This window comes from Triticum aestivum, chromosome 2D (assembly GCF_018294505.1).
Source record: "Triticum aestivum cultivar Chinese Spring chromosome 2D, IWGSC CS RefSeq v2.1, whole genome shotgun sequence".
In the NCBI taxonomy this organism is placed as follows: domain Eukaryota; kingdom Viridiplantae; phylum Streptophyta; class Magnoliopsida; order Poales; family Poaceae; genus Triticum; species Triticum aestivum.
In genome coordinates, this window is record NC_057799.1 from 554,969,838 (window position 1) to 555,041,554 (window position 71,717).

The following is a 71,717-nucleotide window of genomic DNA, read 5'->3' on the forward strand; positions in this document are numbered from 1 at the left end:
TATATAAGAAACCCTCACTCCATTGCTTACAAGGTTGCTCGCTTCTATGGTTATCTGGACACATGTGTGCACCCCGGAGGGGGGGGGGGGGGGGGATATCAGGTGCTCCCAAGCTTGGGGTACTCCCAATGCTCCAAATTCAAAAAAAAATCTTAAATATTTCAAAAAAATCTGATAAAAAATATGAATGTTCACAAGGTATGTGACTACAACCTCTAAAAATTTCTGGTCCAAACTCGAAATGCACATTAACAAACAAAAATGTGAAATCCAGTATGAATAGTGTAAAGAAAAAGACAAAAGCAACATTGACACTATTCACATCCAGATTTCACTTTTTTGTTTCTCAATGTGCATTGTGAGTTTGGATCTGAAATTTTGAGGGATTGTAGTCACATTCCATATGGACATTCACATTTTTTCCCGGAATTTTTTGAAACATTTAAAAATTAATTTTCTGAATTTGGAGCACCAGGAGTACACCAAGCTTGGGAGCACATGATACTTTCCCCATCGCCTCGATACCGACACGTTTGTCGAATACACGCCAAAAATTGTTGCGAATTTTTATGTAATCTCCTATGTTCCTAGCCTAGTTCGGATCTAGGTTTCAGTATATTTATTTAACTGGTGTTATCGAACATGAAGGTACGTTCGAATTTTGTCGTTTTGGTAACTGAGTTATATTTCCTGGTATCAGTAATGTGCTACTCCCTCTATTCCTAAATATAAGTCTTTTTTAGAGATTTTTAATATGGACTACAAACAGATGTATATAGACATATTTTAGAGTATAGATTCACTTATTTTGCTCCGTATGCAATCCATATTGAAATCTCTAAAAAGACTTATATTTAGGAACAGAGGGAGTATTACAATTTGATTCCAGCGGGTGCTTGATTTATTTTGTTTGTTTGCTTCTTTGTCCCACGTTGAACTTGAGTTGGCGTGATGGCGCGCACGCTTGGCTTCAGCATGTTTCTTCGTCCCATGTTGAACTTGAGTTGGCGTGATGGTGCCCCCGCTCGGCTTCAGCATGTCAGCCAACGGTGCCATCGGATCCCTCTGTGTCATACTCCTATCGATGATGTACGTCTTCTTCATCATGAAAAAACGTCCACATCTCCAAAATTTACCAAGCTCCCTAAAAATGGAGCTCTCTTGTGCATCATGGGTAGATTGGATGAGTGGGTTCCGTTTGTAAGTGGATCTTCACTGTTTTCAACCACTTAGATCCAACTATAGCCTATAGGGTGCATGCAGATTTCTAGGTCATGTGTCACATGTGTGACACTAACCGCTCTTGCACTCACATATAAACCCGATGTCCGATCAAAAGATAGGTGAAACCCGCCAGAACAATTAGGGCCAGTTCTTTTGATGTCTTTTTTAGGCTTTTAGAATAAGCTGAATAGGGGGCGCCCAACAGATTTTTTTAAGCCTACTCGCTAAGTTTTAATTAGCAAGTTTTTTTAAAAATAAATTAGTTGGGTTTCTAGAATAAACTGGATAGGGGGGACAGATTATTTCAGCTTATTCTAAAAACCAGTAAAAAAATGCTCTTAATGGCCCACGAAGACAAGAGACCCGCTTCGGTAGACCCCCCCCCCCCCCCCCCCCCCCCCCCCTCACAAAGCGTATCAAGGATAATATAGACTTTTCACAAACTGATGTAGGGAGCAAACAGGCCGGCCCATTTCGCAAGAGCTAAACGAACGCGGGAATTTCACGAAAATTATGAAAGTGCTTAAAACGGGTATCAAACCCACAACCTGGGCATGCGTGCAACCGATGCTAACCAGACGACCTACTAATTGATGACGGCTTAAAGGCAGCGCTAACTTTAAAGTACTAATTAGAGCTGCAGGTCCGGGTTTTTTTTCAGTACTTTTTACAAAACAATGTGAACAAAATTTCTTGAGAGTGCCAACAATGTTTCAATCGTACAAAAAATCGAATATTCTTTTCTTAAATGTGAACAATTTTTTAAAAAGTGAATTTAAAATACGCACTGAACATTTTATTAGTATATGATGAATTTTTTGCAAATACAAAACTGAACTTTCTTGAAATGCTGATTTTTTTTATGAAATGCATGCTGAATAAAATTTGTACACACGATGAACACTTTTTATACACAGTGAACATTTTCCCAATGTACGGTGAACTATTTTTAACATGAATATTTTTTGGAAAATGAACAAATTGGAATCTTGAACTTTTATTGTAATTTGGAATTATGAACTTTTTTTGAAACATGAATACATTTGAAAAACATGTTAAATATCTAATATGTGAAGAAAAATTGGAATTTCAATCATTATCGATTTTTTTTAATTTATGGAAACCAAAAAGGAAACAAAAATAAAAAAATAAGGCCAGAAAAGTTTTGGTTTTAATTTTGCTAAAAGAATTAAGAAAAGAATAGTATAAACCAAAATTTTGATTTCTGCCGAATGCCCACATTGATTTTTTAGTATTCCAAACAATTTTAGGAATACATTTTTTAATTTTGAACAAATTTCAAAAAGCATAATAACGTTCAAAAAGTGAAAATTGAAATATGAAAAAACAAAATATGTCAACCTACTCACTGTACAGCGGGAGCTCCTAGGCAGCACTCGCATGCCAGCTTTCCTAGGTCGGCCCAACTACACGAGCGATCAGCTGTCGCTCGTCAAGACCATACACCCGATCGCTTCTTTCTGGTTCGACCAAAACAACCTTCTTCATGGTTAACCTGGACGACAAGTTGAGCGTGGACATCTTTGACCTTTGACCGTTGAATTTAAAAAGAATCATCTTTTTGGAGAAGTTCATGTATTTGAAAAAATATTTGCGGATTTGCAAAATGTTCACAAAATGAAAAACACTATGAATTAGAAAAATTTCATGGATTTTGAAGAATAAAGTTTAAGGATTTGAAAAAGTTCATTGATTTTGAAAAGAGTCCATGAATTTTGAAAAACAAAGTTCATCTACTTTGAAAAATGCATTCATTTTGAAAATAGTTCATGAATTTTGAGAAAAAAGTTCATCGATTTTGAAAAAAAAATCATCTGTTTTGAAATGACGTTCATCAATATTTTTTTTATGAATTTGATGAAAAGTTCTCGATTTTGGAAATAGTTCACCAAGTTTGAAAAAATGTTCGCAAATTTTAATAAAAGTTCATTCATTTCATCAAAATCAAAAAAAGTTTGCACATTGCAAGAGAAAAAGGAAAAATGAAAAATGAGCAAAAAAAGAATGAAAACGAAAAATAAAAAGGGAAAAGGAAAATAAATCCGGAACAAAACCGCTTCAAAACACGTGAAAAAAAGAGCAAGAAAAGGGAAAGGAGGAAAGAAGAAAATAGGAAAAAAAGAGTAGAAGAAAAGAATAAGAAAAACACTTGTATTCATGTTAACTGGTGGTGGCAAGTTGGCTATGGCGACGCATTATGAACCATAAGTTGCTGGCTCGAATCTTGGCACTCTCAGAATCTTTTGTGATTTAAATTCAGAGGAAAAAGTGATGGATGGGACGCCCAGCTCGCAAGTGTACGACGTATATGTATACAGCGAAATGATTCTGAAAAAAAAGTATACAACGAAATATGACCACCATGCCCTTTATTATGAAGAGGTATGGGTTAATCTGAGCCGTCCTTGTATTTATGGGGGGTCTACCGAAGCATAAGTGCGAAAACAAACGGTGCAACACCGCCATCGACAATCAGATGACTAAAAATACACGACAGTCCATGTGCTTCGGAGCTCCAACTGATTTTCGCTGGAATTTTTCAATTGACGCCTCTCGAGTCGACCCTTATGGCCCACACGTCATCGAGCCAGACCCTCGTAAACGGGCGTGTCTACAACTAGAGCCCAACTAAGCCTATATATATAGGCACCGATCCTGCACCGGTCGATCAATTTGCCTCAGAAGTACTACTCCAGTTTGCCCTAAAAAAGTTCCAAAGAAAGGAATACTCGAGCGCCGCCATGCACGACGACGAGACGACGACAAAGGCGAACATACCGTACCTGCCGGACGAGCTAGTGTCGGAGATCCTGCCCCGGCTCCCCGTGGAGTAGCTGCTGCGATTCAGGTCCGTCTGCAAGACCTGGCGCGACATCATTGACGACGACTCTTTCCTCCGCGATCACCTCCGCCTCCAGACCTCGTCTCTTCTCGTCGCGCCGTGGCTCGGGGAGAACGACAACGATCGCCCTCTTGCTTCTTCAACCGGAGAGATGACCGTCGCCGGTTTGTATCAGTGGGATGGGAAGCAGCAGGGCGTCGGCACGCTCCTACACGCCATGTCCGACTACCACTCCAAGAAGGCGGCGTTGCACAGGATGGCACATTGCGATGGACTGGTGCTGTTGCCTACTGACAATACGGCGCACGTAGTTAACCCGGCCACTCGGCGCACCATCACGCTTCCCCCGACCCTCAACCGCTTCCAAGGCCCTCAGGCATTCGGTCTTGGCCACGACCCTCGCTCCAATGCTTACAAAGTTGCTCGCTTCTATGTTTCTCTGGACATGCGCACCCAGACAGCTACGGCTATACTGCTAAGATGGGGGTGTTCACCATAGGAACTGACCTCTGTTGGCGTCACACTGCGGCGGCACCTTCGCAGCATCATGTCATGCCACGGCGAACGGTAACCTTCTCCAACTAGATCGGTAACGCGTCTTGGCGCGAGGGTGCCGGTCCTAGTGTTGAGGTTATGCAGGTAATGCTCAAGTTAGTACTAATCCAGGTTTATCATACTTACTCACACATGATATAACAAAATAAATGTAAGAAGAAACATTCACATGTGATAGAAGCAAGACATTATGGAGTTCAACATCACCATGAGATTATCATAAGGCAGCATCGATTTTAGTACTATTTATGTACACATCATTATTGAAGATCAAGAAATCTTATCATTTCATTAGAAATGATAGCTATTTTCTATATATATGGTACAGGCAGTTTCACACTCAAGGTAATCTTCAAAATAGAAAGAATGTAAGATAACATACATTCTTTCTTCTTGCCAGAACCCTTCACTTTCGCAGCACGCTCTTCAACTGCCGCCTTCTCCGGTTAGGTTTCCTCTCCAAAAAGGTCAACATTGTTGTCATCCAATCAGAAGTTATTTTCTCATGTTTCTGCAATCCAATCTCCGACAATACATAGTATAAAACCCATTAGTTGAAACATCAAATGAATATTAGAAGCTCAAATGCAGCCCGCTATTTTTTAATGGCAATGAACAGAAGAAAAAATCAAGATGATGTCACTAGCTTGTGCCATTGTGCATCATTGGTCGTTGAATGCCAGCTGATAATACTGTCAGTGGCGCCTCAGGTCGCTGATTGCGAAACTCTGTCCTATTTTTAATGATAGGAGAGGAGGGTAACAGAATGGCTGGGAACCTGTAAGAAAAGCCATCAGAGACAAATCTTATGATCCTCATAAAGCATTACTAATAAGGAAAATCCATCAGAAAAAATAGTACCAAGCTCCTCTTAAATTTGAAGAGATATTCTAGCAAAGCAAAGAGAGACATTATAGCTATAATTAGTGTTCTGAAGCATGTATTCTGAAGTATTTGGAAGAGATCATTTTATTCCCTTTTACCTTCTACATTACATCAATAATTAGTATTCTGAAGGGGATAACTAAAAGCAATTGCGTCTATTGGTAGCTCTTATGATTATAGGAAAGGCCATAAGGGGAGATCCCAAAGTGGGCATCGATTGTGTACCGGCATGTAATTGCAGCAATAGAGTGCTCGGCTATTGGTGATGGCTTTTTAAAACATCCTCAGCGGTTACCTGAATAAGCAAAGGAGAATACTAAAGAAAGGATACAATTTATTAAGGACAAAAAAGAATAATAACAGGCCGGCAAAAGAGCCTAGGAGGAAAACAAATTATGGATGTCATTCTTTCCCAGCTATATTTGGGTCATGAAAAAGGAAGATACAGTGTATGAAGATACAAAAGGACAACAAATTATGGCATGTCATGCTTTCTCAGCTACTATATATGTGTAGTATATTCTTGCCGAAGCTTGAGGAGGAGGAGAAAAGCACCTGCTGGATGCAGTTCGAGCCTGACCATGAACGATGCTTCAATTATAGGTGGCACGACTTGCCGCGCGTTGCCCGCCAGACGCAACCAGACATGAATAACCATTTTGAAAGATTGTTGAGCTACACAGGCACATACACAAGCTATTTGATCACACTTGGAATTGTCTCAGCTCATAAGCTATAGATAGACAGGAAGCAAAGCACAAAGCTACACATATACATTGGAATTGGATTAACCACAGTAAGAAAATGTATGTGTGTATACATGGTATCGTACAGCTTACACAACTTCATGCTTTGTAGTACAATACAACCACAGAAGCAGGTTGTATGAATAAAAGTGAATGCGGCTAGAATGGAGAGAGATGGTTGCAGTCGGAAGAAAGTTGATAACATGGCAGTCAAACTTATAAGCTCAGTTTATTTTTCACAGTCAAATTTATAGGCTCAGCCTATTTGTCAGGCGTCAAACTACTTTGTATGGTTAAGGCAGGATCTAAATGAGAAAGAAAGTGAGGCAAAACCACATGCTTTCCACTAACCAATAATCTAAGCACTTCCGTAATTACACTAAGCAATAAAAGGTGGACCATCACTTAGTCAGAGAAGCCATGAAGAAGGGTTGGGTTGAAACTTGATGCTTAACTCCTAGGCGATTCATGATTGGAATTTGGAAGGATACTTAAAAACCTTCAAATATGATCCAGTTTGAGAACAGGTGTGCAGATGTCCTGTTTTGTTTAACATAAATAGTTTAGTAGTACAGCATAGAGAAAAAGCACATATACATTTAGAATTGCTAGTGAATATAAGAAGTATGTGCATTGTTTGAGATTGTTAATCCAAAGTTTTACAAACAAAAATTCAAGAACTAATGGATGTTTGTGTGGCTTAACCTTAGTTGGACTTGAAAGCATAAGACTGGTGTAGCAAAATATCATATACCTAGATGTCCATACGGCTGGCGCCGTCAAGGTCTAGTTGTGGAAGGTCTTGCGACGGCAGCTGATTCGAAGTTAGTTAGGTAGCACAGCAGGGCCAAACCGATCTACCATGGGAAACGCTGAAAGAAATTAGGCATTCCCTGTAAATTATTGATCATATAAAGCAAGGCATTTGACTGCCCGGGACATGATGCATATGAAACACTATGGCGATGTACGTGCAGCCGATCATAGAGAGCAATGAAAATGCTTGAAACATGACGTACATAAGATACTACGGGAATATAACCTGCAACCAATCGTACATACACTGCTTGGTCTGAATTCATAAATCTTGGTCTGAATTCATAAATCAAGAATTAAGAGAAACGCATGCCAGAGCAGGAATTAGCGCAGGTAGTTTTCCTAAATCTATGTATACTTAGCAGCCATATAGTAAAAGACTAAAAATGTTGACCGGTCCCTCCACAATTTGTAATCCAATGGGGATTTAATAGATGTTTAGATCTAGCCAGCCGCTCATTTCCTTCGTCATGCAAAAGAGATGCTCATATCTAGCTAGATTCCTAGGAGTTTTGATGCCTTTCTTATTTTGTTTGGTACCTTGGGTCTGCACAGGTATGACAGATGCGCATACAATGAGCATACCAAAGAAATAACCGTGACGGACAAAATAAATTATGAACAGACATCTTCAGAGACTAACCTTGGGTCTAGCTGCTTGTCAACAAAAGGATCAATGGAGATGACTTGGTTAAAAGATGTGCCGACAACCTGCATACAATGATTTACAGAGAAGGAGATGAGTAAGGTTTGTTTGCTTAATTAGGACTCTGCATCAACAAATCACCTGAAGCATTCTCAATGAACAATAATTTACATATCCACCAAGATAAAATTCGCAGTTAGCAAATATGTTGATAATATAAATCTACACCACAAAGAAATCCCCAAGGCATCTAATACTTCTATCTTTCAAGAACGACTTTTCAACAAATGCATCTTAGACTCTTAGTGAAGCTCCAAATGAGAATCCATCAGAATTATTTTGAGATGCCTTATTCAGTTAACCAAACAAAGCGTGTTCATCTTAATAAAAGGGCAGGAGAAGCGTCATACCACTATCCATGAATTGCATGTAGAACTTGATCGTGGAGGTGGGTTGGGGCTCTTTGGTACTAGCTCTTCCATTTTCAGATAAAGTTGCTTGTTCTTCTCCGGGTCTCCTGCCATAAATCGTGGATGGACTTTCTAAAAATCAATTATACATATGGATTAAGCCTACATTAGAGGCTGCAGCAGCAGCATACAAACCTACAAATAATCAGACCTAGAACAATAATATCATTTAAATTAACACCTCACTCTTGCTGTGGAGGGAGGAATAGCAACATCAAGCAGTGTAGGGAAGTAATTGGTAGGGAGGAGCAAGAAGAAACCTTACTGCTTGGGGACGCCATTGACAGATGAGGAGCAGGCGAGCTTCAGTTGCTTCGGGAGGCAGCCATAGCACCGCAGCAGAGACAACAGCATTGAGAGGAGGGAGGCGACGCACATCAGCTTGGGGAGGTGGCAGAGATGGTGCAGGTCGGCGCAGTAAGAGGACAACTGGCGGCGGCTTCTCGTCCACCGTTGCATGTCGCCCCTCCACAACTTGAGCACGAGGGAGGGCCGGTGGAGATCCCATGGATAGGAGGAGGGAGGAACAGCGGCGGCGAACTCGGTGGCTGGAGAGGAACGGGGAGGAGAGGAGGCCGGCGGCGGGCAGCGGCTCAACCTCCTCATCCACTCCTACGGTTTGGGAGGGGAACCCTAGCCGCCTTGGCCTGCTGCTGCTGCTCCCCGCCGCCGCTGCCGCCGTCGCGCTCCTCGTCCTCCCTCCGCTGCTGCTCGTCGTCGTTGGGACGGGGGCTCTGTTGCGGCGGATCTGGCCGCCGACGGCGCGGTTCGAGGCGGTGGGTGGCGGCGGCAGCGATGTGGGTGGGAGGAGAGGAGGCGCGTGGGAGGGGAGGGGAGAGGATGCGCGTAGGAGGAGAGAGGAGGCGGCGGCTAGGGTTCAACAGCTGCCCTTTATAAACCTGCACGTGAAATGACCAAAATGCCCTCGGCGGGGCAAGAAAATTACAGGTGGTGGCAGGAACGAGACGGTAACTATTCATTGTAGCAGTAACTTTTTTCGATCCAACGGCCAAGGTCTTCCACGAGCAAGATCCGACGGTCCTAAACGCATCAAGTAAACGATCCGACGATCGACAGTCGCTGAGCTCTGAGAAGCCTCATGTTCTTCCTAGATACTTATATCAGGATGGCTCCTTGTTCTGGACTGTCAAGGAGAGGGTTCTCCACGCTCCAGGTTTTGTTCGCTTCAGGTTAGAGGATGAGTCGTTCAGCATCGTACCGGCGCCTCCTTGCACCATGAGGTTCAACTACAAGTCGTCTAATTTAACCGACCTCCACGGGAAGCTGTGCGTATGCGCGCCTCAGTTATCGAGATGTGGGTGTGCGGAGATCTGGATGATTGTTCCAATCCGCCACATTGGGATCTGTGTCATGTCATCCCTGGGCCCTTTAAAAATCGATCTTATATGCCGGTGATCGCAACGGCTGAAGCCGTAGTGTTCCAGTTTGCAACATACTTTCTCTACAAATGGGATCTCCAAAGTCCGGAATTTGATTTTAATGAGTTGATTGAAATGAACCGCTTGAGGTATCATCACCTAGACACCGACACATTTGTCAAATACAGAGGAAAAAATCTTGCTGACCTTTATGTAATCCCCTACATTCCAAGCCTGGCTCGGATCTAGGTTTCAATATATTTATTTAACTAGTTTTACTGAACATGAAGGTACATTCGAATTTTGCTACCTTGTTAGCTGGGTTAAATTGCATGGTATCAGTAATGTGCTATTACAAATTTAAATTTTGATTCCAGCGGGTGCTTCTTTTGTTTGTTTCTTGATTTGTCTCTTTGTCCCACGTTGAACTTGACTAGCATGATGGCGCTCATGCGTGGCTTCAGCATGTTGGCAGACTGTACCATTGGATCCCTCTGTGGGGTGTCATATTTCTATCTTTGATGTGAAAACGTCGGCATAATAAGTAATCAAGGTGCCGTAGTCATGCTATTAATTTGGATTGGTTGACCAATATCATAGTTGCTATATTGGTAGAGCCAGTCAGGAGCCCTTCCAAGTCGCTCCCACGAGCGACTCCGAGAGGCAACACTAGCGTTGCCACCTCTCGCCACCCCCCCCCCCCCCCCCCCCCCCCCCCCCCCCACACACACACCCGCTAATTTTTTTTAAAATAATATATTTTTTATTAAATTACAGAAATATTACGCTGAAAAAATAATTTTTAAAAATAATACACCGTCGGCCCGCTGCAGGCCGACTGAGCCTAGTCAGCCCACAGCAGGCCGACTGGTGGCCCATCTGCTTGCTGCTGGCCGATTGGGCTGCCGGCCACCAGATCAAGTCCAGTCGGCCTGCAGTTGGCCGACAGGGTCCAGTCGGCCTGCAGTTGGCCGATAGGCCTGCGGTGGGCCGACAAGGACTAATTGGCCTGCTGTGGGCCGACTGGTGCATGCCACCATTTTTTTCCCGAACGATCCTTGTTTTTTTTAAATTATGACGTATTCCGCACAACCCTTTCCCGCCATATGTTCGCGCCAACTATTTCCCGCCACCCGTTTCCCGCCACCCATTTCCCGCCAACCCTTTCCCGCCATACCGCAGTCGTTCTTTCCCGCCATTTTCTCCTCTCTACCTATAAAACCCCCTTCAGACGGAGGTGGATAAGCATTCCAGTGTAGTGTAGTTGAGATGTCCCATTATCCTTTCGATCGTAGTTTTCACCCTCGGATGAGCAGGACTCTTCTGAGGCTAGCTACCGATTTCAGGATGGATAATAGGATAGTTCCATGGGACGAACTCACCGGTAGTGACACCATAATGAACGAGTTGGCTCACCAATTACGTAGGTCTGGGTGGCCTGAAAGGACCTATGAGGAGGTACGTAAAGAACTTCTTAGGTTGCATGACAGGTGGAAAGAAGGTAGTGGTGCCGAAGAGTGAAACTTTCAGAAGGATTGCAGCAAATAATCCATGTTTATGGACTGAGGAGAGCGAGGACGAAGATGATATCTTCATGCCGCCGCTTCCGGGTTCTGCATCGTCGAAGGGCAAGAGTTCTTCATCATCGAAGGGCAAGGTTTCTGCATCGTCGAAGGGCAAGAGTTCTTCATCGTCGAAGGGCAAGAGTTCTGCATCGATCGAGGATGACGATGATGACTTCATGTAGTTTTTATGCTGTATGTTGTGAGTTCAGTTACGTACCATTTAATTTAGATGTAGTTCTATCTAGTTGTTTGTAATGTCTCGTTGTATGAGTATTATGTTCTATCTAAATATGATCTTGTAGTTCGGATAACAGAGTACTAAAATAGAGTAGGCATATGTCTCATACATAAGTACATAGTCATTTGTCTCATACATAGAATAGACATAAGTCTCACACAGAAATAGATGGTAATGTCTCTACTGATAGATAGAAGCGTCAGTGACGACGTCTGGCCTGGCGGGGAGGCGGATCTGGAAGCGGCGACCATCCCAACCTGTCGGGTGCCCTAATGTGACGAGGAGGAATCTCAGACTCTCCCTGGTCATGCTGTGTATCCTGTGTGGGGCCTGGTGGAGGAGTCGAAAACATGTTCATCCACTGGGTGTGCTGCGACATCTGAGCCTGTATGTTCTCCTCGGGATGTTGATCACTCCCCCACGTATCATGTGATGCCGACATAGACGCCTGATATCCGTAGGCTCCTACGCGATGGAACGTTTCATCATGAAGAATGAGGTCGCGTCAATTAATATTGAAAACAATAAATATGAAGACACATACCTGCTGGCTGTGACGGCTGCTCTGGCTCAAACACGAAACTGGACGAGGGACCGTGCTGCTGTGGCTGTGGAGATAACACGAAGCTCGACGAGGGACCGTGTTGCTGTGGCTGTGGAGAAAACACGAAGCTCGACGTGGGACCATAGTGCTGCGGGTGCCACGTAGAACTGCCAGGTTGGTCAGGACGGGGTGGCCTGGTTGTCGGCTGATGTGCTAGACGTGGACGTGGTTGATGTCGGTGCATGGAGTGACGCGGCTGCTCCTGCTGGTGCTGAACAACATCGGTTCTCCGGGTGCACGTGATAGCCTCGTACACAGTCCGTATCTTATTCTGAATTCTTTCCAAGAAGGGCTGTAGCACTGGACGATGCTGAAGAAGAGGTCCAGACGATAGTGATCGTCCAAAGGTGGTCACGTCGTCGTAGAGTTCGCGTGTCAAGGTAGCCTGCAAATTTCCATGACGATTAATAATGTCTGTCTCTTGCACGTCAAAGTATGTGACAACATTACGTAAAGAAAATATATCTTACCGCGTACTGCCTAGAGCCCGAAGTATCATAGCTCGGGTACATATCCGACGGAGTAGGATCCGGTATCTCCTCTGGGTGGGAGTACTCAACGATGCGTAACCGTGTTCCGGTCATGTAGCGCCGCAAATAGAGATTGAATTCATCGAGATCGAAATTGTGATTCTCGTGCCATAGATTTGTGTTTGCTGTCTCCCATTCTATAACATACGGCTCTAGTCTAACTAGCCAGTCAGCAGTTGTCCTGGTCATGCCCTTCCTTGTCGTCCTAAAATTGTGGTGTGTGTTCAACAATTACCTAAAGCTTCGAATGGAGTACTATGAAAGATAATGCAACATTGAAAAACTGGTTAATACCTGTGGATGTGTGCTGGCACCGGGTTCTCTATAGGGGGAGGTAGCTCCAACTGCAGAAGACCAAATTGCCTCATAACCCTCTGTTGTGCCATCTCCTCGACGAAGACATCGAAGATGATCTTAGATTTTGTCATCCAGTAATCTCGGTCCCTTGTGCATAGCACAGACATACCACCAGGGTATCTCGCTTGTATGGCTGCTTCCGTGTAGGGCTGCCAGATGACCCCGGTGTACGCATCGAACTGCTCGTTCAATGCTGTGTATGCCTTCCTGGTCTGATCACTAGCAAAGCGTCTCTGCAGAGAAGAAAAGTTAGTAGCCGCTAGCATCGAACTATCTCTTGTGCAGAAAAAAGTTGCATTAAACTACAACACGGTGCATACCTCGCGACGTGTCCAACACAGACCGAAAGTAGGCATGTCGATGCCGTCAACATCAAACATGGCGTCTATAGGCTCATGAACACGTACATCTGGTCGCCCTATAGAGAACCTCTCCCACGACCACAGCTGTAGGAATAGAGGGCATCCAAGAAGGGCTGGCTTTCTCGATGTAAGCTGGCAACCGTTGCACATACCTCGGTATGTAGCCGCTAAGACCGCCGAACCCCAACTCCTCTGTCTGATCTGATCCGCCGTCTGAGCGCTCGCTATCTCGAGTGCCATAGGGATGTAGAGCGCGCTAATAGTGGTGACATGGTTCTCCGTGAACATCACCTTGCCGAAAAGCCACATTAAGTAGGCCTCCAGGCTCCGAGTGATCTGTTCCGCAGTCAACGGCGCCCGGAAGTTCTGGATCTGCATTAAGCGAAGAGAAAGTTTTAGTAAGCCGCAATTATTTTCTGTAAAACTGTATGCACGATAACTTGAAGATAATAGGTAGGGGAAATTACCCGGAAATTTAGCAACCACTCATACTTAGGTCCGTGATGCTCCCATACCGGATCCGGAGCATCTGGAAAAACACCATGAAAACGTTGTGTAAGAGGTCGCTCCCAACCAGCCGGTGCGTCCAACGGTCCTACGGCATGACCTGCCAACGGTAGTCCGAGCAAAAGTGACACATCCTCCCGAGTAGGAGCCATCTCTCCCCATCTGAAGTGAAACGTGTGGGTCTCTGGCCTCCAACGGTCCACTAAGCAGCTCAGCAAAGACCCATCGATAGCGAGGCGTTTCTCACCCGGGATAGACTCAACCAGACGCGCGAAAGGTAAAAGGCCGGCCCATTTCAACCTTCATCAGAGAACATTTCAGTTCGTGTCTCCCATTTCAACCATTAATATGCATGTCAGTGTGCAAATTAATAAAGCACGTACCGCTGAAGCCATCCTGAGTGTATCATCCAGTTTTCCTTAGGAGTGCGAGTGACCAGAGGCTCAAGCTTGCGCTCATACCATATCGCAGCACGATGACCCCTATCAATGTCCCCATTCGGCAACCACAATCCCGACATTCCTGCACATACAAAATTCAGAACATAGTGCCACACTTAATACAAATCTCCTCTCAAGCGCCGCATGCATACAAATTCAGAACATAGTGTCACACTTAATAAAAATTCAGAACATAGTGTCACACTTATTACAAATTCAGAACATAGTGCCACACTTAATACAAATTCAGAACATAGTGCCACACTTAATACAAATTCAGAACATAGTGCCACACCACACTTAATACAAATTCAGAACATACTACTGCTAGCTTAGCTTCTTCCTCTCGCCCTTACTCCTCTACTGCCTCTACCTCCTTTTCTTCCCCGGTTGCCTCGTCCACGCCCAGTGACGAAAGTGGGACAATTAGTGTCCCTATGGCCAAATTCATTGCATAGAATGCATTGCCTAGTCGGACCTCCTGCTTCAGATTCATCCATATCATTCCGGATGCGCTGACACTGCCGTCTGCCTCTACTTGTATGCATATGCTCTGGGTTTGGAATGTAACGCCTTTCGGTGGGGTTGACGATGTTGAAATTACCCATTGATCGAAAACCCATCAGCTCACCTGTCCAGGTATTGAGGACAGACTCTTTCAAAAAAAATGGAGACACAAACGATATTGCGTCCATTCCAAGCTGCCCGCAAGCAGCAAGTACATGTGAGCAAGGTAGGTGAAGCAATTTCAGTTTATTGCATGTGCACTCACACGTTGGCCAGGCTTCATTGCCAATTTTCACCTCATGCGTCCTCAACTCATTTGCACATCCGAATTTGTTTTTGGCTAAGCGGACCTCAAACCTTCTTTCTTGATTACCGATGGCGACTACAGTGTGTGACCTAGCTTTTTGCATCTTGTTGTCCATGTACTTCGTGACTCTTTCACAGTACCGTGTATTTGGGTTGTTCAAGATATGCTGCTCTGCTTTTTGACGTCTATCTCTGAAATACTTGACGGTGCCATAGAAAATACCCTCAACGATGGCTGTAAGTGGCAATGCCCGGTTTCCTCTGAGGACAAAGTTGTATGTTTCCGCGAGGTTCGTTGTCATGACACCGTACCTTGCTCCATGTGTGTCATGTAGCAAAGACCACCTCTCCAGAGGCTCATGCTCTATCCACTGCTCGAAGGTTTTAATCGACCTCCCGAGCCTTCTCCTAGTACCAGGTGGGTCAAAGCCTGGCAGGTCACATAGCCCAACAGGCTCCTCCTCCACGGCCGCTGTTCCTGTTGCCAACTGTGCAGCTACTGCTTCAACATGTGCCCTCACCGCTGCATCTCTTGCAGCTTTCCTGTCCCTCACGTGTCTCTGCGTGCACACATTAAGTCTGTCGCGTATCAAATTGTACTTCCATAACTGGTTCTGCTTGCAGAGTTTTTTGAACAGATTCATCAGGTTCTTATTTCTAAACTGCGAGAAGAAATTAGCCCCCAGATGGCGCATGCACCAACGGCTCTGCAAGTCCTGCCATGGAACTTGTTCCTCAGGGCCTGGGTTTGTCAGTGTCCTTATCGCACTGAGTATACCTACATGCCTGTCATGAAGGATGCACACATTGGGCTTCTCCTTCACAACTGATATTTTCAACTGCCTGAAGAACCATGTCCAACTTTCAATGTTCTCACTCTCCACAAAAGCAAATGCCAGTGGGACGACTTGATTTTGGCCGTCTTGACCTATGGCTGTCAGGATCTGACCCTTGTACTTGCCTGTGAGAAAAGTACCGTCAACACATATCACCGGTCGGCAATGCTTGAAAGCTTCGATGCATACACCGAAAGAGAAGAAGAGACGATGCAACACCCTCACAGTTGGGAACTCTGGCATGAACATGTCTTGGATATCGATATAGGTGCCTGGATTCCGCTGCTGCAGGGTGTGGAGGAGGTGGACAACAGAGTCATATGCATCAAAATAAGAACCAAATCTCCTCTCAAGCGCCGCATGCTTAGCCCTCCAAGCCTTGCCATAAGAAATTCTGTACTTGAACCTGGCGAAGACTTTTGTCTGGACTGCCTTCACTTCCATAGCTTTGCCCTGCACTATCTCATCGTAAAACAATCGAGCAATAAGCGTGGATGAAAGGTTGGCATGATCTTGAGGGATGCAGGGAATAAGACAAGTGTGATTAACTAAGTCACTTATCACCCAACTTGTGCCATACTTAGGGAGAAAGCCGTGCACCCTGGCGGGACAATCTGCGTTCTTGCATACCATTGTCAGGAATTTCTGACTGGACACCTGAGCTGTGAAAACCCTTTGCGTGGACATTGCCCAATTAATTATTGCATCCTTCAGGGCTTGCTTGTTCGGATACATAGCACCCGTCGCAATATTGTTCTGGTGATATTGCCAGGCTGAATCATGTCCATCATTCACGGTCATTGCAGATGAGAAGTCATGATTCCACCATGCAGGATTCGGGACCTCCTCTGCATTTTCTTCTTCATCTGACTCGTCAGAATCATCGGCATGACCCCTTTCAACATCGGTGTCTTCTTCTTCCATCTGGTTCTGCATGTGCCCATCTACCTCGTCAGCGTCCACCTCGCCATTGTAATCACCATCGGCATTTCCTCCTTCTACCTGACTACTCTGCCCTGGTTCATAACCATAAGCATTTCCTCCTTCTACCTGACTGCTCTGTCCTTGTTCGTAACCATAAGCATTTCCTCCTTCTACCTGACTGCTCTGTCCTTCGTAGCCACCCTCGCCTTCATGTGCAGTGACCTCCTTCACGACGGGAAGCACTAAAGCAACAGGATTGCATCCCCTTCGTTCACAACCTTGTAACCACCGCACCCAATCGGAGTCTCCCTCTATTGGCCTCAAATAAAAGTAAATTATTGAACTTGACCGTGTCCACAATGCATGAACACCGACGGTGTGTGTTTCAGTATCAAGACCTAAACTTGCCGCAATCCATTCTTTCAACTGACTGACAGACCATGTTTGTGGTGCGCTCATTGGCACCTCTATGTGAGTAAATTCACTCAGATCTGCTCCCATCTCAGTTGTTTGGACAGTACCAGGACCGTAGTAAAATCTGAACTTCACTACATCGGACATCTCGACTCACCTATTTTTTTTCAACAACGAAATACAAGTATTAAGCAACAACTTAATATCCCCACTAACAAATATTAGACATGTCTATATATTACCTAGCTATATATTACAGAATATTAACGGAGCAACTAATACAATTCACACACCTACAAGTATATTACGAATATTTGCCGTAGCAACTACAAATATTGACAGATTAATATATTTGACTGGACTGCCTATATTACGGACCTTTTTTCGGAACTACTACAAATACTGACACTCCTAAATACTTGACATCCACATATAGTACGGAATATTACCGGAGCAACTACACATTTTTACACAACTAATTAGTTGACATCTAAATATATTTACGTATACTACCGGGGCAAATAACAATAATCGCACACCTAATTTATTTCACATCGAAACATATTAACAAATACTACCGGAGCACCTACGAAAAATAAAATGTTTGCTGAAATATACCCTTGAAGCGTGCGTGCGAACGAAGAACGACAAACGGCGGCCACCAAACTGCCGGTGCTCCGCCTCCAACGAAGAACGACGAACGACAACTTCACCTCCACCACACTGCCCCAACTTCACCACCACCACACTGCCCCAACTTCACCACCACCACCTCCACCAAAATGCTCACCACGACCACCATGAGCTACCCCATCAGTAGATCGAGACCTCTTTTGGCTGCCCTAACTGAGTTGAATCCATTCACGGTGCCAAAATCGCGAAAAACTTGCTTATTTAGGTGTATAAATTGGTGGCATTTTTGTGTAGAGAGAGGAGAAGGTAAGAACAGAAGAAGAACAGAAGAAATGGGAGGAAGGGGAGGATAAGGCCGCAGGGAGCAGCCGGCCAGCCGCGCGCGAGGTGGGGCCGCACCCTGTCGGCCAGCAGCTGGCCGATCGGCCCGCGGTAGGCCGACAGGGGCACGCCCGCGCCGACAGCTCCCTCCCTCCCCCTCGCGACGTGGCCAGCCCAATCCGAGGCCGACGCATGCCAGGCGGGCCAGCAGTCGGCCAGCAGCAAGCCGATCGGCCTGTTGTGGGCCGATTAGGTCCAGTCGGCCGGCTGACGGCCAACGGTGTATTATTTGTGAAAAATAATTTTTCGGCGTAATATTTGTGTAATTTAATAAAAAATGTATTATTTAAAAAAAATTAGCCACACACCCCCCGCGGCCTCCCTTCCCTCGCTGCCATCAGTGGCGTCGCCGGCCAAGGGCCGCATGGCGTAGGTGGTGGCGGGGCGGCTTTCTCCCCTCGCGCTAGAGGTAGCCGTCATGGGGCGCACCTTCCTATGTCGGTGGTGTGGGGCATCGCACCTGCCCCGGGTACATCCTCCCGGCGTGTTGGCGGATCCTCAAAGCAGCCTCCCTCCTAGTGGCGCCTCGTGGGGCTCCTGGGTGCGGGGGTCGTGCTGGCGGCAGATCTGGGAGCCCCTGCCCAGATCCAGTTGGTGGTGGCGGATGTCGGCTCTGGGGATAGCCGGCAGCCCTGCTAGGGTGGTGGTGATGCGGCTGGCGGCCCAGCTACTGCGGTGAGGGGTGGTGGGTGCCAGGCGGATCTGGATAGGGCGTGGAGACGCATGTGTTGTTGTGGTGGTTGGCGCCTCGACGGTGCTCTAGTGCAGGTGTAGCCGGCGGGCGACGCGGTTTGAGGCAGCGGTCTAGGGTGGTTGCTGCTTTGACTGTGGGATCCACCCATGGAAAATAGTCTTCTCTTCACTCCTCTTACTACTTCGTCTTCATCTACTTCCTCTCCCTGAACCTCCCTGAGATCCACCCATGGAATTGACCTGTGCGTCGCGTAGGTGCTGAAGTAGCACTATCACAAAGGGCGCACGGTCCTGGTGTGTAATCACTGTCATTATCTGTCCTCCTCATTAGGTTGCTAAAATCAAAACGATCTTCAGTCCCATTGGCTTCTCCATTATTACCTCTAGTCTCCTCATCTTCCACTTCTTCAACATTTGGATTGTCATACCACTTTGGCATAAGATAATCATGAGTAGGTTCTTCACTATTTGTGAATTGTATGGGATCACTCCGAGTACTGTCATAAGGTTCTTCCTCTTCAGCCCATGCGCTAGAATAGGCATCATACTAGAAGTGTATCGTGTAATTATGGCTACCAAGACCAAAATAGTTTCGCTCCTCCGGAATATGAGCGCTATGCATAGGTGAGTTGGTGGGTGTATTGTAATAAGGCCGAGATGGAGTCCATCATCCAACACTTGAGCTAGTTTTAGAGGCATGGCTAGGACCATTGCAATTTTAGTGCAAAACATAAACATTAATTACAAACATGGAGATCAATAATAACCATTATTATTGCCTCTAATGCATATCTCCTACAACTTGTTGTTCTAGGGTTTTAGGTCTTTGTACATGTGTAGTTGTTGGTCTGTGAGCTCATGTGATGTGCTGCTTTTAAGTGTTGATGTTCTAGCTCACTTGTTCTACTCCTGGATGCTCTTTGGATACACCTCGGTTATCCTCAAGGTCAAAGATCAGGAAGACTTGTTGAACCAGCTTTTAAGACCGATGACTGAAGACGAAGAGCGGTCCGGAAGAACCGAGGAGTGTCCCCAATTTGAAGACTGGTGCAGGGGCTACTGTTTGTGTTCTGGACCACGGGGTACTCACCACGTCTTCTCGGCCAGGTGGGCTAGGACGAGGACCCCCATGGCAGTTTACTGATGGGCCGCACCTAGAAGACCCATGACGTGTACAAAGGGAGGTTTCGGAAGACTTGGCACATACTCCATATGGATTTAGACATCGACTACAACACGATTTTCCCTATACGTAGCCAACATAGCTATAATCCTTGACCCCCCACCCCCCCCCCCAATGCCTATATAAACAGGGGTGTGATGAGTGATATTTTTACACTCCTCTACTGTAACACCCCAAAATTTTAACCATATTTTGTTTATTAAAATTTTGCCAGGAAATTAAATTTTTATTTTCTGGATTTATCTTTTGATTTCAGAACCTCTCTTTTCTTTGATATTGTGAAGTTTTTACCCCAAGTGAAAACCTTCCAAAAATATTATTGGACTTGTATACCCTCTCAAGAAAACATTTCTTTTATCAGTGGGTTTATTTGCATAATTGTTTTTCCTGAGCTTTATTCTTCTAAAAATGATTTTTCATAAGTTATGGAGCCTCTTTTGCACTGTAACCCTTTCAAATACTTCTTTAAAATTTCAACCAAAATTTGGGGATGTCATGTGATGTTTCCACATCACTTTTATGCAAAAATATCTTTTGGTCATTGGAGATTTTGAGCTCTACACCAAATTTTCAAATCTGGTCCAGTTGGTAATTTTGCACTACAACCTATTTAAATATTTCTTTAAAAATTCTTCCAAGTGTTTGGAGATGTCAGTAGATGCATATAATTCAACTTTATGCAAAAACCCATGAGTGTTCTTTGAAAAATTTGAGCAAATCATCCTCTTTTGCTCTCTGGTCCAGTTTGGCATTTTCTACTGCAACTCTATTTTTGTTTGCTCTATTGCCCATGATTCTTTTTCCTGCTTATAGTCCTCCCTGCAAAACCCTTAAGTCCAGGAGAGTGGACCCATTGGAGTATTTTTGGTTCATGCAACTATGCCTTTTACTTTCTGTCCAGAATTGGTTTTCTCAAAAACTTGCACTAACAAGTTTTTGTTTTTGACAAACTAACCTTGCCACCCTCCTTATCATCCAAAGAGACTATGATCTGGAGTTTTTGGCCACCCCAAGAGTTGCCTAGATGCCCATGGCATTCTGTCGAGCACCTTGTGTTCATGGACAGCTTTGGCATAGTTTTATGTTTGCACTGTGATCTTGCCCCTCTGGACAGACCAGCATGTCCACTAATCTCCTAGCCACCACTAACCTAGACCTGTTAACTACCAGCCTCATTCAAGCCCTCTAGCACGCGTTGGCATTTCGTCGAGCACCTGGCGTGCGTGCTCTGGCCGCGGCCAGAGCGCGCGTTTTGCACGTGTGTGCACCCGAGCCGCCGCGTCTTGCCCCTGGCCTTTTCTCACCCCCAGGGCCACGCCCGTCCTCATCCGCTCGCCAGAACCCTCCAAGCCCTTCCCTGGCGCCCTACAGCGCCGCCGTCAGGTCGGCCATGGCAGCAAGCGGGCGGCCGCAGCAGCCTCTGCCATGGACGGCGCCGCCCGAGCCACTCTAGCGCGCCAGCTGCCCTCTGGAACAGCTCGAGCTCATCCGCGAACTCGTTTGCTAGCGCACGTCGCCGCCACGTCGCCCTACAGCTACAGAACGGCGGTTCGCCAGCGTTCTTATCCGCAGCCGCGGGAACCGACCTCGACCGCCTATAAAAGGAGCCCCCGAGCTCTTCCAGACCCTCAGGCGACCTCAGGCCATCTCCCTAGTGCTCCCATAGCCAACAATCGACGGAGGGAGGCCTTCTTCCTCGTCTCCGGCAAGTAGCCGCCGCCACGCTCCGGTGCCGAACGTCGCGAGCAGGGCCTCCCCAGCTCATCCAGCGCCACCGTCCGACTCCCCTCAACCGTGCAGAGCCGCCCCACCTCTCTAGCCCGATCGGGAGCCACCATAGCTCGAGACCCCGATCCACCCGAAACCACCGTCCGCCGCGGAGCTCGCCGCCGGCGACCCCCTCCATCCCCGCCAGCCTTTCGACCACGGGGAGGATCGCCGGAGCCCCGCCACCGCTCGGCCAGAGGAGAAGGAGGCGCGGGCGACTGGTCAAACCTGACCAGTGGGCCCAAGGGACCCACTGTCAGTGACCCACGAGTCGACCCACGCTGGCTTAAGTGGAAACGTATTCCACCGAATACGCCTTCGCTAGGGGAAAGCGTAAGCCCCCGAACCGTTTTCTTTTTCTGATTTTTATAAAAAACAGAACTTTGACTGGCTATAACTTTTTAAATATAAGTCCAATTGATTTGATTCTTTTTCTGTTGTTTCTCAAATTTTGTCTAGTTTATTTTCATGTTTATTTGAAAATTTTCCAAACAACTTTTTTGTACCGTTTTAAAATTATGTGTTAATTTAAATTTCCTCAAAATAGGATTTTGGAGAGAGAAGAAAACTTCCAAAAAGTTTTTGGGATGCACCCTGCCTCTCCACAACTTGAAGGCAAGCATTGTGAACCCTGGCATAATATTTTTGTGTGTTGTTTGATACGGTTACAACACCACATTGACATGGAGCATTCGTTATTTTATGTGACGATACGATCATACGCATGAGTGCATAATGAAGATTCTTTGGTGTTAGAAATGGATATGCTTATGATAGTAATCATCTTCGTATGCCTTTCATGCCTACCGGAAGGAAGCCGGGAAAGCCTCTATCTTGGGTAGACACGAGCTTGTCTCTAGTTCCTCGTCGAGACGGTTGTGTCCGGTATGGCATGATGAGGTATGATGAGTGGTGATTCTGTCTGTTGGTTGAAATATATTTGTTATGCTAATCATGCAGGAAATACTTAAACCTCCTGAGTCGGCCGTAGATCGAGTCTTGTTCCAGTAACCCCCATACTTGTTTCGTACTACCACTTGTCCCTGCCATAGGTAGGGTACGGTTCAGTAAGTTGTCAACCCCTTACCAAGCACACACCGTACAGAGAGGCCATGGTGGAAGATACCGGAGGCATCCGGTAGGCATGCCACCTGGTCCGGGGGCATGGGTGTTTCGGTTGTAGCTGAAGGGGTAGCTCCCCTAGTTTGCGCGCGGTATAAATTTTGTGATCCCATGCTAAGTCGAGGTTGTAGCCTCCCCACTTAGAGTTTTGCTTAATGGGTGTTGTGGGTGATTCCTGACACCGGTAAGTTCGGCTGGTGTGTGCGGTCAGGTGTCTTTTCAATTAAAAGACCGTAGACGGAATTAGTCCCGATGGACTAAAGAAATCTGTTACTCGTGGGTAAAGAGTACACCCTCTGCAGAGATTAAACATCTATTCGAATAGCCGTGTCCATGGTTAAGGACTACAGTCTGGGATGGGTCAAGTGTCGGTCTTCGGAGGAAAAATTGCTAAACCAGAACATGGATCATGACTTGTGACTCATGATGATTATGATCACTATTATTATGGACTAACCATTTACATTATTTGAATTATTGAGTATCCCTGGGACGGTTCTACCTCCTGGATATTCGCTGTGATTATTCTTATATAAGCCCTTTATGTGGTGTCGTTCAGACGCCCGACTGTGGCATGCTTGTTATTTAAATTATTTATAAGCCCTTTATCTGGTGTCGCTCAGACGCCCGACTGTGGCATGCTTGTTATTTAAATTATTTATAAGCCCTTTATGTGGTGTCGCTCAGACGCCCGACTGTGGCATGCTTGTTATTTAAATTATTTATAAGCCCTTTATCTGGTGTCGCTCAGACGCCCAACTGTGGCATGCTTGTTATTTAAATTATTTATAAGCCCTTTATGTGGTGTCGCATAGACGCCCGACTGTGGCATGCTTGTTATTTCTTTTATTTATAAGCCCTTTGTGTGGTGTCGCTCAGACGCCCGACTGAGGCATGATTTATATTATTATCCTTTCGAGGCGTCGCTTCAGACACCCGATCGGTGCATTCTATTTCTACTCCCGTATTGCATATTCATGTTTTATATGAACAACCTGCATGCGTGCATCATGGATTTTGTTTATTTCATGACTGACATTGTGATCATAGAATATTTCAGAGCATGATTATCATTCGTTGTATTATACCCGTGTTCATAATGTTTGCGAGTACATTCAAAAGTACTCACTGGCTTGTCCCTGGCTATTGTCTTGGCCAGATTTCTTGCTTGGAGAGGAGCGTTGCGATGACAGCCCCGGAACCTAAGCAAAGGTGATAGCAGCCTCGTGAAGATAGGAGTTATCCTGGTCAGCTGTTCCTGTGGGAAATGGAGTCCCATAGACGCAGATGAACCACAAACCGCTTCCGCCATAAACCACTAGAAACCAATTGTTGTACTCATAGGCCACAATGGTCTTGTACTACACATTTTGTATTTTGCTTGAAATTTCTATATCAAGTTGGTGCCTCATCAGCTAACAGTAATCCTGGGGCTGGTGAGCACAAGGGCCATTTTCTGGGAAATTGATATCCCAAAAATCCGGTCCTGACCTTTGTTTAAACCAAGATATTTCATTAAAATTGAGATATTCGCTCCGATATTGCCACTAATGACTAATGAATACATAGGATTCCACAAATCCTCTCTTTATTGTGTTTTTAAAAGAAATGGGTTGAATACGGACGAAATCAGGTGAAAACACGGAGAGGAGTAAAGGAGGAGATAGAGAAATCAGGAGGAGGTGCGCCAGAAGAAACTACACCAAAGACGGTGTTTCATGCAATCGCGGCCGTTCTCATGGGTGGTCATATGGCGTGGAAACCGAGGCCTCTTGTCCACCTGAACAACTTTTATAAAGGGTTCGAGGCCGAAATGTCAATAGAACATCCGCGAGAAGAACCAGAACAGAGTCATCGTCATACATCTCCATCAACCCTAACCGCCGGCATTTCCATCTCCATAGCCACCATCATGACCATAGTTCTTCTTCCACTAGATCATACTTGTAATCGTGTATAACACACGACACCCATTGTAAGACATATTATCAATCAATCTGCCTTCATATGTGTTCTATTATGTGTTCTTCGTGTGATCTGATCTTCATGTGTGAGTACTCCGATAAGGTATGGGTTGAGGCAAGAGCCTTCCAACCCTATGTATTTATTGTGGGGGTCAATAAAAGGGATTTGAACTAGCGTCCCTTATATATGAAATAAAATTGTTCAGTAGATGACTCTTGTCTCATCCGCGTTCTTCATCCCTGCAGGTACCCAGGATCATGGAGAGCGAGCTACAGAGAGGCTAAGGGCAGGGAGACCGTGAAGTGTTCTTCTGAACACTAGTGACAGAAAGGTTAGTACGGTAACACGGATTCTATCTCTGGGGATTCAAAAGGTGTACTCATTAAACGCCCATTGCTCTTGTCTGATTTTTGCAATCTTAATTATCGAGGCAACCCCGCAAGACGGATAGGGCCTTCGGTTGGACAACTGGCTCTTGATGCATGACGCGTGTTGGTCAAAGACGTAATTTGGACACATCCCCCACTTCGGTTCGTAACAAGCACATCTCGATGGGTGACTTCCAGCGAACAAATTAAGATCATATCTAGTCCCAACACAAATATATGGTTGTAAGCAATAAGTCTCATACCCATGTCTATTTTTATTATAAATGTTCCCCTTCAGTTTGTTTGATTTTGATCCGGCAAAAAGCTGGAATTATTCTTTAACAAAAGCTTTCTTGAGACCCTAGTGAAAGAACATGCGGTGCCCCCATGTTTGGTTTTGGTAATTGATGACAATCTCTATGGACTAATGGTTGCCTTGAGTTATATTTGAAGGATTTGTCCATATGCATTTCTTGAAGTCCATGTGTTGGTTTCAAGGAGTTTATGTGGTGACCAAGGTGTTATTAAGGAATTATCCAAAGATTGGTCATGTGAGAGTTGAGCTTATTGCAAGCATGTCTTGAAGAAGAAGATTGTGTGATCATTCATGTTTACCTTCAAGACATCATCCAAATGAAGAGAGTTGGAAAGAGTCAAGGTTGATCAAGACTAAGTCAAGAGTGAATCAATTTGATCAACTCACAAAGCGTAGAAGACGTACCGGGAGGGATCAAGCGATCCCATGATGTGGTAAGCATTGTCAATTATGCTTTGTGTACTAACCCATGATCTTCGTGAGAGTTCTTTGTGGGGTTAGGTTGCGGTGTGCAAGTTCAAGTGAAGCATCATGAAGAGATCAAATGCTTGAAGCTTGCCGTCCATTGTGGTGACAATGGACTTGTGAAGATGTTGTGGTGTGCAAGTTCAAGTGAAGCATCATGAAGAGATCAAATGCTTGAAGCTTGTCGTCCATTGTGGTCACAATGGACTTGTGAAGATGTGCGGAAGAGTGGCTCACCCATAGTGAAGTATGGGGGAGCAATCAACTAGTCTTCATTGAGCCAACGCAACCAAGAAAGGTGGTCCAACTTGAGGGAGTCAAGATCGTCATCATCTAGCTCAAGTGGACCATGTGCAAGGCAAAGGTTTGCCCTTGATAGGTTTTCTATGTTACCGGTCTCATGATGGTAGTTGGGAGACCGGGTTATAGGGTCGATTGCCGTACTATCAAGGGGGGCTCTCGATGAGTAGCTTGATCGTATCGTTCATAGAGAGCTCAAACCATTGCATCCTTGCATCATCTTTATTGGTTCTTGTTTGGTTCTTCTCTTTGTGAGTTTTGGAGCTTATGGTCATCTTGATGACAAGCTCGAGTTCATCGAAAACGGAGTTCACTCGCATCTTCTATGATGTTTTCGATGTTGGAGGTTATGCCGGTTCTTCTCGGTTGGAGGTTTCACTCTTCTATTTTGTCGCTGTTTTGATGCTACTCGTCGTCTTGTATCCAACAAGCTTGAGTTTGCTCACTTCGGAGCTCATATGCAGAAGTTATGGCAGTTTTGGTTTCTCGTGGAGTATACTTGTTGTCGTGGAAGTGTGCCCTCTCTGGTCCCAGCGGTAGTACCGCGGGCCGGAGCGGTAGTACCGCTTGGCTGCTACAAGCGGCAGTACCGCTCCACAGCGGTAGTACCGCTGTAGCCCCCAGCCGTAGTACCGCTGCGGCTCCGTGCTAGTACCGCCTTGATTCGAGGGGTCTTTTTCCGTGTCGGGTTTTGCGGTACTAGCCGCGGTAGTGGGGGCAGTAGTACCGCCCGTGTGCGGTAGTACCGCCCTGACCACCGCGGTAGTACCGCTCTGGGCCCAGCGGCAGTACCGCGAGGGGGAGCGGTAGTACCGCTCTCTGCGGGGCTGAAGTGGGGGGTAACGGTTGGATTGTTCCCCCCACTATATAAGGGGGTCTTCTTCCCCATTCTACCTTATCCGTTGAGCTCGTGTTCTTCCCCCATTGTTGACCTTCTTCGAGCTTGCTAACTCTCAATCCCTCCATGGATTCTTGCTAGTTTTTGAGGGAAAAGAGAGAGGAGATCTAGATCCACATTTCCACCAATCACTTTCTCCTCTATGTGAGGGGAACCCCTTGGATCTAGATCTTGGAGTTCTTGGTGTTCTCCTTCTTGTTCTTCCTCTCTTTTTCCTCCCTAGCATTAGTTGCTTCGGTGGGATTTGAGAGTGAAGGACTTGGGCACTCCGTGTGCCCTTGCCATTGCATTTGGTGCATCGGTTTGAGTTCTCCACGGTGATACGTGGAAGTTACAAGTTGAGAAGCTTATTACTCTTGGGTGCTTGGTGCCCTTGAGCTTGTTCCTCTTGGGTGCTTGGGCGCCCTAGACGGTTGGTGGTGTTCGGAGCTCAATCATTGTGGTGTAAAGCTCCGGGCAAGCGTCGGGGTCTCCAATTAGGTTGTGGAGATCGCCCCGAGCAATTTGACGGGTACAGGTGACCGCCCCCAAGGGTTGCCAAAGTGTACGGGTTCGGTAAGGGTTGCCATTTGTACGGGTTCGGTGACCGCCCTCAAGGGTCCCTTAGTGGAATCACGACATCTTGCATTGTGCGAGGGCGTGAGGAGATTACGGTGGCCCTAGTGGCTTCTTGGGGAGCATTGTGCCTCCACACCGCTCCAAACGGAGATTAGCATCCGCAAGGGTGTGAACTTCGGGATACATCGTCGTCTCCGCGTGCCTCGGTTATCTCTTACCCGAACCCTTTACTTATGCACTTTACTTTGTGATAGCCATATTGTTTCTTGTCATATATCTTCCTATCACTTAGTTGTTTATCTTGCTTAGCATAAGTTGTTGGTGCACATAGGTGAGCCTAGTTGTTGTAGGTTTTGTGCTTGTCAAATTAACCGCTAGGTTTATTCCGCATTTGTTCAAGCCTAAACCATAATTATTTTAAAGCGCCTATTCACCCCCCCCCCCTCTAGGCGACATCCACGATCTTTCACCTAGCTTCAAGGGGGCCTTCCTCCCATGGGTTTGATAACTTAGGGTCACCTCTAGGCAAAATAGGCGAGAATCATTTCTTCTCCATGTCCAGATCACCAAAGGAAGTAAGCAGGGGGTACATAGGGCGCGTAGAGGCCAAATACGCAATCAAGTAGTAGACAATCTCGTGGTAGAAACACATGTACTCTGTACTCTATCCACAATCAATACAAACAAAAGTAGGACGTAGGGTATTATCTCTTCGAGAGAGGCTGAACCTGAGTAAAATCACGCGTCTCTTGTTACCTCCGTATTTAGGCTAACAGCTCAGGACCCCATACCCGAGATTTGGCAGAATCGACTCCGTCACCTGCACGACTCCGCCTACATCATCGACTAGAAGATGAAGACGATTGCGCAAATGCCTCCACTCCAGAGAATCGCACATCATCTCCTTGAGAGAGGACCAACGGATGATTCTCCACTCACTGAGTCTGGGTAGTTGACACGCGCCACCCTCTCCATCTCGCGGTATGCCTCGAGAGACATGCGGTCCACCATCAGAATGGGGCAGGGCATCGACAACGCCATTAATTGAGGGAGCCTCGGCCTCCTCGGCCTCACGACGCTCCTGTTGCTTGCCATGGAGGAGCAGCTCAGAGGTGGGATTGGGTGTGGGAATAGCGGAAGGATGATGGAGGGGAGAGGTAGGTGGATATAGGGAAGTCATGTTTCGGTCCGCCGTTTCACCTCTCATTCTGAATCACTAGTGCCCCTTCCGTGGCGGGACACCTTGATGAGGGACCGAGAAGCCTGAAGTTGTCCTATATCTTCAATCCCACAGGAATGATGATGGATTGTCCGTCGAGGCGGTGCACAGTCCTATGCTGGATTTAAAGCACAGTATCATGAAGCTTTCGGTTTTTTTCTCTCTTTTCTTTTTCGCTTTTATAGTTCTGGTTTTCTATTTTATTTTATTTTATTTTACTTTTATTTTTATTTCTAAAATTCATGAACTTCATTTAATTTACGAATATTTATGAAATCATGACTATTTTTCAAATTTTGAACTTTTTTTAATTAGTGGCATTTTTTAATTCAGGAAATGTTCAGAATTTGCATGAACATTTTTGAATTCATTAATATTTTTCTTATTCGTGAACATTTTTTTGAATTTTACTGATTTTTTAAATTCAAATGTTCTTTTGTATTCATGAAATTTCTCAAAATAAAATTAAAATGACCGAAAATAAAAAAAGAAATGAAAAAACGAGGAAAACAGACGTGCGTTCTCTCGCTAGAGCTCCTGTGCTCGCGCTTGCTGGGCCAGGTCCATGTTGCGCGGGCAACGCGAGCGACGCGACCGGTGCTTCTCGCTACGAGCGATTCCTATAGCAGCTTCCTACGTCGACTACCCGTGTAACCGTGCCTGTCTACAACTACCACACGAACCCATATATATAGACACCGATCGATCAATTTGCCTCGCAGGTAGTAATCCAGTTTGCCCTAAAAGTTCCAAAGAAACGAAGTTCCAAAGGAAGGAATACTCCAGCGCCGCCATGCACGACGAGAGGGCCACCACCAAGACAAAGACGGGCATATCGTACCTGCCGGACGAGCTGGTGTCGGAGATCCTGCCGCGGCTCCCCGTGGAGTCGTTGCTGCGATTCAGGTCCGTCTGCAAGGCCTGGCGCGGCATCATCGACGAGGACTCCTTCCACCGGGAACACCTCCGCCTCCAGACCACGTCCTTGCTCGTCGCGCCGTGGATCGGGGAGAACGACGACGATGGCTCTCTCGCTTCCTCGATCGGAGAGGTGACCGCCGCCGGTTTGTACCAGTGGGATGGAAAGTAGCAAGGCGCCGCCACCCTCCTGCACGCCGTGTCCGACTGCCGTTCCAAGAAGAATGCGTTGCACAGCATGGCGCACTGCGATGGGCTGGTGCTGCTGCCTAGCGGCAGCACGGTGCACGTGGTTAACCCGGCCACTCGGCGCACCCTGACGCTTCCCCCGACCCGGACGACCCCTCCCGACGTCGGGCCCGTCGTCAACCGCTTCGCCCCAGGTGCTCAGGCGTTCGGTCTTGGCCAGGACCCTCGCTACAACGCTTACAAGGTTGCCCGCTTCTACACTTATCTGGACGTGCGCGCCCCGGCTACCCACTACTATACTGCCAAGATGGGGGTGTTCACCATAGGGACGGACCTTTGTTGGCGTGACACCGCGGCCGCACCGCCGCATCACCAGGTCATGCCACATCGAACGGCGACCTTCTTCAGGGGCTCCTTGTTGTGGACCGTCGTGCAGGGGGGTCTCCACGAGACACCACTCGCTCCAAGCTTTGTCCGCTTCAGGTTAGAGGACGAGTCTTTCAGCATTGTACCGGCGCCTCCTTGCACCCCGAGGTTTAACTACAAGTCGTCCAGATTAAGCGAGCTCCACGGGGAGCTGTGTGTATGCGCGCGGGCAGCGTCCGATTTCGGTGTTCTTGAGATGTGGACGATGTGCGGTGATCTCGACGATGGTTCCCATCCGCCACACTGGGATCTGCGTCGTGTCATCAGGGGGCCCTTTTCGTTTCGATCTTGTATGCCCATGACCGCGACCCCTGATGTCGTGATGTTCCATTTTGCAACATACTACCTCTACAACTACGATCTCCAAAGTCCGATCAATAATGATCTGATTGAGATGAAGCGCTTGAGGTATCATCAACTTGGCACCGACAAATTTGTCGAATTCACGGAAAAAAATATCGCCGACCTTTATGTAGTCCCCTATGTTCCAAGCCTAGTTCGGATCTAGGTTTCAATATATTTATTTTACTAGAGTTATCGAACATGAAGATACATTCAAATTTATCGTTGTGTTATCTGAGTTATTTGTCTGGTATCAATAATGTGCTATTACAATTTTTTTGTGGCGGGTGCTTGATTTTGTCTGTTTGTTGATTTGCCCTTTTTTTCATGTAGAAAATTATAGAATGATTAGAATACTTCTGTTACTGAATTGTACTGATCTGACTGTCGTGGGGTATATATAGAGTATGACGTAGAAGAGGCTTGGAGTACAAGGAGATATATTGTGTGTTTAAACTTATTCTTGAGTAAAATGCACCCGTGGTCATTGAACTTATCGCGTACGCTCACTTTGGTCACTGTATTTAAGAATACGATCAATACGATCACTATATACGTGTTGAGATGATTATACGGTCACTGCCAGATCGTATAGCCCTGCATTCCATTTATTTGACTGGTCAAACAATCCACAAGACACCATGTCAGCTCGTTTTCTCTCCCAAACCTCGCACTTATGTGGCAGTACGCAAACCAGCTGCACCTATCCCGCCTACTCCCTGATTGGAAGAAGTAATCCTTTTATATCGTCTAGGTATTCACCTGACAGCCATTAGACTCTACGGCCGGTCGAGGCGGCCGCTGGCACCGTTCCGTACATGGCTGACTGGTCCTCGCCGGGCGCAAGGCGATGATGCGTGTGGGCGGCCCCGGCGGTGGCGTTGGGCGAGGTGCCGGCTGTTTTGGAGATGGACGTGCACGCAGCAGCCCGTCAAGTCGGCTAGGCTACGGCGAACGATGACGCACAGGTAAACGCAACAGCCGGCCAAGCTGCGACTGATGATGTCATGGATGTGCACACGGGCGCGGAGGTGGATGCGCACGCAAACGTCGTGGACGCAGAAGTAAACGCAGCAGCCAGCCATGCTACGATGAACGACGACATGGAGATGCATGCAAAGGCAGAGGTGGACGCGCACGTGGCAGACGAAGACATAGAGGTGCATGCAAACGACGACATGCAAATGCACGCACATAAAGTCGTAAATGCACCAGCCGGCCATGCTACGGCAGACGACGACCTGGACATCGACCCCTCATATTTACTGATAAAGGGTTTTCCCCCGCTTTATATTATAAAGCACCCACCGAATCACAAGTTCAACGATACAAAAGAAAGGAAGAAAAAAACCATAAACGACAAAGATACAAGATACCAAAGGAGCCACTAACAAGACTCGAATGCACCAAGCACAAGTTTGAACATCGAAGCCCTTGGCGAAAAGGAGCCAACACACACCGCGACTAAGCCGAGGTAGATCCCGCTGCAGGAGGATTGTCACGCTCCGTCATCCCCCTTGAGCAAGGCCATCCGGTCCGCCATCCGTCTCTACCTCCGAATAGAGCCCCCTGCCCTCTAGTCCTGGATCGGAGGACACTACGCCGTCGACAGGCAGAGTCGCTCACCCCTGAGCTCGCATGACCAGGACCAACAGGTTGCCGGGAGGGGACGACAAGCACGACTACCGCACCAGGCAGCCGCACCACCGAGCATCGCCAACGCCGCGCGCCAGCGCCAACTTCAACCGCAAGTGCCCGAGCATGGACACCACTGACGATATCCGGCAGCCACCTCCCGTGCCAAAGCCTCGACCACCACTCCGCTGCTCCAAGGTGGTGTCTTCAAGAAGAAAAACGACGCCGGAGCGCCGTCACCACCCAATCCGGAGATTTGGGGCTTTCACCCGGGACGAGGAAGGGAGGGCAAGGGGGGGATTGCGAAGCCGCCTTCAAGAAGGGGAACAACGCCGGAGTGCCGCCGGCATCGTGGCCGCAGCGAACAGCCAAGGGGTTTCCCCAATCCATCCCCCGGAGAGGAAGCACCATCGCCAGATCTGCTCCAAGGGCAAACGGGGAAGCCCCAGGAGCCGGCCACGCTCACCGCCAATCCGCCGCCCACGCGGCCAGAAGCGGCGCTCCCGGCATCTGCATCAGCCACCCGCCGAAGGGGGGCCGACGCGCTCCACCAGTTGCCACCGCCACCACGCCAGGCGCAATCGCGCGGAACCGAGCACCACCGAGCCCAACGCGCTGCCGCCAGGCACCGGCCCCGCCACCGCCGCCCGCCGCAGCGCCGTCACGCCCTCGGCCAGCGCCACGCCGCCGCCCGCGGACCCCGACCCGCGTCGGCCCTAGCGAGCAGGGGAAGGAAGGCCCCGCCGCTGCCAAGGCTGACAGGGCTTCGCCTGTCAGCGCGAGCCGGCGGCGGCGAGGGAGGAGTCGAGGAGGAGGAGGGCCTGCGACCGGCGGCTAGGGTTTCCCCTCCGCGTCGCTCGCAGGAGCGACCGAGAAGGGAGGGGAAGGGGAAGGTCTGCTTGTTATGTTTATTCACCCCTCATATTGAGGCCGACATAGACCTGAGTAAGTGCGGTTTGCTACATGATGATCATTGCATGGTTAAAGATGATCTTTAAATTTTATTTGTACATATTTTTTTTCAAAGTTTGCATTATTTCTCTTATTTTGCATGCACAGATCGGGTTAACAAGAGAAAGAGGGGTTGGTACAACGTCGACGGCCAGTGCTCTATATACACATGATATGTTCAGAAAAGGTCGCACGGGTCGTCTGAAAAATGGCTGTCACGCAAAAAAAATTACCCCAATGGCTGTCACGTGAATGCCTGAACGATATAAAAAGATTACTTCCTCCAGTCAGCCATTAGATGAGATAAGTGCCGCTGGTTAGCGTGGTCGAGTACAGAGTTTTATTTTCACTCTACCTCTTTTCGTCCACCCACTGACAGATGGCTCCGCATAGATAGAGGGAGAAAACAAGCTGGCGAGGTGCCATGTGGTTGTTTGACCGGTCAAATAGATGGCATACAGAGATATATCATTTGATAGTGACCGTATAATCACCTCAACACGTATATAGTGACCGTATTGATCATATTCTGAAGTACAATGACCAAAGTAAACATACGCGACTAGTTCAATGACCACCAGTGCATTTTACTCCTTATTCTTTATCAATTTTCTGGTCTCTATCCTAATCACGTTTATTCTTAGTCGTAGCGGGAGTGAAGCAGACAAATGTGACTTAATTTGAAGTATTGCGCTTATGTCTTCTTCTCCACTTCGCCATCATGACCTGCGCTTGTAATGACTGATAAGTCATCACCTGCATCGGATCGAGGGACTCCGCCTGTATCATCGCCTAGAGCATGAACTCGTCTACGCAAATACCTCCGCTCCGGAGAATCCCGTCCTCTCCTCGAGAGAGGACCAACGGATGATCTGCACGCTGATCCCCACCCACTGAGATGAGTCTGGGTACGTAGTTGACACTCACCACCCCTCCATCTCACGCTATGGCTCGAGAGACATGCGGTCCACCATCCGAATGGGGCAGGGCATCGCCATCGCCATCAATTGAGGGAGCCTTGCCCTCCTTGGCCTCACCACGCCCCTGTGGCTTGGCCTGGGGTAGCAGCGCAGAGGTGGGATTGGGTGCGGGAATGGCTGAAGGAGGGTGGAGGGGAGAGGTAGGTGGAAATAAGGAAATCGCGTTTCGGTCCACCGTTTCACCTCTCATTCCGAATCACTAGTGCCCCTTTCGTGGCGGGACAGCTTGATGACGGACCGAGCAAGCTTATGCCTGCAGTTGTCTGGTATCTTCAATCCACATGAATGATGATGGCATGTCCGTCAGGGTGGTGCATAGTCCTATGATGGATTTAAAGCACGATTTTATGAAGCTTTCGGTTTTTTCTCTCTTTTTTTGTTTTTTCTGGTTCTGGTTTTCTATTTTACTTTTATTTTTATTTTTAAAATTTATGAAATTTATTTAATTTAAGAATACTTATGAATTAATGAACATTTTTTAAATTTTGAGCTTTTTTGAATTAGTGAGATTTTTAAATTCATGAAATGTTTAAAATTTGCATGAACATTTTTGAATTTTACTGTTTTTTTAATTCACAACATTCTTTTGTATTCTTGAATTTTCTCAAAATAAAATTAAAATGACCGAAAATAAAAAAAGAAATAAAATAAATGAAAAAACGAGAAAAACAGACGTGCGCTCTCTCGCTAGAGCTTGTGAGCTCGCGCTTGCTGGGCCAGGTCCATGTTGCGCGGGCTTCCTACGTAGACCACTCGTGTACCGTGCCTGTCTACAACACGAACAGTACTCACATATGGCAACAAAATTGGCTCCCTAAAGAGGCATCCATGAGGCCTATCGTATGTTTAACACCAAACCAGCCCCAACTAGTGTCTGAGCTTATTGACAATACTACAGCGAGTTGGAAAGAGGACCTGGTGCGCGCAGCATTCTTACCTATTGATGCCGATGTGATCTTGAACATTCCCTTATGCACCCGACAGTACCCTGACTTTTGGGCATGGGCCCATGAGAAGAAGGGAGAGTTCACGGTTCGCTCGGCCTATCGAATGCTAATCACCACAAAACTGCGCCGTGAGGCTTGGCTGGAGGGTCGCGCCGGCCCATCGGACTGCAGGAGAGAGCAGGAAAGTTGGTCCAAGTTGTGGAAAATTCCAATACCCTCAAAAATTAAGGTATTCCTATGGCGACTAGCTCAATGCTCACTCCCCACTGCTGATGTCGTTAAACACAGAAACATGGGGTCGTCCCCGTGTTGTGCAATCTGCGGCGTGACTGATTCCTGGTTCCACTCCTTGATAAATTGCACCATGGCGCGCTGCGTATGGGCCCTGAATGAACCAGAGCTAGTAGAACATTTGCTTGCAACTGCAGAACCCGACGCAAAAGCATGGATTTTCAGTATTGTTGCTTCTGTATCACACGCGGAGGTGATTAGGATTGTTATCACACTTTGGGCAATATAGTCAGCACGAAGAAAGTTAATCCATGAAGGAGAGCACCAGAGTCCATTGTCGACCCATATGTTCATAAATAGGTACATCTCTGACCTTCAAGTGGCAATGCCGACACATGTGATATCAAATGTACGCCCACCACAAGCTCATGCTAAGGCTTGGATCCCACCCCCAAGTGGGTATACAAAGGTTAATGTGGACGGTGCAGTGTGCAGAAACCCACCGATTGGTGCAGTTAGCGCAGTATGTCGTGATGAACATGGTGCTTATGTGGGGTCTTCGGCCTTGGTTTTCCATGGTTTGACGGACCCAAATATACTGGAAACTTTGGCATGCAGAGAAGCCCTTTCCTTGTCCAAGGATCTGATACTTCATAAGATCAAAGTGGCCTCGGACTGCCTCTCAGCAGTCTCAGATATCAACTCAGGAACGTATGGAATCACTGCCCCAATTGTGAAGGAGATTAAGGATAGTTGTGTAGATTTTCAGTCTGTTTCCTTTGTTCATGAAGGTCGCCTTTCCAATATGGAGGCGCATCATTTAGCTAGACATGCTTTGCACTTAGGGGAGGGTCGCCATTTATGGCTGCTAGAACCCTTTGATACTTCGATTATTCCTGTAATTCGTCATATAGATCAATAAAGCTGAGCATGTTTCCCCTAAAAAAAAAGTCTACAACACGAACCCATATATATAGACACCGATCCTGCACCGCTCGATCAATTTGCCTCGCATCTAGTCATCCAGTTTGCCCTAAAAGTTCAAAGAAACGCTAAAAAGAAGTTCCGAAGGAAGGAATACTCCAGCGCCGCCATGCACGACGAGACGGCCACCACCAAGACAAAGACGAGCATATCGTACCTGCCGGACGAGCTGTTGTCGGAGATCCTGCCGCGGCTCCCCGTGGAGGCGCTGCTGCGATTCCGGTCCGTCTGCAAGGCCTGGCGCGGCATCATCGACGAGGACTCCTTTAACTAGAGTTATCGAACATGAAGATACATTCAAATTTGTCGTTGTGTTATCTGAGTTATTTGTCTGGTATCAATACACTTTTTTGTGAGAGGTGCTTGATTTTGTCTATTTGTTGATTAGCCACTCTGTCCTGTAGAAAATTATAGGATGACTAGAATATTTCCCTTACTGTATTGCATTGATTTGACCGTTGTGAGGTACTCTCTCTGTCCTAAAATTCTTGTCTTAGATTTGTCTACATACGGATGTATCTACTCATATTTTAGTGTTAGATACATCCGTATCTAGATAAATTTAAGATAATAATTTTTGGACGGAAGAAGTATATATAGAGTATGACGTAGAAGAGGCTTGGAGTACAAGGAAGTATATTGTGTGTTCAAACTTGTTCTTTATCAATCTTCTAGTCTCTATCCTAATCACGTTTATACTTCTATAATATTCCTCCTTGGTCGTAGTGGGAGTGAAGCAGACAAATGTAGCTTAATTTGAAGTATTGCGCTTCTGTCTTCTTCTCCACTTCGCCATCATGAACTGCGTTTGTAATGATTGATAAGTCATCACCTAGGGCAGTGACGACGTCCCCTTTTGATGCCTTCCATTTCCTCCTCTGTACGCTCACGGTTACGTCGAGAGTGGCATGGACGCTAGTGATGACATGGACATTGTTGACTGGAGTCGTTGCCGATGTGTACTTATAGACGTAGCCCTTGATGTTGATGTCGAGTTAGCCGATCATGATGATGTAGTCGTGGTCAAGGTAGTCATGGTCGATTTAGTCACCTCATGGATGATGAAGCCGCACAAAGTCGGAGGCGCAAAAAACTATACTATGATGAAGCTACAGACATAGACGATGCACCTTGTTGATATTGTCGTTAACAATGAGACCATAAGGACCGAAGGAATCCATCGATCACACAAATGCTTTTCCCAGCGCCCGTGTGGCCACATAAGGTCGTCGCTATCCAGTTGTGTCATCTGAGATGATGCGGTCGGATGTCGTCATTGTCACGCGATCATTGTTGTCATCGTCGAGGGCTTGTCTTGCAGTTATACCGTCAGAAAACGCCGTGATGTCTTTCTTGCGAACCATATGGATATGGTCCATGGCCAGCGGGGGTATGCTCGAGGCATTGACTAGAGTTTTTTGTTCTTTCTCTTGGATTTTAAATGGTACTCCTTTCGGTTCTTTTTAGTCCGCATATAAATTTTGTTCGAAGTCAAAGTAATTAGAAAAAATATTAACATTCACAATGCCAAACCAACATTGTTAGATTCATTATGAAATATAGATTCGTAGTATACATATTTAATATTATAGATGTTGATACTTTTTAATATAAATTTGGTCAAACTTTATAAAATTTGACTTGACACAAATCTAATATGTGAAGTAAAAAGGAATGAATAAAGTACTAATAGAACAAACTAAGCATTGACCTACCCGGCCGGGAGGAAACAAAAGGCGAGCACTGGCCTAAAGGCCCTTTTTTCATCTGGCTTTACTTGTACAAACGCAAGGATGCGCACTTCCCTAAGAGCATCTACAGCCGCCGGACTTGGCAAGTCCGACGCCTATACGTTCATGGATGCGTCCGGGCACGTCCATGGGCGTATCCGGACGAGCCCTCATATTTCTGTCCCTGCATCCACATATCTCAAATCCGGACTCTTAAATCCATACAAATACATGCACGTCGATCATACAAGCCAATGTCACACGTAAATAGTAAATGTTGGTATGAAGTATAGATAGTGTTTACATAAAATTTATTTTAAGTGCCAAACTCAAGCATTGGCTTCTTGGTTGTCATTGTGGGTCCACATGTGCTTCGCAAGATCATTGAGTAGTTGCGTGTGCACCTGCTGATCTTGAAGATTTTGATGTGTCTGAAGAAAGTTCATCCTCAGAGCCAGAGACGATGTCCCCCGCGGCGAGGACGGGAGAGAGGGCTGCTCTGCCAGAGCTGCCGGCGCAGAGGCCACTAACGGATGCAGAGCGCGCGCGACGGCGGAGCTACGAGGCGGACGACGCGGAGGAGGAAGAAGAGAGGAGAGAGCAAATGGATCCGCAGCTCGGGGAAGAGTGGATTTGGTGCAATTTGGGATGGGATCGGGCTGTCGGGTCCGACGTGGCGTGCATGCTCGGGCGCGCCCATATCCGGCCCATATTTGGAGTGGATATGGGGTGCCGGTCAGCCCGAACGTTTGAGGGCCGTTTGAGGGGGTCGTCTGGGTCGAAAAAACGTGACCGGACAGCGATCGAGCGGCCTGCCCGGACGTATGAGACCGGTTTAAGACGCCCGGCCATAGATGCTCTAGTGATGTACTCAAGAAAAAAAAAAGGTCGCCATCGTAAACTTGTGGGAGCAGCTGCGTGCACTCAGCACTCTGGTGGCGACTGGCCTTGAGGGTTGAGACAGAGAGAGGGAAAGAGAAGAAAAGTTCGGTTGAAGGGACATCCACTTTTCAACCGAGAGCTGCGGCAACGGAAGGAGCCCCCCCCCCCCCCCCCCCCCCCCCCCCCCCCGGGCAAAAGAAAAGAGAAAACGGATGGAGCCCGTACCGTACAGGTACAGTGGAAGTCTTTTGCACGGAAGAATGCCGTTGCGAGGGTGCGCCGCGGAATCCGCGAACGCATTCCGCGTGCCAAGAATCCAGCCGGAGCAAGGAGGGCATGAGATGTACGGTATGTACGTACGTCTTCCCCGCCCCTTCTCCCCGTCTCCCGTCTCACAGGATACGTAACACGTACTAGTCCCTCTCTGTGTCTAAATATAAGTCGGTCTTTTTAGAGATTTCAATAAGAACGGACTACATACGGATGGATATAAAACATTTATAGGGTGTAGATTCGTGAACCCAAGAGAAAATACTCCGTTACATGAAATACTCCGGGCACCACATGTCCTCTCTTATTAGGTACAGTTTCATGAAGCCAAGAGGAAATGAACACGCCAAAATGGCCATCTAATCTACCACATTTCCGCCCCATAGCCTTATGTCGCTACAGCGCAGAGCGCGCGCTCTTTTTTTTTCTCGAATACGCACGAGTGTGCGTATCATCTATTAAGAGAAGAAGGGGAAAAGAACCCCAAAATAGTTTACAGGGCACGGCTACATGACACCCATGTCAACTCCACCTAACTCTAGCCGGCACATTATGTGACTACTCGCCCTGCGCGCACCTTAGAGCTGCCTCGTTGCCCTGGTGCATATCATCATCGCTGCGGAGCAGTCCCGCGTCTTTCCATAGCACGTATTCTCTAGCAATTTTCCTCAACAAGTCTCCAAGACATGGAGTCCTGCCATTGAACACAACTTCGTTCCGGTGCTTCCACACCTCCCAGAGGACTAGCAAGCAAGTCGCGCGCCTCGGCCTTGCTCGCTTCTTGGTCATCCTGTCCAGCCCGCTGCGCACGTACCAGTCCGATAGTGTCTCTTCCTGGCGAGGCTCAGCATGCCCCATGCCCAGCGCGGGCAGGACTCGAGTCCACACTTGTCGGACGAAAACGCAGTGCAGAAGCAGGTGGTTTATCGTTTCATCATGTTGATCGCATAGCGGGCATGCGTCCTGGTGCGGCAATCCCTGCCTCGCCAGTCGGTCCGAGGTCCAGCACCTCTCCTTAGTGGCTAGCCAGGAAAAGAACCTGCATCTGAGCGGCGCTCGCGAGTCCCAGGAGAGCGAAGCCGTGGGTGAAACCTGGAGCCCCCAAAACTTGGCCCCGTAGGCCGATCTGGCCGAGAATTGCCCCTCCTTGCTCCAGGCCCAGGTAATAGCGTCGCTGTCGTGCTCATTCAGGCGGGTGGCCGCCACCGCGGGCCATAGGGACAAGAATTGCTCCAAGGTGGTGTGGTCAATGGCCGGCCCGAGGTCACGCGCCCAAGCATCTGAGGCTATGGCTTCGTAGACGGTTCTAGATTTCTTCACACGCGCCGGGATGCGGTCATAGAGACGTGGCGCAAGCTCTTGGATGCGGGATCCCATAAGCCATCGATCCTCCCAAAACAAAGTGTTCTTGCCATCGCCAAGGTGCACGCGCGCTGCCGCCTCGAAGAGAAGTCTTGACTCCTTGGGCACGGGAATGGCAAATTCCGCCCACGGCCTGGAGATGTCCGTCTTTTGTAACCAGATCCACTTTGTCTACAAAGCTACGTTCATCCAACGCAAGTCCAGCACGCCAAGACCGCCTGCCCACTTTGGACGGCAGACGACGTCCCAGGCGACTGCACATGCGCCTCCTCCTGCCTCCGCCTTGCCGCTCCACAGAAAACTTCGACAGATTTTGGTCATTGCTGCGAGCGTTTTGGGTGGCAGCCCCAGAGCTAACATCGAATGGATGGGCATCGCTGTGAGAACTGATTGGATGAGAAGGAGTCTGCTGCTCTTTGGCAGAGTCGCTGCCTTCCAGTGTGGCAGCATCGCGGCGAGCTGGTCCACGAGTCCACGAAATTGCACTGCCGTTTGCTTCCTTATGGTGAGGGGGAGGCCAAGGTATTTGCACGGGAACTCTGCCGTCGAGCAACCAAGCATATCGCGGACGAGTTGCATTTCCTCCTGGGAGCACCGGATGGGAAGGGCTGCCGTCTTGGCAAGGTTCACATGCAGCCCCGAAGCATGCCCGAACATGTCGAGGATCGACGAGCACACTGAGAGCTCCTGACATTTTGGCTTGAGAAAAACCATGACATCATCGGCGAACATGAAGAGTCTTTGTTTGAGGCCCGAGCGTGCCAGTGGGGCTAGCAAACCCGTATCAGTGGCTCTCGCGAACAGCCGGTGGAGTGGCTCCATGCATAAGATGAAGAGCATAGGAGAGATCGGCCCCCCTTGTCTGAGCCCGCGACAGTTAAAGATGGCATCGCCCGGCCTCCCATTGACCAAGATTCTGGTGGACGAAGTGGAAAGCATGCCACAGATCCAAGTGATCCATCTCCGCCCAAAACCCATCTGTCTCATCACCTCAAGCAGGAAAGGCCATTGAATTGAGTCGAAGGCCTTGGATATGTCAAGCTTCAACATGACAGAAGGGTCACACAGTGCGTGGAGGCGTCGGGCTGTGCACTGAACGAGCATGAAATTGTCATGTAAGGACCTCCCTGCTACGAATGCACTCTGATGATTACCCACGAGGGACGGCAGTTCGCCAGCAAGCCTGACAGCCAGAGCTTTGTCGAAGATCTTGAGCGCCCCGTGGACAAGACTGACGGGTCTAAAATCCGTGATTTGAACCGCTCCTGCTTTCTTCGGCAAGAGGACGACGATGGCCTTGTTGATCGCCGGTAGGCCGCGCATGTCACCTCTATAGAACTGGCCCATCGCCCGCATCATATCATCCTTAATAATGCTCCAGCAAGAGGCATAAAAACGTCCCGTGAATCCATCCGGCCCAGGGGATTTGTCCATTGGCATGTTCTTGACGATGCACTCAATCTCCTCGATTGTGAATGGGGCTTCGAGGTGAGCCAGGTTCTTCCATGGAAGATCAAGGGCGTCAAGCTGGAGCGAGTAGTCACGCTCGGGAGCGGTTCCGAGCAGCGCTGAGTAGAACTCGTCTACCGCGTTTGCGATCTCCTCCTGATTCATGAACGTCTGCCCGTTGTGTTGCAAGGAGAGGATGGCATTCTTACGTTGGCGATGACAGGCCTGACGATGGAAGTATGCGGTGTTGGCCTCGCCATCTCTTAGCTGCAGCAACCTCGATCCTTGCCTTGCTATTGTCCTCTGCAACGACGCCAGCCCGAGTAGCTTCCGCTTGAGCAGTCTGCGCAAGGCGTGCTCGTCCAGGGAGAGAGCCCTGGAGTCCATGGCCTCATCAAGCCAAGCAATGACCTCTAGGGCAATGAGGTTTTGCATCCTGACATTTCCAATCCATCGATCGCTCCAACGTTGCAGTGCTTTGGCCGTGGCTCGCAATTTGTTATCCAAGGTCAGGAAGGCATTATCGTGCAGGGGGACCGACTGCCAAGCCGTCTCCACCGTCTCGTGGAACCCATCGGCCTTGGGCCAGAACGCCTCAAAGCGGAATCGCCTCCCCATCATGATATCGGCGTTGAGGTCAAGCAGGAGGGGGCAATGATCAGAGACTGCAGATCCCAGGGCGGTCAGGAGGCAAGTCGGGTAGAGATCTTCCCAGCAGCTCGTGGCAAAAACGTGATCAATCTTCTCTAAGGTCGGCCTAAGCCTCTCATTCGACCAAGTGAATTTTCTCCCGTTCAGATATAGCTCTCGCAGCTCTAACCTGTTAAGCTTGGCACGGAAGCGGGCCATCATGCGGTGGTTCACGGCGCTGTTGTTCTTGTCCTCCGGGTCTACCAAGAGATTGAAATCTCCAGCAACTATCCATGGGCCTGCATGAAGATCCCGAATATCAACCAGCTCTTGTAGGAAAGCGATCTTATCCTCATTGCTTTGAGGCCCATATACTCTCGTAAGCCACCATTGGCCTCCACTTGCCGGCCGGACCAGCCTCGTGAGCGTGTTCGTAGTGCGGTGAGGATTCGAAACTGATGCCATGGTGGCATCCCAAGCAAGCAAAATTCCCCCACGGGTTCCCACAGCAGGAAGCTACTCGAAATTCTCAAATCTATTACCCAGACAATGTTTCACGATTTCCGGTGATACAACTTGGAGTTTGGTCTCCTGGAAGCAAACCACCGCAGGGTTTGCCCCAGTCACAGCTTGATAAATGGCACTTCGTCTCGCCAGGGAGTTGAGTCCCCGGACGTTCCACACGATTACTTTGGATGATTGTGTGGCCATATGTTAAGCCCACCATCAGCCAGCGGCGAAGCCTAGCCTACCTAGCTCGCGACTGCCTCCTCCTGCCCCGGCAGGATGGACGCATCCCAGCCAAACAGAGCAAGGATCGCGGCGATCTGATCATGGGTCAGCGGCGTCTTGAAGAGTTCCCCGTACATTAGCAAGTCTTCGTCAGAGATCTCCTCGCCTTCATTGGCCATGCATAGCCGCCTGATGAGCACGCGTTGCTGCTTCGACGCAGCCGATCCCGCGCCCACGCCACGGGCTAGGCGAACACTCCTCGTCGGGTTAACAGCCGGAGACCGCTTCCTTCTTGGCTTTCGGTTGGGCGGCACACGATCCCTAGGACGGGATAGCAGCGGCGAGAGCGCACGCCGTACCTCCGAACAGAAGTCTACCGCGGGCGTGCATGGCGGCGATGCGTTTGGTGTCGGCGCTGGCGTGTGGGAGAGTCCCGGAGCTGGCTGGGTAGGAGTTAGATTAAGCCTTGGGGTGTCAACAGCAGGGTCCAGGGCGCTGGAACGGTGCTCCGAGTTGCACGACAGGCTAACCAGGCATGTAGTCATATCATGCATGCATGCAAACGGTTCCGCCAAGCCGATGGGTCCACCCGGCGAACCAGTGCGCGGCGACAGCTCGCAATCGAAAATCGATCCGCAACTGGAAAAGCTGTCGAGACTGCCAGAATCACTCTCGTCCATCCATTGGTCTTCCGGGGCCAGCAGCGTGGGGTCCGGCTCTGCCCTTATCTCCTCCCAGACTGGCAGGCGCCAGGAGCCAATCAGAACCGAGGCAGGGGAAAGCCTGTTGAAAGGATCGATATAGTTGACTAGAGGGGGGTGAATAGGCAACTAACAATTTTTAGCTTTTCTTTACCAATTTAAACTTTGCATCAAAGTAGGTTGTCTAGATATGCAACTAGGTGAGCAACCTATATGATGCAACAACATGAAGCATACACGCAAGCAAGAGATAAGGCACAAATAAACTTGCACAAGTAAAGGCACGAGATAACCAAGAGTGGAGCCGGTGAAGACGAGGATGTGTTACCGAAGTTCCTTCCCTTTGAGAGGAAGTACGTCTCCGTTGGAGCGGTGTGGAGGCACAATGCTCCCCAAGAAGCCACTAGGGCCACCGTATTCTCCTCACGCCCTCACACAATGCGAGATGTCGTGCTTCCACTATTGGTGCCCTTGAAGGCGGCGACCGAACCTTTACAAACAAGGTTGGGGCAATCTCCACAACTTAATTGGAGGCTCCCAACGACACCACGAAGCTTCACCACAATGGACTATGGCTCCACGGTGACCTCAACCGTCTAGGGTGCTCAACACCCAAGAGTAACAAGATCCACAAGGGATTAGTGGGGGGATTCAAATATCTCTTGGTGGAAGTGTAGATCGGGGCCTCCTGAACCAATCCCTAGAGAATCAACAAGTTTGATTGGCTAGGGAAGGAGATCGGGCGAAAATGGAGCTTAGAGCAACAATGGAGCTTGGAGGTGGAAGAGGTAGTCAACTAGAGGAGGAAGACACCCCTTATATAGTGGAAGAACAAATCCAACCGTTATCCACCAACTCAGCCTGCGCAGCGCGGTACTACCGCACCTGAGACGCGGTACTACCGCAGGGGCACGCGGTACTACCGCACCTGAGGCGCGGTACTACCGCAGGGGTACGCGGTACTACCGCAGAGCCCCGCGGTACTACCGCCCATGCAGCAGAGACCAGAACAGCCACACATGCACTAAGGCAGAGGGCGGTAGTACTGCTGGCGCGGTACTACCGCTCCCCCTTGCGGTACTACCGCAAGGCAGGGGCTGTCCAGGGATGGGAAGGCACGGATATAAAAAATTACATCCGTGGCTACATCCGCAGAGTTGGAGTCGATTCAAAAACCCGACGCGGTAGTACCGTAAGCCAGTCGCGGTACTACCGCGCGAGGTGCAGATGTAAAAAATTACATCCGCCCCTTACAGTCGCGTAGTTGCGGAACTAAGCAGGGACCACGGTACTACCGCTTTCCAGAAGCGGTACTACCATGGGGCCTTGCGGTACTACAGCACCAGCGGGCGGTACTACCGCAAGGTCCTGCGGTACTACCGCTCTGACGAGCAGTACTACCGCACTTCCTAGTTCGGCAGACAAGGAAAACTTAGGATGCTCCAAAGGCAAGAGGAAAGGAGGTGCAAGGGACGATGTGTACGTGATGAATCCACCCAACCTTTCCAAAGCGGACCCCCTCTTAATAGTACGGCTTCCCTACGACTCAATACCACCGAAAAGAACCAAAGAGAAACGCCGTCTTCTATAGCCTTTGAGGGGAACCCAATCATCTTGTGCCTAGTCAATATATCTGAAATATTTGATGCACATGATTAGTCCGCAAAAGCATTGTCATCAATCACCAAAACCAACTAAGGGATAAAAATGCCCTTACAATCTCCCCTTTTTGGTGGATTGATGACAACACGGGATTTGCACGAGGGTATAACGCAAAGAGCAAGGGCAAACCCCAAGTCTCTAAAATATAGACGGGCTCTCCCTAGATGTGTGCTATCTCGATGAGTGCTTTGGACTGCACGGCACACATACTAGGATCAACACTCCCCCTATATTTTATAGACAAGGCAAATCTTGCAATTAGGCTAAAACTAAGCAAGATAGACAGGAGCAAAATGTAATAAGCACAAAATAGAATAAGCTCACTACGGTACGATAGAGTGCATATGTCTTACACCATATGATAGAAGGTCTCACGAGCACAAACCAAAGCAAACGAAATAAACGAAGTTCAACTGACCCAAACACGACATAACTCGCAGCAAATCCTACACTCTCTCCCCCTTTGGCATCGAGACGCCAAAAAGGCAGAGAGGACACCTACAGCAATAGTGGTGGCTCAAGCGGAGTAGTCACTGGCACGCTCCTCGTCGGACTCTGCAGCTGGGACGGACTCCTCCTCAGACTCGGTCCACCGATAGCCCTGCTTGTGCAGCCATTCTTCCTCTGGGGTGATGTTCGCCTCTGACCCGCTAGATATGTTCTCGCCAAAAGTCCTGAAAATCCGCTTGTCGCGGCGGCGAGTCTCCTTGGAAGCCACATGGGTCTGGTACTGCCCCTTTGGCTTGCATACAGAACAGCATCTTCATCTTGTTCTTCAGTCGCTTAGCCCAAGAAGGCTCAGAGGTGGGAGGGATGTAACCCTCAGAGTTGTCCTCGTCTGCTGCCTCCTCCTCATCCTCATCTGCATCCACGTCCATGGCAGCCGCAGTATCAGCACGAGAGGTAGTGTTGGCCCACTGAGGCTTGATACGGAGGTTGATGGGCTCATGCCGGATCCAACCAGGGGCCTCAAACTCATCCTGAGGGTAGACCCGCTCCCAAGTAGCCGAGATCAACTGAAACAAATAAGGTCCATAGATGGGGACCTTGCGGTTGTAGACCGCAAACCGAAGCTCAATCCACATGATATGTGAGACATCAAGTGGCTGTGTCTGAGAGTTGCGAGCATCTTCACACAGGAGCATCATATCCACCAGATAGGCATGCACCTTGTCCTTGTCCCCAATGCGTGGGAAGAGAGTGTTGCGGAAGATCCGGTGCATGATGTCAAGAAAGGAGTTGAGTACCCAAGTTGACTTGCCATTGGAGAGCTTCTTCTCCACAAGGTAGGGCATGAGCTTGTTCTTGTTGGCAGACTCGGGATTGGCATGAGGGCGAACACCTTGGGGTGTGGCGAGCCCCTCATCCGGAACCCCAAGCAGGGTCATGAATTCCTTCCAAGTAGCAGTCAGCTGTCGGCCATTGGTCATCCAAGTCATGGTCCTTTCCTCATTGGGATGAAAATGCACGGAGGCAAAGAACTGAGCAAGGATCTCAGGATCATAGTCTTTGTGGAATGAGATGATATGCTCAATGCCAAATTGCTCCACTAGGTCCAAAGCCTCACCAAAGTATTCCCGGTGCGCCTCTTTGCGCATGTGATGCATGTTGATCCACTTCACCTCCACATGGGTATTTTGCTTGGCCTTGATGACATCCAGATAAATGAGATTCTGCTGCTTGGTCCAGAATAGATCATTCCCTCGAAAGTTAGCACGAGGGTTCCCATACGGATTGATCTTCCTCCGAGCGATGAACTCAGCAAGCGGTATCTCATCCATACCCTTGGCGGGTTCCTTCTCTTTGGTGGCAGTGGTCTTGGTTCTGCGTTGGGGGGCATTGGAGCCCTCTGCTTCCTCTGTGTTGCGCATACGCTTGGATCCCGTGTCACGGCTTGGATTGGAGCGGCGAGCCGGAGCACCTGAGCCACCACCTAAACACACACCACAAAACAAACACGCACGAAACGCGAGAAGGATCAATGCAAAGACCACAGCAAAGCAGGAGAAACAAATAGACATGGCACGTGAGAAGTGCCACAAGAGGGATTTGAGACAATGGTAGTAACGCGTGTTGTGCCACGTGCGGTAGTACCGCTCCAAGGAGCGGTAGTACCGGACGTGCGGTAGTACCGCACCCGCAGGGCGGTAGTACCGGACGTGCGGTAGTACCGGACCTGAGGAGCGGTAGTACCGCACGGTTGCAGATCCGAAATAGCCATGGAGATCTGAGCACAACCGTGTCAACACGCGGTACTACGGTCGATCAAATCCATCACGGGACAACTATAGCAAGTACCAACACTACACAAAACTACTCTCCTACATCCTACTCTTGCATAGATTTGGCCTAAAATCTCAAGAACAACTTGCATCTCCCAAAACCTAAAAGCAACAAGACGAACAAGAAAACGAGAGGGATTGGGGAGAAACCTTGTTCCATGGCAAGAGGGAGTGGGGGGGAATGATCCCACCGGTCGGAATCCGAGGAGAGCGGCCGGAGACGGAGATCCGGCGAGGGCCTCCGGCGCCATTCTTAAGAGAGAGAGAGAGAGAGAGAGAGACGAAGTGGGGAGAGAGACGAATGGGTATGGGGGAGTTAGAACTCCCCCTGCCCGTGTTTAACCCCCACGCGCCCTTGACCGCACGGTAGTACCGCACGTCATCGCGGTACTACCGCCCGGGCAGAAGTACCGCACCGAGGCCGTAGTACCGCTCCCCCAGGCGGCAGTAAAAAATTACTGCCGCGCAGGTTGCGGAAGTACTGCTCACTCCTCTCGCGGTAGTACCGCACGTCATCGCGGTAGTACCGCACGGGCGGAAGTACCGGACCGAGGCCGTAGTACCGCTCCCCCAGGCGGCAGTAAAAAATTACTGCCGCGCTGGGTGCGGAAGTACCGCGCGCCCCCCTTGCGGTAGTACCGTGGCAGGCCGCGGTAGTATCGTGGGCTCAAAAAAAGTTTCAACCAAAGATAACTCCGAAGCACGGAACCTTCAAGCGAGAAACCACAATAAGGAACTAACACACTGGACACCACAAGCACGAGCGCGGCACGAAAAAGGAGAGGCAAGAACCAACACAGACCAAAAACGAGACACAACCTCTCCAAGGAGAGGGCGGTGGCCGGAACCACCTATGTTTGAGTCAATTGGTATGGCACCGCGAAGAATTATCCTTGGGCCCATGACCAAAACTCGTCTTTGAAGCACAAGTACCATCAAAAATGGCTAATGTGAAAGAGTTGATCACTTTATGCATAATGGGGGGAGGGAGAGTTCATTGAGAGAACAACACTCCCCCTATGTCCATGCCTACACCTAGATTAGACAACAAGTTGAGTGTGGTGGGGTGTGCAAGGGGTCAAGCAACATTGCTCGAATCAATGATATTTAGCTCATGCCTTAACTCGCGAAATCTTGCTTCATTCAAAGGCTTCGTGAAAATATCTGCAAGGTTATCATGGGTGTTGACGTAGTTGAGCTCGATCTCCCCTCGCCTAATGTGATCTCGGATGAAGTGATACCGAATCTCAATATGCTTCGTCTTGAAGTGTTGCACGGGGTTGAGAGAAATCTTGATGGCACTTTCATTATCACACCAAAGAGGCACTTTGTCACAAATGACACCGTAATCCTTTAAAGTTTGCCTCATCCATAAGAGTTGTGCACAACAACTCCCGGCCGCCACATACTCCGCTTCGGTGGACGAGAGAGACACACAACTTTGCTTTTTGGAAGACCAACTTACCAAAGAGCAACCAAGGAATTGGCACCCTCCGGAAGTGGACTTCCTATCCACTTTGTCTGAATATCGTACAAGCTTAAAGTTTGCTCCTCTTGGGTACCATAAGCCAAAGTTTCGGGTATGAGCCAAATATCGAAAGATTCGCTTGACCGCCACAAAGTGGCTTTCCTTAGGTGCGGCTTGAAACCGTGCACAAATTCCCACACTCAACATGATATCCGGTCTAGATGCACAAAGATAAAGCAAGGAACCAATCATGGAGCGATATACCTTTTGATCCACCGCTTTACCATTGGGATCGATGTCAAGTTGGCACTTGGTGGGCATTGGAGTGGACTCCGGCTTGACATCACTTAGTTTGAATCTCTTGAGCATGTCTTGAGTGTATTTGGCTTGGTTGATGAAGGTTTCTTCTCTTCTTTGCTTTACTTCGAAACCGAGAAAGAACTTCAACTCTCCCATGGAAGACATCTTGAACTTTGAGGTCATGAGTGCGGCAAATTCCTCATTGAAAGCTTTGTTAGGGGAACCAAAGATAATGTCATCAACATATAGTTGGCATACAAACAACTCCCCTTTGACCTTCTTAGTAAAAAGAGTGGGGTCGATTAGCCCAACTTCAAACCCACGATCTTGTAACAACTCGGTAAGGTGGTCATACCACGCACGTGGGGCTTGTTTAAGGCCATAGAGTGCCTTATCGAGTTGATACACATGATCGGGAAAGTAGGGATCCTCGAACCCGGGGGGTTGCTTGACATAAACCAACTCATTAATGGGACCATTAAGAAAAGCACTCTTCACATCCATTTGTTGCAACTTAAAGTTGTGATGAGAAGCATAAGCAATCAACAAACGAATAGATTCAAGGCGAGCAACGGGAGCAAAGGTTTCACCGTAGTCGATACCCTCGACTTGGGAGTAGCCTTGTGCCACCAATCGTGCCTTGTTGCGAATGATGGTCCCATGAGCATCTTGCTTGTTCTTGAATATCCACTTGGTTCCAATGACATTGTGGTTCCCCGTTGGCCTCGGCACTAATCTCCACACCTTGTTGTACTCGAAGTTGTTGAGTTCTTCATGCATGGCATTAAGCCAATCCGGATCTTCGAGTGCTTCATATACCTTATGGGGTTCAACACAAGAGACAAACGCGTGATGTTCACAATAGTTTGCCAATTGTCTACGAGTGCTTACCCCCTTTTGAATGCTTCCAAGCACATTCTTCATGAGATGACCCTTGGTGGAGAGCTTGGATGCAATCTTGGCGGCACGACGCTCCAATTCCTCCTCGGTGGTGAGTCGAGGAGCGGTCACTTGATCATCTTGAGCGCCGTCTTGAGCTTGTTCTTGATCTTGAACTTGCTCGGAGGAGAGAACTTGACCTTGGGCATCACTTGGTGTGTCACCACCGTCTTGAGCATGATCTTGCCCTTGGTCTTGTTCATGAGGTTGAGGGTCTTCACTTTGTTCTTCGGAAGCGTGTGGGCCTTGGGTTGGTGATGGCTCCACTTGAGTGGAGCATTGTCCTTCTCCTTCGGCCACAAGGGGTTCCTCAATGGGTAGATAAAACCAACACCCATTCTTCTTATGGCTTGAGGAGGAATTTCATCACCTACATCACAAGTGCCACTTTGCTCCACTTGGGAGCCGTTATTCTCATCAAACTCCACGTTACACGTCTCCTCAATAAGTCCCGTAGATTTATTGAGGACACGGTAAGCATGAGAGTTTGTAGCATAACCAACAAATATGCCCTCATAAGCTCTAGCCTCAAATTTAGACAACCGAACACCTTTCTTGAGAATGAAACACTTACACCCGAAAGTACTTGAGGTTGGGCTTGTTACCGGTGAGTATCTCATATGGAGTCTTGTTCAAGCCCTTGCGGAGGTAGAGCCGATTGGATGCATGACACGCGGTGTTGATGACTTCGGCTCAAAAGTTGTATGGAGACTTGAACTCCGCCATCATAGTCCTTGCCGCATCCATCAACGTCCGGTTCTTCCTCTCCGCAACACCGTTTTGTTGAGGGGTGTAAGGAGCGTAATATTGATGCTTGATCCCCTTCTCACTAAGAAACTCATCCAAGGTGTAGTTATTGAACTCGGTGTCGTTGTCACTTTTTATTGTCAAGATCTTTGTATTGTGTTGACGTTGGGCTTCATTCGCAAAGTCAATGATGGTTTGTTGCGTCTCACTCTTCCTCTTGAAGAAATACACCCAAGTGTATCTTGAATAGTCATCCAAAATCACCAAGCAATACTTCCTACCCCCAAGACTATCAAAGGATGGAAGCCCAAAGAGATCCAAATGAAGGAGCTCCAAAGGCCTCTTCGAGTAAATGATAGTTGTGGGAGGGTGAGCCGTCTCATGTAGCTTTCCTTCGATACAAGCACTGCAAGCACGATCTTTAGCAAAACTAACATTCGTTAGTCCACAGACATGGTCCCCCTTGAGAAGACTTTGCAAAGATCTCATATTGACATGGGCTAACCGGCGATGCCAAAGCCATCCCACGTCAACTTTAGCCATTAGGCATGTCGCGGTCTTAGTGGGTCGCTCCGAAAAGTTAATCACATAGAGACCGTTTTCGACATGCCCAACAAAGGCTACTTTAAGAGTCTTGCTCCACAAGAGGGCCACGGTATCAATATCAAAGAAAGTGGCAAAGCCCATGATTGCAAGTTGACGAACGGAAAGTAAATTGTATGCAAGGGACTCAACTAGCATGACCTTCTCGATCGTGAGATCATGAGAAATGACAACTTTGCCGAGTCCCAATACCTTAGAAGACGAGGCATCACCCCACTCGACATTGGTGGGCATAGATGGAATCTTGTGCACGTCCACCACCAAGTCCTTGCTTCCGGTCATATGATTTGTAGCTCCACTATCGAGCAACCATGATCCCCCACCGGAAGCAAACACCTACAAGAGATCAATGCTTGGTTTTAGGTACCCATTTTGTAATGGGTCCTTTGATGTTAGTAACAAGGGTCTTAGGAACCCAAATAGACCATTCAATATACTCATGAGGAGAACCAACAAATTTGGCATAAACATGCCCATCACTAGCACGGCATAGCACATAAGAAGGATTAAAGTCGCCGGCTTTGTTGGAAGGGGTGGCATTGCCCTTCTTGACACCGCCACCCTTCGCATTGTTCTTCTTCTCCTTGGAAGCACCCTCTCCCTCCTTCACAAAAGTTTGCTTGAGAGGAGGAGGTCGTTTGGTCTTGTCATTCTTCTTCTTGTTCTTGGGCTTGGGTGCGAACCCAATCCCCTCCTTGGCCACAACTTCCTTTTGATTGCTCAAAAGGTCGTTGAGGTTCTTCTCACCTTGTATGCATGACACAAGGCCTTTCTCAAGTTGCTCCTTCAACTTAGCATTCTCCTCAACAAGATGCACATGCTCACAACAAGGGTTAGTAGCATTTGCATTATCAATTAACACCATATGAGGAAAGGTGGCTTTCTCCTTAGTTAGCTTCACTTGGAGTTGATCATGAGACTCCTTGAGGCTAGCATGAACACCCTTCAAGACTTTGTGAGCCTTGTCAAGAATGTCAAACTCCTCTTTGAGTCTAGCAAGATCAACCCCAAGCTTTGCCTTCTCGGAGTTTAGCACACGAGACACAACAAGAGCATGATCAGGATCTTTCTTTAACTTGGCATGATCATCATTGTATGACTCCTCAAGAGCCAAACGAAGACCACGCTCTTCGTCAAGAGCATTGGAAAGATCCAAAATCTCATCGGCATAGTCACGACTATGCCCCTCCATCTTAGAGATGGTATCTTCGTGAGCCTCGATCATGTCATTGGCTTCACCAAGTTGTTCCAAGAGAGCAACGAAGTGCTTCTTGGATTTACCCTTGAGTTTACCCATAAAGGTCTCAAACTCATTTTCCTCCACATTTGTCTCCTCATGTTCATCAATGCTATCCGTTGAAGAAGGATGATTAATGATGGTAGTTTTGATGTTGGGGGTTACCTTGTTGGTGGCTTTAGCCATGAGGCACTTGGCGGTGATGTTCTCATTGGGTGAGTCGAAGAGAGATATCCGTGGAGTCATCGCAATGGCACAGGAGGCCATGGCAACCGACTCACCATCTTCATCATCGTCATCATCCTCATTGTACTCTTCTTGTACGACTAATGCCTTGGGAGGAGTCTTCTTGGTGAAGTTGCTCTTGTTGGGGAACGACTTGGCCTTGTCCTTTCGGATGAGCTTGCCACCATTGTCTTCCCTCTTCTCGTAAGGGCACTCCGCAACAAAGTGGCTCACATTGCCACAATTGAAGCAAGTCCTCACTCGTTGCTTGCCCTTTGCGCCACTTGAATTGTTCTTGTTGAAGTTTGGCCTTGAGTTCTTCTTGCTCCAAAATTGCCTTGAAGCAAGAGCCATGTGTTCATGATAGGCATACTTCGTATCTTCGATGTTGCCCTCCTCTTCTTCCTCTTCATCCTCTTCCTCCATACTAACCTTGGCCTTTAGAGCAAGGTTGGGCTTCTTTACTCTTTGAGAGCGAAGAACCGCATTGTCGGCGGTCTTGTCCAAGATGCTCATAGCAACGAACTCATCCAACACTTCACTTGAGGAAAGGTGTGGAAGTCCGGCCTTTGACGAATGACGGAGGACATGGCTTTGTGGTAGGGCATCATTGCCTTGAGGAATTTGCGCTTGATCCAATTGTCATCCGTGTCTTTACTTCCATGATCTCGGAGAGAGACCGCGAGTTTGGTTACTCTCCGAAGAAGCTCACGAGGTTCTTCATCTTCTTTCATTGCAAACTCATCGGCTTCATCTTGCACCACTTCATAGTTGGAGCGTTGAATGCTTGCGCTTCCCCGATAGAGGGAAACAACTTGGAGCCAAGCATCTTTGGCCACGGTGTAGGGCCGGAGATGAGGAAGATCTTCGGGTGGGATGGCTTCTTGGATGATGAAGAGAGCATTCTCATTGAATTGATGATCCACAACTTCTCTAGGAGTGAAGTTACTTCGGTCATGCGGATAAAAACCTTCTTCAATGATTCTCCAAAGGTTAGTGTTCACATGATTTAAATGACGCTTAAAACGATAGACCCAAGAATCAAAATCTACATTCTTCTCAATCTTCGGAGCCGGGCCGGCATGATTCAAATGAGTGGAAGGGAGCGGTCCACCATAGACAGGTGGAGGTTCCACATGGGCAAAGATGTCGGTGCCATTTTTACCACTAGAAGAAGGAGCTTTCTCGCTAGTAGCTTCCCCTTTGTCGGAGGTAGCATCCGTCACCTTGTTGGCGGGATCACCCACTTTCAACGGTGCGGTGGAAAGTTTAAGCCCTTCTAAGTATTTATTAAACATGCTTTCTACCTCGGTAGTCATGGAGGTTTTCAATGTGTCCAACGCCACATTTAATTCCTCACGAGAGACCGCGGTTCCCCCATCTCCCGTAGACGAGACCGGATTCACACCGGAGTGCTCCTCCCCACCGTCTACGACGTCAACCATACTCTTCGGACGGCAAAGTCCTTAATAAAGAGACGAGGCTCTGATACCAATTGAAAGGATCGATATAGTTGACTAGAGGGGGGTGAATAGGCAACTAACAATTTTTAGCTTTTGTTTACCAATTTAAACTTTGCATCAAAGTAGGTTGACTAGATATGCAACTAGGTGAGCAACCTATATGATGCAACAACAATAAGCATACACGCAAGCAAGAGATAAGGCACAAATAAACTTGCACAAGTAAAGGCACGAGATAACCAAGAGTGGAGCCGGTGAAGACGAGGATGTGTTACCGAAGTTCCTTCCCTTTGAGAGGAAGTACGTCTCCGTTGGAGCGGTGTGGAGGCACAATGCTCCCCAAGAAGCCACTAGGGCCACCGTATTCTCCTCACGCCCTCACACAATACGAGATGCCGTGATTCCACTATTGGTGCCCTTGAAGGCGGCGACCTAACCTTTACAAACAAGGTTGGAGCAATCTCCACAACTTAATTGGAGGCTCCCAACGACACCACGAAGCTTCGCCACAATGGACTATGGCTCCACGGTGACCTCAACCGTCTAGGGTGCTCAACACCCAAGAGTAACAAGATCCACAAGGGATTAGTGGGGGGATTCAAATATCTCTTGGTGGAAGTGTAGATCGGGGCCTCCTCAACCAATCCCTAGAGAATCAACAAGTTTGATTGGCTAGGGAAGGAGATCGGGCAAAAATGGAGCTTAGAGCAACAATGGAGCTTGGAGGTGGAAGAGGTAGTCAACTAGAGGAGGAAGACACCCCTTATATAGTGGAAGAACAAATCCAACCGTTATCCACCAACTCAGCCTGCGCAGCGCAGTACTACCGCACCTGAGACGCGGTACTACCGTAGGGGCACGCGGTACTACCGCACCTGAGGCGCGGTACTACCGCAGGGGTACGCGGTACTACCGCCCACGCAGCAGAGACCAGAACAGCCACACATGCACTAAGGCAGATGGCGGTAGTACTGCTGGCGCGGTACTACCGCTCCCCCTTGCGGTACTACCGCAAGGCAGGGGCTGTCCAGGGATGGGAAGGCACGGATATAAAAAATTACATCCGTGGCTACTTCCGCAGAGTTGGAGTCGATGCAAAAACCCGACGCGGTAGTACCGTAAGCCAGCCGCGGTACTACCGCGCGAGGTGCGGATGTAAAAAAATTACGTCCGCCCCTTACAGCCGCGTAGTTGCGGAACTAAGCAAGGACCACGGTACTACCGCTTTCCAGAAGCGGTACTACCGTGGGGCCTTGCGGTACTACCGCACCAGCGGGCGGTACTACCGCAAGGTCCTGCGGTACTACCGCTCTGACGAGCAGTACTACCGCACTTCCTAGTTCGGCAGACAAGAGCTATAATTGCATAGACAAGGAAAACTTAGGATGCTCCAAAGGCAAGAGGAAAGGAGGTGCAAGGGACGATGTGTACGTGATGAATCCACCCAACCTTTCCAAAGCGGACCCCCTCTTAATAGTACGGCTTCCCTACGACTCAATACCACCAAAAAGAACCGAAGAGAAACGCCGTCTTCTATAGCCTTTGAGGGGAACCCAATCATCTTGTGCCTAGTCAATATATCTGAAATATTTGATGCACATGATTAGTCCGCAAAAGCATTGTCATCAATCACCAAAACCAACTAAGGGATAAAAATGCCCTTACACCTGTCCGCCCCCTTGTCGCCCCTGGGGAGGCGCGAATACCCGACCATCGGCGGGGTGCGCATGCAGCGCGTTTGCTGATTGGCGGAGTGGGGGGAGGACCCACGGCCCTGCATTGGATCCCCCTGCGTGCGCTGCCCAACAGCCAGGTCGGACGGCAAGGGCGATGCCCCACACACCGAGCTTTCCACGCGTCGGTCGGCGAGAGGGCCGCGGCCTTGCACCCTGGCGTCAGCGCTGCTCAGCTGAGCTGACCGGTCCGCGCCCACCGTTTGAACGCCACGCTGCCTTGCGGGGGGAGCAGAGCCCGCCGAAGAGCATGTCGACGGCAGCGAGGAATCACGTCCCATCCCGCCAGCACGGTCACGACGCCCCCGACGAGACCTGGAACGACCACGCCTATCGCATTGATCTGGCGGCCCATCAGAGTCACCGTCTTCAGGCGGCGGCCCCCCCCCCCCCCCCCAAGCCGAGGAGCGACCGGAGGGCCGAGCTGGGAGATCTCGACTGGATACCAGAGCGCGTCCGGCATCCCGTCCTCCTGGCGCACCGCCCTTCTACCGCTTTCCTCCACCACCAGGATTCTACGAGCAGGAATCCGCGCCGGATCATCCGTACGGAGCCAAACCCGGAACGCCGACATGTCGTCGCGCCGGGTGGTGATGTCTGCCACCTTGACGATGATGCCGATGCCCCAAAGCAGGGACTCCGCTGCCCGTCGAGTCCAAGCATTAGTCGGGACGCCTCTGAGAGCCAGTGGAACCAGGAAAGGCATGGATATGGCAGTGGCCTGAGCATGGCGCTGCCAAGGCCGCAGAAGGAGTCTGGTTTGCCCGTCCAGGGCATGGCCACCCGACACCAACCTGTTCCGCAAGGCAGAATCTTTGCACAGGATGAGGAAATCCTCCGGGAAGAATGGCCTAATGGACATGTCGGACGGGCCAACGTCGAAGTCTCGATGAATCGCGGCGGCGGCACTTGCAAGGTCCACCGAAGAATGAGGGCCACAGATGGTCACCACCACCGCCCTCAACAGCTTCTCCTCCAGCGCCCGCGTGTCTTCCGAAGCTTCAAGGAAGCAGCAGTCCACGACATCTGCAGTGGGCTCCACCGTGAACGCCGACGAGCGCGGCTCGACCGGCGTAGAGAACTGGGGAACGCCCAGAGCCCGCGCCGAGCTAGCACTTGCCACCTGAGACCAAGTCGGGCCGAAGCGGACTGTGCCCGCAGGTGGCGGACCCGGCGGCGGAGGGGCGGCACTCTGGCAGCGGGGGGGAGCGAGACGCACCGGCAGGCGGCGGGCCCGCAGGGGGAGGGGGCAGCTCCGAGCGGGGGGGGAACGAGGGCCGGGAATCCAGTCGGCGGCGGGCCGCCCGAGCTCAAGTGGAGCGCCGGGGGCGGACGAGGCGGCTGAGACACCGGGGAGGGGCTCCGCGGTCGTGTGCAACCCCGCGAGGTGTGGTTCTCGCCGCCGCAACGAACACACCGGGTTGGGTTGCTGCACTCCGCCGAGATGTTCCCCTCCCGCCCACAGTTGTAGCAGCAACCATAGAGCTCCGCCGGCAGCCTGGAGTCCGGGCGAGGGCGAGCGGCCGGGAGCGCACGCCGGCGCACGGGCCGCGGCTGCCGCAGCGGAGAGCGCTGCCGGGGTGCCCTGTTACGACGGTCCCGCTTGACCTGCCAGTCCGCGGCCTTCGGAGCAGGCGCGCGGGAGGGGCCGGCTGCCGCATGGCCGCCCTGGACGATCGGGCCAAAGGGGGAGCCGACGACGGGCGGGACCACGATGGACTGGATCCGCGGCCTGGGTGGAGGCGCCGGAGAGGGAGGGTCCGACGAGAAGGAGCCCGAGAGGGAGACCTGGGAAGCCATGCGCGCAGGGAGGGTGTGCGCCGGCTCCGGAGCGGAGGCGGCGGGGAAGTGGCCGCCGGGGCCGGAGTGGCCGCCGGCGCAGCGCGCGGGTTTGGGGAGCGGGGGAGCGGGGCACACACCCTTGATCACTTCCATCCAACAAACTGCGGGAAGGCTGCGCCGATTGGCAAATACGGGCAGTCATTATAAATAGTAGCGCCTTTTTCTCCTCAGCCCGACAAAAGCCTCTTCGTTGGAGGTTATCAGGAGGGGAGCTCACCAGACATATGTAGTAAGCAATTCAAATTATTTATAAAAAAAAAAGTGGAACGAACATCTGACTATTACCATATCCAGGTTGCAAGATAACCCACAAGAACAGAAGAACTTGTGACCATGTACACGAGTCAACAAAAAATATTAGGATATCTAAAATCTCAAGGCCCGTAAATTACAGGAGCTTCAAGCCTCAGTCCGTGCGCCACTAATCAAGACACAAGTTACTATGTTTGGAAGGACGCACGGTGCTATCAAGATGACAAACACATCAGGTGAGAAAGCACAAATGGACTGTTTGTAAGTAGAGAAAGCTATGACATACTGTTAGAGAACCCACCGCGAATGATCAAACTCTGTTTTGCTTCAAGAAATGGCTTTCGACTCTCAAAGGGTCGGAATGCTGAAGATCCGAGCAATGCAACAGAGGATGTGCTGGAGACATTCAGGACAACTCTTTGAGAGCCATAAGTTCCATCTTCGAAATTCAGTCCTGTGGTGTTAGCAGTTCAATGGCAATATAGTTTGCAGGATATTTCAGCACAAGCAAATCAGGTAACAGCAAACATTGGTGGCAGATACACCATCTGGGATCCATCACAGGTGCAACAAACTAATAAGGCATAAGTGCCTGCCACTGAGACAACAAAATTGGTGTTCTCTTAGCAGACCCTGCCATTGAGACAAGGGAGATGTCATCATGGAGCTTAAGCATAAACCAAGTACGTGTCTGGTGTCAAAGGAGATTGCGGTACTATCTGTTACTCTATAGTCTATAGCTTTAATCCAGAACTGTTAGTTATATTTTAAATCCAAGTCATCCATCACTGACATTGGTCCATTTAGGCAGGCCTCCTTAATTTAGAGAATATTTCGAAGGTAGAGTATAAGTGCAATATTAACCCCGGTGAAAATGCAAAATATAAAGGTTTAGTATTATAATACCATTTCTCTGTAAATTATACACACGTACAACAGAATCTGAAGATATGATGCCACATTAGTGACAGAAACAATCAATCCTAACAAATCCTATACCACAATAACAGCCAGATACACTAACAGACATGCAATTTTTATCATGCTCATCCCTCATTTTTACATTTTTCTCGAAGCGGCGAGCTTACTAGAAAAACGGATTTAATGCTACTGACCTGCTTCATACACAATAATCGGTACCATAAGAGCAACTTCAATGGGGCGACTCATTTCGTCCGCCCGCGTCCGTTTGGGTCGGCGCGGACAAAAGTGACGGCCCAACGCGCCGACCCAAACTCAAATCGTGTCCGCCCGGCGTCTGCGCCAACCCATTTCCGGCCCAAAATTGCGTCTGGAATGCGTCGGCCCGGACGCGCCGCGCGTCTCCTCGCCGTCCGTCGCGTCCCCACCTGGCGGCCGTCCAACTACGACGGTCAACATAATTTATGACGACCGCCCACCTTGGGCCCACGCGTCAGCGACGGCGGTCGTCCTTTTTTAAGCCGGGCGTGCGGCGGGGCCGTCCTCATCCACTGCCACTCGCCCCCCGTCCCCATCTGGCCACCCCTGCCCCCACGCCGGCGACAACCCTAGCCACCGCCAGCATGGGCTTCTTCTCCAGCATCGGCAGCAGCCGCAAGGGCAAGGCCCCTGCCCGCCATTCCCCCGCCCTCCCCGCGCCGCCGCGCGCTCCCCGACAGAGGCAGCGCATCAATGTGCCGTTGCACCAGGCCGAGTGGCACTGGTACCACCGCGTGCCTCTGCCGTACCCCGACGTGACGCTGCCGCATGACTGGCATTTGGATCCGGAGAGGATCCCAGTGCTGGCGGCGCCGCAGACGGCGAGGGCCCATGTGGAGGAGTTGCTGACGCTGGAGCAGCGTGCCGAACCGCACTACGCCATCGACTCGCCCAACTGGGCTCGATGGTTCGCCTTCGAGCACGAGGAGGCAAGGCGACGCGGCGTCCGCGGCGTCGACCACAGCCTGCCGCAGCCCGCGCTCGTCGTCCGCGACGAGGACCAGGGGGCCGAGGCCGCCTACCAGGCGGCCATTAAGGAGAGCGACGAGGAGGAGCGGTGGAGGGAGGCGGATGAGGCGGCTTTCGAGGCTGCCATGGCGGAGGCCATGGCCCTCTCCGCGGCGGGCGACTGCGTCGTGCCGCCGGTGACCCCGCCGTCCCCGCCCAAAGCCGAGCCAGAGGAGCCGGCCTACCTCGAGCGCTACTCCTGGACTGGAGTAGTGCGCGAGTGGGTCAGCGCTCCGCCGATCTGGCTCGGGGAGACGAAGAAGCAGGAGGCGGCCTACCTCGACCACTGGCGCCGCGTTTGGCTGGCCGGGGAGCGCCGGGAGGGCGAGCGCCTGCAGATGCTCGAGCGCGAGGCCGAAGAGGAGGCGCGCCAGGCCCAGGCAGCGGCGGCGCAGCCCGACATCGCCGCCCTCTGGAACACGGCGTTCCCCTGGGCCGGCCCTGCGCCGACGCTGATCGACCTCACCGGCCTGACGCAGACGCCGCCGCCAACGAGGACGCCTAGGGCAGCACGTCGTCTAGTTTTTAGTGTTTAATTGATGTAATGTGGACTTTCACCGGCCTTCGTGGCTGGCTTTTATGTTTAATTAAATGCATGTATTTATTTTTAAAATGCTTGCAAGACTTTTTTTTGGCACACCGACGAAATGGGTCGGGCCAGCGTTGGACGCTCGCGCCGACCCAAACACAGCGCCGGACGTTTGTGTCCGCCGGGCCGACCCAAACGGACAAAAGCGCCGTCCGTTTGGGTCGGCCCGTTGGAGTTGCTCTAAGGTAAAAAGTCTAAACTTATCATATTTTAGCAAACCAAGAACATCACACCAATATATACAGAAACACAGATCCTCAAAAGAATAAGGCTGATATGAATATTCCATAATACAAGATCATGTATTCTTTGGATACTTGCAATCTTGTAGGTAGTTGTAGCTCTACTTTCTGAGAGAATAACTACACCAGTGCATTCATAAAATATGGTAAGGGGGCAGAAGGCATGACCTACATTTCTCAACTTCCTATGGGTGAATAACATCAAAGATGCCAAATTCAAAGGGTGTGAGCTTTCCGTCTTTCTCGTGTCTGTCTCCTAATAATAACAGAAACAATAATAACCATATGATAGTCCTTTGCATTGACCTTTAGTATGGGCGCATTCTGTTATTTTCTGTCCCATCATTTTTGTGTGACAACCAAATTATGGTTTCATGACTTACCGCTATAATATTCTTGGCATAGCACAGGAACTAGGCTTCATGGGTCTTCGAGTTGCAGCTTCATGAACAAAGCCTCGCTCATTCAATCATCAGCTGTACCAAAAAGATAGGTATGTTCACCTCTAGTGTTTATTGCTAATGTTCGCTAGATGTAATTCCTGATTTTGCTTCTTTAAGTCTTAGTTGGTGAGATTAAACATCAAAAGATTCAGCCACCATGGATTTCATGTGCTTCATTTTACTGATCATCTTGCACTTACTGAGTTGATTACCATTACAAATTATTCCGTGCTACTAAACATTTTGCTGATTGGCTACTGAGCATGTGGTAGTTGAAGCACATTGTATCAAACATCAAATATGAATAGGATTAGGGAACAGAAAAAGATGGTAAGGGGTTTGTTAGGTCTGGAACAAGCAAAGTTGCTTCATGTCTTATTAATCATCCTATATGGGACTTCTCTACACGGAAGAACAGACAGCCACATTGCATAGCTTAAAACTCCACGGCTCTACCTCTTTTGCAACAACCAAAACAGCCAGGCCAACTGCAATTTCCACATCCGATCGAATTCTATCTGCTGCTGCTGCATTCCTGTTGAGTCATTTTTTCCCCTTAGTAAGTGCACTGCAAGTAATTACCATTTATATTTCAGCTCAAGATCAGTCCATATCTAAGATGCTACTGTATTTGTTATTCGATTTCCTCTTGCATTTGATTCTGTGTCAAAATCCTGTTCTTCAATGTATTTCTTTCTGTGCTCATCCTGTTTTCATATTGTGTTGGTTCTAGATTTGGATTGAAGGTGCCAGGCACTGTTTCGTCAAAATGATTGTTGGAGGTGACTATTTTGAAGGTTCCCATGATCACAATCTCATGACAGGATCTTTGACCCATGATTCTTCTCTGGCTCCTAAATGCAACGACAACACAAATATTGAGCTACAGAGATTCAAGGTGCAGTCGTTTTCTGCAGATATCCTTTCTGATTCGACCAATCTTTCTTCTGAAGCTGCAAGAGCAATCAACCACCTCCAGCATCAACTAGGAATTGGTTTGGAGCAGGATATGCCACCAGTGGAAACTGCGACCTGGGATACTTCTATCTGCACCATTCAAGACCAAATAATCAACCATCAGCTTAGCGAAGATCCACAAAACATATTGGTGCAACAACAGATTCAACAGTATGATGCTGCGCTTTATCCAAACAGTGGTTACACACCAGCACCTGATCTCTTAAACCTTCTCCACTGCACTGTGGCTCCAGTGTTCCCTGCAACAGCATCAGTCTTTGGTGATACAGCACTAAGTGGTGGTACCAACTATTTGGATCTTAATGGTGAGTTTACAGGAGTGGCAGCAATTCCTGACAGCGGATTAATGTACACTAGTGATCCGGCATTGCAGTTAGGGTACCATGCTGCCCCGTCTCACGCACTAAAGGATATCTGCCATTCACTGCCGCAAAATTATGGACTGTTCCCCAGTGAGGATGAAAGAGATGTCATGCTTGGGGTTGGAAGTGTCGGAGGAGATCTTTTTCAGGATATGGATGACAGGCAATTTGAAACTGTACTGGAGGGCAGAAGAGGGAAGGGTGAGTTCGGAAAGGGAAAAGGAAAAGCTAACTTTGCGACTGAGAGAGAGAGGAGGGAACAGCTAAATGTGAAGTATAAGACTTTAAGAATGCTCTTCCCCAATCCTACCAAGGTTTGTCTTCTTCATCATTTTGCAAATTTAGATGATTTAATGATTGTTGGATGTCCAGAATAGTCAACTATAGAAGCTAACCACTAGGGTATCTTCAATGATGCTAGATGTACGTAATACTTAATTAATAGAAGCTAACAATTCAAATTTCAGGCCACTTTACAGTTTTCATTGTTTTGTGAAGATAATTGAATTTCTGAATAACTTCATCCATTTATTCTCACTTCTCAGTATGTTAAGACACTCAGAAGTGGCAACACCAAAGTACTATGCAGTCCAATAAACCCATGCTTTATAAAACATCAACAAAAACCCATTCGCAAAACTGTCATCTGTCTGATGTAGATTCAAAGAAACATGTGTTAGATAATATGCTTCTGATGAACTTTCTGTCGAATAGTCCTTCAAGCTCTGTTGCTACATTATATTCAGGCTGATACTGATATCCAATGGAACACAATTGCTATGAAATAGTTGCTCATTGTGCTGCTCTATAGTGACATACTATTACCCCATTTATCTTGATCGAGTCTGTTAGTACCTTCTAGTTAATTATGAAAGAAAATGAAAACAACCAATATTTCATATGTATATTAATTTTTTCATAAGACAGTATTATTGTCTTCTGCACTACTCTCCAGCAAAGTATTGACCTCTCTGGTGATCTAACCTTAACCGATTAGACAACACTTCCTGATTTACTCAACGAAAACGTAAACAATGTGACAGAACCACAAAAATCTTGGTTGCACCTTTTGGGGTACTGCTCATCTATGTTTGATATTGCACTAATGTGTTACAGAACTGTTCTCTAGAATGACAGGGCTTCAGTAGTAGGTGATGCCATTGAATACATAGATGAGCTGAATCGAACAGTGAAGGAACTGAAGATCCTAGTGGAACAGAAGTGGCATGGGACTAATAGGAGAAGGACAAGAAAGTTGGATGAAGAGGCGGCTGCTGATGGTGAAAGCTCATCGATGAGGCCAATGAGGGATGAGCAAGACAATCAGCTTGATGGGGCCATAAGAAGCTCATGGGTTCAGAGGAGGTCCAGGGAGTGCCATGTTGATGTTCGCATAGTGGAAAATGAAATAAACATCAAGCTCACAGAAAAGAAGAAGGCCAACTCCTCCCTGCTTCATGTTGCAAAGGTTCTTGACGAATTCCATCTTGAGATCATCCATGTGGTTGGAGGGATTATTGGTGATCACTACATATTCATGTTTAACACTAAGGTATTGATAGTATTATTTATTTTAAGTAGCATCAGGAACTCCTTTCCACATATTGCCGATTGTCATTGACAGTAATGTTCCATCATCCACAATAATGCAGGTGACTGAAGGTTCCTCAGTTTATGCTTGTGCAGTGGCAAAGAGGATCCTTCAGGCAGTGGATGCACAACACCAGGCACTTGACATATTCAACTAGGCATTAGCAACCATAGTAACTATTTGAAGAAGTCCCTAGTCTACTACTCTCCCTGGGGAGAGTCGTAATTTTATTTTCTGTCAGTTCTGTCCGTGAGGAAAGTTATCAGACCAGGCTTGGAGAGAACTTTGTCTTTACCATTAGCTAGCTCGGAAAACAAAGAAAATCTGGCATGTCTTAACTGTTTACGGATATCACTTATCTAGCTTTACTAGAAATGATTTGACTCTTTGCCTCAGTATTTGCTTCCATCATCTTTTCGTCTCATTTCGTTTGGAGTTGACTTCAAAATATAGTACCAAGATGATGATTTACACATGTCTGCATGGCCCACTATGTACTCTTTTACAGAAAGTGGCTTAGTGTGTTGCATTCACTGGTATCGGTATCACATCTCATAGGATATTACATGCATATGAAAACTTCGCAGAGATCCAAAATCAGTGCAGAACTTTCACAGGCTGGGCCGAATCGCTAGGTAAATCGAGTCGCATTGCGCGTGATAATCCGTGCGTAGTGGAATATGCCACCCAATACTCCAATAGTTGTCAAAACAATTGTCTTAGCTACAAGATGAGAAAAAGGCATGACGGTACGGTCTTACATTCTTAGTCCCATGCCATCACAGAGTTGGGACACGAGCAACACACACCCAACAATGCGAATGTATGACAAATCCAACGCTGCGGGGAAGCAGAGATGGCAATAGATCAGCATCCTTACCTCGCGCCAATGCCCCTCCGTCCGTGCCAATGCGGCAGATCTGCTCTGCTCGACTCGTGCAATGCCCCGAACACCTCGCGGGCACCACCCCGTCCCCGCAACGGCAAAGCCCCGGTCACGGCCCACAAGCGAATTGCAGTCACGCAGGAACGGCACGAGATGTGATGCCGTCCGTGGCACTCTGCGCCAGACCAGAATCAGATCAGGGGACTGAACATTTCCAAACTGCAATCATATTCTTGCAAACAACAACATTTTACCGGTGAGATCTGCAGGACCCGGGCGTGCGTCCGCTGCTTGCTTCGGCAGCTCCCGCACCGTCGATGCTGCTCGTGGAACGGCTGCTCGCCTGCATACAGTGCTAGGGCACTAGAGGCTCTCGAGCTACGGGAGGGCACGCCTGTGGTTCAGGTCGCCGAGGAAGGGGAAGAGGAGGAGTGCACGAGCACTTACCAGGTGGCAAAAGAAAATAAACCTGCTAGAGCATCTCCAATGGCAATCCGTAAATTTTGTCCCGCACCTGTCTGCGGATAGAGGATCAGTCCGCCATCACGGATGCAGGAGGCCGTCATCCAACGCTAGCCGCATACATTTTGGCAACGACTCAAACTAATCGGACGAAATTCGATTAAACACGACCGGATTTCATTACATTTACATCAACTAAGCGTAGCTCATCCGGCTAGGTCTAAATGGTCGGCGACGCCCGTTCCCCGTGTCCGCACATGAACCAAGAGAACTCAAGTTTCACCGTCTCTAGTTCTGCCTCAGTGCTCTCCAGCTCCGCCTCCGTAACCTCCGCCTCTGGAGGCCCGGGAAGTGAAGATGTCCACCTCCACATCGTCGCCAAGCGACTAATCAGCCGACGATGTTGAGCCCACCAAGCTTGGCTTCGACGGGAGGGGAGAAGCGGTGGCCTTTCTGGGACCAGAGCAGCGATAACCTACCGTGCACTACTCTTCCTCGCTGCTGGTGGCGCCCGCGGACGTGTCGGCTTCATGGTCGTCGCAGCAGGGCTCCTAAAACGGCCACGATATCCAAAAGCGTCCGGACTTGTGCGTGGACCATGATATGGGAGCCGGACATCGAACCATATATACCTCAAAGGCTCAAACGTCCGCATACATTTTAAACAGAATTTGAACAAACCGAACATCCGAATGTTTTCATTTAAATCGGGTCACATTCATTACATTTTTTTAGATATTTCATTAAACAAAACGTTCGAAAGTTAACCTAGTCTATATCTTCGCCAGCGTCCATGCTCCAAGTCCTTGTTGTTCCCCTCCGTGTCCATGTCCGACGGGTCATGAGCCCTAGGAAGTGAAGTTGCAGGTTGCCAATGAGGAAGAGTAAGACATGAGACACGGACTGGCCCACATGGGACACGAGGCGCCGCCATTTTCCATTCCCTACTCTTCCTCATCAGAGTCCGTGCCCTGCACGTCGCCGGTGGAGGTGAGGTCCACGACGGACGTGGATGGACCAGCCTTGTGGGCGTAGTAGCGCAAACATGCGCAACTGCCGATGTTTTCGTCCGCAATCGCCAGCGCCGCTTTTTCGCGTACAACTGCGACACGACCGTGTTGTGGACGGCGCGAGTGTTGATCGCAGCCTCATAGAGCGTCCGCTGTTCGACGACGAAGTTCGGGTTCTCCGCAATCATGGCCGCCACAGCCTCCTCACTCGTGAACTCACCATAGATTTGGCCCTCCTCCAGCCAATGATGCACGAGAAGGGCGAGGTTATATCGATGCTCCTCCTACGCTTGCTAGAACACCGGCAACGGCTGCGGCGTCAGCTGCTCCTCCGCCATGACAGCTACGAAGTGCGCATGTGCCTTGCTCCATGGTGAAGTCAGCATGGACCGACGTGGGAGGGGGCGTCGGCTCGTAGTCGTTTTCCTCCGACGAGCTTGTCGGCAAGATGGCCTCTATTCGTCGGGCACGGCGGTCTTGCTAGTTGATAGCAAAGGCGACCACCTCGCTCCAGACCTCGTGGTCATGGCGGATGTGGTGCACGGAGGAGGAACTGGACCAGGCATGGTGTGGATTGAGCAGGGTGTGTACACGTATAAATAGCGGGCACCGACCAAGATACGTGGCGTGGTGTGTCCATGCGGACGCCAGAGTTGGTTTCTCGCCTGTCGCACCTGTTTAATGCCGGAAGGCGGGTGGATGGGGCAGGCGGTATGAATGCGGTAGATAGCCGTCCTGTTCCGTCCAGTCACTTCTCTCCGGCATTGAACAAGCGTGGGGATGATATCTACTACACAACCTTCTTCTTGTAAACGTTGTTGGGCCTCCAAGTGCAGAGATTTGTAGACAGTAGCAAATTTCTCTCAAGTGGATGACCTAAGTTTATCAATCCATGGGAGGCGTAGGTTGAAGATGGTCTCTCTCAAACAACCCTGCAACCAAATAACAAAGAATCTCTTGTGTCCCCAACACACCCAATATAATGGTAAATTGTATAGTTGCACTAGTTCGGCGAAGAGATGGTGATACAAGTGCAATATGGATGGTAGATATAGGTTTTTGTAATCTGAAATTATAAAAACAGCAAGGTAACTAATGATAAAAGTGAGCACAAACGGTATTGCAATGCGTTGAAACAAGGCCTAGGGTTCATACTTTCACTAGTGCAAGTTCTCTCAACAATAATAACATAATTGGATCATATAACTATCCCTCAACATGCAACAAAGAGTCACTCCAAAGTCACTAATAGTGGAGAACAAACGAAGAGATTATTGTAGGGTACAAAAACACCTCAAAGTTATCCTTTCTGATCGATCTATTCAAGAGTCCGTAGTAAAATAACACGAAGCTATTCTTTCCGTTCGATCTATCATAGAGTTCGTACTAGAATAACACCTTAAGACACAAATCAACCAAAACCCTAATGTAACCTAGATACTCCAATGTCACCTCAAGTATCCACGGGTATGATTATATGATATGCAACACACAATCTCAGATTCATCTATTCAACCAACACATAGAACTTCAAAGAGTGCCCCAAAGTTTCTACCGGAGAGTCAAGACGAAAACGTGTGCCAACCCCTATGCATAAGTTCACAAGGTCACTGAACCCGCAAGTTGATCACCAAAACATACATCAAGTAGATCACGTGAATATCCCATTGTCACCACAGATAAGCACATGCAAGACATATATCAAGTGTTCTCAAATTCTTAAAGACTCAATCCGATAAGATAACTTCAAAGGGAAAACTCAATCCATTACAAGAGAGTAGAGGGGGAGAAACATCATAAGATCCAACTATAATAGCAAAGCTCGCGATACATCAAGATCGTGCCAAATCAAGAACACGAGAGAGAGAGAGAGATATCAAACACATAGCTACTTGTACATACCCTCAGTCCCGAGGGTGAACTACTCCCTCCTCGTCATGGAGAGCGCCGGGATGATGAAGATGGCCACCGGTGATGGATCCCCCCTCCGGCAGGGTGCCGAAACAGGGTCCCGATTGGTTTTTGGTGGCTACAGAGGCTTGCGGCGGCGGAACTCCTGATCTAGGTTATTTTCTGGAGGTTTCTGTATTTATAGGAATTTTTGGCGTAGGTCTCACGTCAGGGGGGTCTCCGAGTCGACCACGAGATAGGACGGCGCGCCCCTCACCCTCGTGGACGGCCCGGGACTCTTCTGGCCCAACTCGTTCACTCCGGGGGCTTCTTTTGGTCCATAAAAAATCATCAAAAATTGGCACGTCAATTGGACTCCGTTTATATTCCTTTTCTGTAAAACTCAAAAACAAGAAAAAAAACAGAAAACTGGCATTGGGCTCTAGGTTAATAGGTTAGTCCCAAAAATCATATAAAATAGCATATAAATGCATATAAAACATCCTAGATGGATAATATAATAGTATGGAACAATCAAAAATTATAGATACGTTGGAGACGTATCAAGGGACCAAGAAGCAGGCGTGGGCAGTGCTCTCGGCCGGTGCGCCACTTTAATGTTTAATGTCGGCTCCAGTGACCGGTCGCGTCCACTCTAGATCGGTGTCAATGCGACACTTTTGGGCTGTCATGTATCCGGCGTGGAAGAGCAGCGGTGAGTTCACGCGGGAGAGGGCGAGGGCGCGAGAGATGATTTTGGGTGGGACTGGAGGTCGATGTGTACGTGGCGGCAGTCCAAACGTGCGCAAAGCCCCTGTTTGTTTCTGGTTTACGTGAAAACGGACGCGCGGACTGATGTGGACAGATGGGGCGCCTTGGATAGTAAAGTACGTACGGATAGCTCGGTCCGGATTTTTGCGTGCAATTTGAGGATCCGCATTAGAGATGTCCTTAAGTTGCATGTATCGCAGCAATATTTGGTTCTAAGAAAATTACTAGGATTTGGTTATACGAAAAACTACATTTCAACTAATGTTAACTTTTTCTTAGACATACGCTTGGGTCCACGCATCAGAATATCATACTCCGTCAATTTCATTATGTCATAATAGATTTCTGAAAAATCAAACTTTATAAAGTTCTAGAGATGATTTCTTGCATCTACGAACCAAATATATATAATATGAAAACATGTCCCATGATGCATCTAATGGTATGTATTTTTGTATTTATATGTAGATATTTTTCTATATAAATTTAGTCGAGATTTGTTAAGTTTTACATTTGAGAAAAAACTATATACACTGCATTATGGAATGGAGAGAATATTTCCTTATCATCCACCTTATTCTCACAATTTGAGCCAGCTTGGCCCCATTATGAAATGATTCCGCTACTATAACCGATTCATGCTTTTTTTCCTTAGCAGCTAGCACCAAGTTTTGACCAACATTGGCCATGCTCAAGTGCTTGGATCAACATCCAGCTATTCAATTTTTTTATCTTGTGTATAATAATGTATTAAAGCTTGCATTGAAGTCACACTAAAGTTGCATGGTTTGAGAATGATAAATTTAGGCTAACCAAGGTATAGATTTAGGTGACTGGGATTTATGAAAAATTTAGGCAACCAGAAATTAGCAATTTTGGTTTTAGTTTCCATTAGAAAGTCTGGATCTGGTTCATTTAAGTGGAATCGGGCAAAGCAAAATGGTTGGTTCAATAATATGGTGTGATATCTTATGATTCTAGTCTAATTGTTAGATTTTGGATGACTCACATGTAATGTATTCCCAAACACATGGTCAGCCCAAATTTCAAATCAAAAACATTGCTTGGTTGCAGCAAGGTTTGGAACTTTATTTGTCAAAACTTACCATATCCCACGTCAGTTACACGTAAAACACAATCGTTCCAAAAAAAAACCTAAGTAGAAAGAAGGAACTTTCCAACAAACCGTACACAAACTTAGATGAGTGGTTTACTCTTCCTAACAATTTTTTAAAATAAGTGCTCATGTTGTCACCCTCCTTATCAACGACGAGAAAAACAATGATCGACCACTCTATGGCAAAACAATGGTAGAGGAAGATATTATTGATGCTGCTAAGAGTATTGATGATTGATGTTGTTAAACTCAGG

General features: G+C 48.5%; 2 protein-coding genes and 2 long non-coding RNA genes across 8 annotated transcripts; 2 read left to right on the forward strand and 2 right to left on the reverse strand.

Annotated features, from left to right (window-relative positions):
• Positions 1-3,275: 3,275 nt before the first annotated feature.
• Positions 3,276-9,067, reverse strand: LOC123054456 (uncharacterized). Of its 4 annotated transcripts, none has more exons than XR_006426179.1 (8): positions 8,471-9,067; positions 8,146-8,252; positions 7,733-7,800; positions 7,028-7,145; positions 6,083-6,202; positions 5,753-5,822; positions 5,025-5,420; positions 3,276-4,706 (listed from the first exon to the last, which is right to left on the reverse strand). It is a non-coding gene; the product is annotated as an uncharacterized lncRNA (long non-coding RNA). The 4 variants fall into 4 exon arrangements; XR_006426182.1 differs by having other exon boundaries at positions 6,083-6,813; XR_006426180.1 differs by having other exon boundaries at positions 6,083-7,145.
• Positions 9,068-29,776: 20,709 nt separating this feature from the next.
• On the forward strand, positions 29,777-31,049 carry LOC123049942 (F-box/kelch-repeat protein At3g23880-like). The gene has a single exon (XM_044472796.1). It carries the CDS (start codon positions 29,836-29,838, stop codon positions 30,130-30,132), a length of 297 nt encoding a protein of 98 aa, XP_044328731.1. The 5' UTR covers positions 29,777-29,835; the 3' UTR covers positions 30,133-31,049.
• Positions 31,050-62,312: 31,263 nt separating this feature from the next.
• LOC123054458 (transcription factor EAT1) lies at positions 62,313-65,722 on the forward strand. Of its 2 annotated transcripts, XM_044478236.1 has the most exons (5): positions 62,349-62,446; positions 62,815-62,955; positions 63,130-64,050; positions 64,866-65,288; positions 65,389-65,722. In XM_044478236.1, exons 3-5 carry the CDS (start codon positions 63,166-63,168, stop codon positions 65,482-65,484), a joined length of 1,404 nt encoding a protein of 467 aa, XP_044334171.1. In that variant the 5' UTR covers positions 62,349-62,446; positions 62,815-62,955; positions 63,130-63,165; the 3' UTR covers positions 65,485-65,722. The 2 variants fall into 2 exon arrangements, with proteins under 2 accessions (XP_044334170.1, XP_044334171.1); XM_044478235.1 differs by lacking the exon at positions 62,815-62,955 and having other exon boundaries at positions 62,313-62,446.
• A 268-nt stretch (positions 65,723-65,990) lies between these two features.
• LOC123054459 (uncharacterized) lies at positions 65,991-66,695 on the reverse strand. The gene is made up of 2 exons (XR_006426183.1): positions 66,468-66,695; positions 65,991-66,388 (listed from the first exon to the last, which is right to left on the reverse strand). It is a non-coding gene; the product is annotated as an uncharacterized lncRNA (long non-coding RNA).
• Between the last annotated feature and the right edge of the window lie 5,022 nt (positions 66,696-71,717).

Bases quoted from the DNA above. Each gene is read 5' to 3' on its own strand.
- LOC123049942 (XM_044472796.1), top strand. From the start codon at position 29,836: ATGCACGACGAGAGGGCCACCACCAAGACAAAGACGGGCATATCGTAC.
- LOC123054458 (XM_044478235.1), top strand. From the start codon at position 63,166: ATGATTGTTGGAGGTGACTATTTTGAAGGTTCCCATGATCACAATCTC. The intron at 64,051-64,865 runs GTTTGTCTTCTT...ACTGTTCTCTAG, and splicing joins TCTTCCCCAATCCTACCAAG to AATGACAGGGCTTCAGTAGT. The intron at 65,289-65,388 runs GTATTGATAGTA...ACAATAATGCAG, and splicing joins TATTCATGTTTAACACTAAG to GTGACTGAAGGTTCCTCAGT.